The following is a 71,090-nucleotide window of genomic DNA, read 5'->3' on the forward strand; positions in this document are numbered from 1 at the left end:
TGCTCATATTATAATTATTCTTATTCTTATTATTATTGTTACATAGTTTCGACAGTCATACGTTCCATTACACAATAGAATACACAAATGTGTTAGCAGAGTGGGAATGGTTGTTATATATAAAACACACCATGCCATAAAATGATAGTAGTCATTAAAGAACACTCAATAAAAATTCATGAGGCACTATTTTGCAACATCATTATGTTAATTAAGTGCTTATGCAATATAGGCATAAGGGTATCACATTTTTAATTGTTTGTTAATAAGCGCTGCAAGCAATATAAAATTAGTTCCATATGTAGTATAGTAGTCGGTGGCTCCTCCTCACAATCATCTCATATAAAGGTAGACTCTTCTGAAATCATACATTGATCCGATTGTATCTTCCCCGACATCTCTGAAATACAGCAAACACATGATGGTCAAATATGGCACCTTACTATATATGTATCCGTGACAACGCGTTACACAGCTCTATATGATTGTGTACATACACACGTCACTCACTTATATGTTAGAAGTACAAGTGTACATCAGTATGTAATGTTTCTTTAAATTTGTAGCAGGCATAACTATGTATATGAAGTGAACGTTGCCTGTATACTGAAAAATGTGCGCGCACATCTTAGTGTGCGCACGCACTTCAGGCTTGGCTGCACTAACTGTTAGCGCATGCGCAAAACAAAGCGTACGTTGTGCGTTCAATACATCTTGAAAATACCAGTAAACATAAAATCTTTATTTCAAATACAATGAAGACGAAACTACATTTGTTTTAAACGAGTACATCTGTATTCTTTTTAAACAGACGTGTTTGGACAGAAAGGACGGCCGATAACACAATGCGCAAATGCAAAACGTGTGACGTCATGTTAAACCAGCGTGAAACGCACGCTAACACTCCTCCCACTCAATTAACATTCGGCTAACGCCCAGTTGACGCCTACAAACACTGAGCCGCACACATGACACACTGCAGTTACCGTTACTATAACAAAACATGACAGCCAATAGGCTTTGAGGCGCGCACGTCGCTTGGGGGCGGGACTTACATCTGTTATCCTTTTTAAGGACGCCTTGGGCCATGACAAGGGTCCCACGTCATACGTGGTGGACCCGCTTTTAAATGTTGTAGATGTAGCATGATAACAAAACAGGTATGTGTTAGAGTTATGGTAAAATGTTGCTAATATGTTTAAAGTGATAGGAAAGTACGTATATTTATTCCGTCAGCAATGTGTACTACTCTTTCATGTTCTACTATATTGTATTCGGAAACAATTTCTTTGTGATCGCTACATGTTATGCAGTCTGCAATGTTACGCTGTATCCACGCATTGAAAGGGAAAATGGTGGTTACAAAAAAAAAAAACATTTAAACGCAGAGTCAACTCATAACGGTTGTTATATTTACCATTCTTCTAGAATTAACTCTTCGTCTGGCTGCAACTGGTCGCTCCAGAAATGCAAGGCTTTTTCATCCACGCTTGACCCACCCGCTGAATCCAGTATGACACACATCTCCTCCATGAAGCGCTCATAGGAATCGCCACTGCTTTCTTCAAACAATTGGTCGGGAGGTAGGTTCATTTCTTCGGGTACCCATTCCAATGCATTTTCAGCTGAAAGGCTTGGTACATAATCATAGTAGTTTTGTTGTTGTACAATGTGGGTTTCAGGAATGGAGGGTGCAGATATTGCAGCAGGTATCGATTCACACGGAACAGTAGTAGCGGATCCATTGCTATTGGCATTAGGAATAAATATGCCTTTAACCACAATATATGTGCCCTCTTTCACGGTGAAATGTTTTTCTTTGGCAATCTTCCAGAAACCATAGTTGTCTTCTAGCTTATCCTGCACACGTTCAAAAAAGTCATTAGTTGATAAAGTGAATCTTATTGAGGAATTAAAATTGCGCGCATGCCCACGGTCTTGGTAATAAGGATATTTTGCTCGAATCAAATCATAGATTTGGCGTGTGCTCGCTTGGTGTGCGCAAGTTCTCAAAATAGCTTCTGATACCATGTATTTATACCCTAAATTCGGATTCATATTTGTCACGAATTCATCAGCCATTGCAGATTAGCACAAAAGATGTGTGCAGGTATCTGTTCTTTGCTCATCAAAATGAAACTGCTCAATGGCTAACAAATTGCTGTGTTTCCTTTTCAAGGTCAACAAAACTATAAACTGTAACTCCTTATTTCAAACGCCAATTGGATGTGTAGTTTTAATTGCTTGAACATTTGTGGTTTGTGATAGCCGCATGTGGGACAAACATGTATCCTTTTTTTATCTCGTTTCTGAAAACATTCCTACACTTTTAATTCAGTAACATTGAGTTTTCTTGACAAATAACAAAGAGCACTGTGTGAAAATAGTGCTTAGACAGCCATATCAGTAAATACACACACCTGCAAAATGAAATGTTTTTTTCCCGCATACATTTCTGTGTGTATTTGAAAGTCTGGTTAACTCCCTGTCTGCATGAGTTTAAATACGTGTGTATCTATATATATATATAAATATATATCTCTCATAAATATATATATATAAAGTGTATATTGTGTGTGTGTGTGTGTGTGTATATATATATATATATATATATATATATATATATATATAAATAAAAAATATTTTTTTTTTTTTATATTGCAGGAGTACACACAACATATTGATGGCAGTAAGTAGGCCTTGTATGAAACCTATTTAAATGGTGATAAACATGAGTGAATTAAGTAATAAACATTTGTTTGCGCCCAATAATGTTAGAGGCTCACACTTAGTATAGTTCTCAAACATTAGGCCTGTATTATTAAAATACTGTGTTTTCACAAGGAAGCATGAAGTGTATGTTTTTTGTAAATACATCTATACCAGTTTAGATAGTACTATATATACATACACACACACACACACAGTGTGTGTGTGTGTGTGTGTGTGTGTGTGTGTGTGTGTGTGTGTGTGTGTGTGTGTGTGTGTGTGTGTGTGTGTGTGTGTGTGTGTGTGTGTGTGTGTGTGTGTGTGTGTGTGTGTGTGTGTGTGTGTGTGTGTGTGTGTGTGTGTGTGTGTGTGTGTGTGTGTGTGTGCATATATCCATACATACTACATATATATTAGTATAAATTCAGAGATGTTCTTGAAACAAGAACACATAAATGATTAAAGGACAACATTACAATGGCCAGCAAAGGTAAGTAATATTTAACACAAAATCCTGCTGTACACGTACAAGAAAGATGTTTGCAGTTAAATAGGTGCTTTTATAATTGCATGTGAATAATATGCACATGCAATGATTACATCAAGTAACACACCCAAATGCAATGTTCTGCTGCAAAGTCAATGGCAGCTTCTCTAAACTTAGCAACTGGCTCCTGGTGGACCATTACTGAACAGACGATTAATACATAAATATTTATAACACTATTCATTAATTACGAGTGTTAACATTTCCAAAACTTCACGTGTACAAGAACGTACTTGAAAGTTTGGAAACAACACAGTCTACATACAATATTACTTAAATAATCTGAAGTCAACAAAACAAGGCCAAAGACATATTTTATGAATTATAAAATTTATTTATTTTGTTCCTTTTGAGAGCGAGTAACAGGCCTGCTTGTTGTCTCTTGAATTTTCCTTTTTCGTTTGCCAACAACTTTAGCCACAACAGAGCCACTTTGAGTGGCCTCTGGCACTTCACGGGCAGGGCTTGTGGCCAGTGACTCACCTACAGGGCTTTTGGGCAGTGATTCACCTACAGGGCTTTTGGGCAGTGATTCACCTACAGGGCTTTTGGGCAGTGATTCACCTACAGGGCTTTTGGGCAGTGATTCACCTACAGGGCTTTTGGGCAGTGACTCACCTACAGGGCTTTTGGGTAGTGACTGTTCACGGACAGGGCTTGTGCCCACTGACACATGTGAGCAAGTTGGTAGACACTGCACAAGTGATGGTTGGTCTGTTTCATGTGTGTCTTTTGTTGTTTTTGACCAAAAACTGGTCAGTAGTAACTGCTTGTGTTTTGTTTTTGTGGCCTCCTTTGTAGGTGTCAGCTGCTGATTTTGTACAGATGGCAGCGGTAGGATGTCGTCAGGAACCTGCACAGCAATGTCTGCTACTTGACCGGTAACATTCGGACCTGGTGAATGAAGATCAGAAGCATGTGGTGAAAACTGACCAGCATGAACAGATCCTGCCTGTGAGGTGTTCAAGTTGAATTGTGGTACATTAGTCATTCTCAAGTAATTAGCTTGTGTTTGCTGAACAACTAATGCTTCGAATGAGGTGTTGATTTTTTGCAACTGTTTAGGCACTTCAATGAAGACTCTGTGGAGATGTGCCAATTGTGAAACTGTTTCTTCCTGCAGTGCAATCATCCTTTCCAGCACTGTCATCAGGTCAGAATGGCGACGATTTTCTGCTTCCACAATTTTTCCCTCAGAAGCTACAATTGCATCGTATGTGGTATTTGCTGGACGATTTGGCGGTAAAACAGTTTCAATTGGAACCTCTTCATGGTCACTTGCTTGTATTTGTGTGTCTATGGCGGCATCATCATCATCATCATCATCATCATCATCATCATAATCCTCATCATCATGTTCTACAAATAAATGTACACATTATTAAATGGCATGTTAATCTCTGCTGTGTTACTATGTAATTCTACTGTGTCATAAGTAACAACTAACATGTTTCCATACGTTTTATAACCTCACATTAAAAACTACCTTGACATAAGAATAATGTTTGGACTCAGTATGAAATATGAGTGAATGAAAACTTGCTGTAAACTCACAACTCCTACATGATAGTTAACATCACTAACACAATACATGTTGCCTTACACTTCATTTTCACATACACTAAGGAATCCTATTTAAAGAACATGTGCAAAACAAATAATGAACATGACAACATAACATATAGAAGAGCACATATTATATGGCCACCAACTGATACACTCACCTTCTAGGTGTGTTGAGCTGGCTGACCCAGGTGAAGACACTTGTTCCGTTTCAGGTGACACATGTCCTTCAGGGGCAACTATATATAACAATAACATAAGTTTTACATTTACATGTGTAAATATTGAACAAACAGTTATTGTATGTTCTGTATTTATGAGTACCTAACAGCATCATTTCCTTAACCCAAAATGTGTGTGTGAAAGTGAACATAAATAGTTGTAATAACAATGTACATGCCTGTGTACTTAGAACTTTTGAGTTCCCTAACATAAAACATACTATGTTTCTGCAGTAATGCGTGAGGATAAATAGATTATATTTGAACATAAAAATCATATGTTGTGTAGTGATATCAGTATCATAATGTACATAACTATCATGAGATGACCATTCACAATGGTTATCATGAAGGTGGTCATATTGCAAAAAGTGTTGTTTTTGGTAGAGGATATGTGTGGTACATTAATAGAAGATGTGGCACACCTGAATGTGGCTGTGACTCAACAAGACAACACATGCAGTGTGTGATAATGTGTCGTTGATAGTAGTTCAACTATAGATATGAGTGAACTAATGTGTGACGTACGCTTTGATAAGTAATGAGTTGTTGGGGCATTTAGTAGCTAAAGTGAAGCTTTCAAATGAGTGTGATTAACTTCAGTTGTGCTAGTCAGGTTGTAAGAACGGTATTCCCTTCCCCAAAAAGCCTAATCAGCCACACCTTTCAATTACTTGAAACAGGTGAAAATGGTGTGAACTAAGTTGACCCTAAAATGAGCCTGTAATTAGTGTGTGTGCTGAACCCCACCCCCTCTGTTGAAGTGTATGCTGTGATGAGATATTAATTGCAGCTGCTTTAACACAATGGTAGATGAGCTAAATAGTCGTGTGCAGTTTTTAAGTTATGAAAACAATGACATAACATATGATACGTGTGCCTCATTATGCTGTCTGTATATGACTTAAAGCAAAAATGGACCTTTTCATAAACAACTATAGATGTGTTAGTGCAAGTGATGTTTGTAGGCCGTTGCATGCAATATATTTGATGCATGCTTACAATAGGCAGTAATGTCATGTTTGTCGGAGTAAAATAAATAAAATACACAATAATATTATACATATTTATGTTCTGTACCTGTAGCTAGTAATAATTTCTCATTAGCATGTGTTACACATGTGTACTACCCTGTTGTTCCCCATCTTCGCCCACCATCAATTGCTTCCACTGCAGCAATGCATTTTGGGAATTCACATGTAAATGAGCACGCAATGGCACGTGCTATATTAGTTACTGCTTTTAGTAGGACTACAACATATATGTCTATTTTGATATATATATATATATACAGAATCAGACATATACATATATAGATGCAGGTATGCTTATATTGTGAAGACAGTATAAAAAGCAGTGTAAATATGCAAAATAACTGTAAGCAACGACACGCCTAGTACAGTAATATTTCTCACCTGGTGGACATTGTGAGGGATAAATTCCAATATCCCGGTCACCAGGTAAGCCTTCCACGACGACGGGAAGTAATTTTGCCCGAAGCAGCTCCTCCAATGGAGTTAATATGAGACGTTGTGGTGTCGGCCCACCTCCAGTGCCAGTAGCATGCACGCGTTGCTGTTGTATTTTCTTTTTCAATTTGGACCTAATATCATCAAATCTCTTGTGACAATTCCGCTTGTCCCTCACATGATTCCCACACGCATTGACACCAATGACTATTGTGTCCCACATTTCTTTTCTGCTTGCTGAACTTGTCCGCCCTTGAAAAACATATAAAAGATATGAGGTAAATTAATAATAATAGAAGCACCAGTTTCCTACACTGCTAGCTGTTCCAAAAGATAGCAAACATGCTGTTTTAGGTGTAATATGTGAAGCACATGAGCATTCACTACTAAACCTATACATGTAAGCAAGGTTGCATTCATATTGTATGCAGTTATGGCAAATTGACCGCCTGTGTTTAGTTGTCCTTGTAAGGCATGATAAAAAGCTGTGTTTCCAGACTAATTAACATAGAAAGATATTCTGAATCCATATTTGCATATGAACAAAACTCATATGACCTAGGATCACATGTATTTGAATAATAAATGTAAAGGTACACTTACCTAGTAAATGTCCATATATACTGTCATAGTGCTCCAGAATGCCAGTGACAAGAGCTGTATTTTCCTGGTCATTGAAGCGAGGATTACGTGGCTTCTCCACACGTTTCTTCCGAGCAGGTTTAGGGTCAGAGCTTGGCTGGTGCTGACTGGACTCTCCTTCTTCCAATGGAAGAGCCTCCAAAAGCTGCCCACCAGCAAGCACGCCACCACCATCCACCCCATCAGCAACTGCGCCACCAGCAGCACTCACAGCACCAGCACTCCCACTCCTAGCACCAGCACTCCCACTCCTAGCACCAGCACTCCCACTCCCAGCACCAGCACTCCCACTCCTAGCAACAGCACTCCCACTCCCAGCACCAGCACTCCCACTCCCAGCAACAGCACTCCCACTCCCAGCAACAGCACTCACACTCCCAGCAACAGCACTCACACTCCCAGCAACAGCACTCACACTCCCAGCAACAGCACTCCCACTCCCAGCAACACCACTCGGTGCACCAGCAACATCACTCCCCTGAACAGTACGTTCACTCCGACGCGTACTCGCACGAGTAGCACTCCCACTCCCACCAGCATCACTCTTCCCACGCTTTGCGGGCATACTTCCAGCACTCACAAAAAACAGACAAGAAATGTACAGCCAATCACACGAAACACTTCCACATATAAAACAAGACAAAGATGTAAACAAAACAACAATGGACAAAGCTCACCCAATACACAACAAGTCTCTCAGTCAATATGCAAATCTTCAATCAGCCAGCTCTGTGCGTCTCTCTCTCTCTCACTCCCAACAACACAGAGAATGATTAGCAGTACACGTTGCCTTTAAATATGGCGCGCTATCCAATACATGCTTGTTTCGCCTGATTCAGCAAGGTTTGTGATTGGGCAACCTAACAGCACCCCGCCACGCACGCCGATACACCTGTGTGTGATCGGCTAATCATCGTGAGAGTGGGCGGATTTGTTTTCGGGTTGATTTTGAATGTATTCGGCACTTACTGCATACGGAGAGGAAAAATCGCCAATAACATGACTAATCGGTAAGATTGCCGATTTCACATAATCGACGCTTACTGCATGATGCCCATAGTCTCTTGCAGTCAGGCTTTTCAGGCTTAAAATCGAAGCTGATGGCTCTGCTATTCACGTAAGAGCAACTTTGAGAAGCCTGTCTGCTCTCTTAATTCCCAGAAAACTCAAAGCTGATTGACTCACAGGTTCTTTATAGTATTCTGAGTTTCATTCACAAAACTCAACAGCCAATCATTGCATGGGAAAATTCCCAGTAACCAATCAGAGCCAAGCCAGCTAGAAAAGCTGGGTCAGTGAGAAATCTGAAATAGCCAAGGGACAACTCCAGACACCAACCTCCTAGGTACATTCTGTTAACGGATTCTCCGTAAAAAAAAAAAAAAACATGAAACTCATACCCAAGCAATCCCTGCTTGCTGGCATGCACGGAAAGGGAAAAATACAAAATATACTTTTATTACAGGTAATGCAATGGAAAGATACCATGTTACTTGGCCCAATAGCTAACTCTCTTGAACCCTTTGTGGCGATGGAGGGGTTAATCAGGCCATTAATAAAGACACTATACCCGGCTGATTAACCCCAACTCTCATTGGGAGTGAAGGGGTTAAAAGTATATGCATTACCCTGATGTATTTGCCCCTGTCCCAGCCTTCCTGTCCCCATTTTACAGCCTGTTCCCTCCCTGCAGTAATAAGAATGCATACAAACTGTAGTATTCATTTTTAGGCACAAGATGGTGTTGTGAGCGCTGAGCCAAGTGCTGATTGAAGAAGTGTGGCTGTGTATGGGAGGTCTGCTTTGAAGAATAGGTATCCATTTTCAAGCACTCGACCTCGCACCGCAAGGTCAATTGAATAAGTGCTTTGCGGTTAAATCTGAAGTGGATGCCCTCAAAATGTATCTCTCATCTTGTTAGCATTCTTAACTTGAAAGGGGGAAGTCTATTGCCGTGAGAACTAGGTTAAACATGGAAACCACAATAGAACCTTTCAATTAAGTACGCTAACTCGAGAACCAAGTGGGCGAGCACTCTGATTTTTGGTGTGCAGTCCAAAATAAACCATACACCCACATATAAAGTTTATTCCCATAGCATAAGCAGAACATAGTTTACTAATAAAATGTATTTTACTGCTGGTTTTAAATACACAGCCAGGAAAGGTTTTTTCTGCAAGCCTGGAAAAAATCCTTTAGTATGTAAATATGCTAAGGGTGAATGAGCTGAGGGTATTTTCCTCCCTGTATTTCAAAGAGCCCCTGCTAAGTGGGAGACTCTGAGCCTAGTGAAGTACAGGGTTGAAAAACCTCAGAGATTCCAAGTGTGAAAATGGTCGGGAAGTTTCTGAGTGCCAGATCCCGGTACTCAGCATGAGCCATTGACACCTTGGGACCAAACCCTAGACTGAGGATCGCCATGTTTAGGGTGGACCCCCGGTATGTTAAACCGCATAGGTGTCAGGCTGACACATGCGCTTTACAAACCGGAAAGCTCTTTTTTCCCATTCTGCAAACTTCGGGCAAATCAGGGAGTGGTAGGTTAAATGTTCCCATGGAGGGTATTAGGCATGCATGTTAGAGATAGGTCTGTGAACTCTATAAAACTGCCTGCTGAGCTATCCCCTGTGTGATTCATGACTTATCAAAGCTTTCCTCAAGATTCCGTTCAAGTACAGCGGTAGCAGTTCCAGGACGCAAGGGGTTAACAACATCGTAACTAAGGATTTACCCCTACGTCAGGAATTCGATAGCCCTGAAGACTTCCGAACAAAGTCCAACGAACGAGAACGAACTTTCTTCATTTGGCCGAATTATTAGGTGGGCAACTTGCGACCTAGCCAAAGAACTTTAAGCCAGAGACTTTATTTCTGCAGCTTTCGTGCAAAGGACAATTTATTTTGTTTCCTCATCCCAGTAAGTGTTGTATTAAGTGTATTCTGAGGTTGTCGTGTGTTTTTCTCTTAAGGAAATAAATGACAATTTATTTTGCCCGCCTTGTTGTGTTCAATCAAGAATCCCAAAAATATAAAAGTGTTAATAAGTACTGGTCCAGATAAATATAAGATAATTTCACTGGCACCTTTACCCATACCCCAATAGCACCATCAGTCTACGCTCAGGAAGGTTCCTATCATGGGACCGGGAGAAGATCGTGGAGAGATGTGCAGGCTATGGACTACCAACAGACGGTCAGTCTAAAGGGCAGCTGGAGGAAGACTTGGTGCTTCATGAGGTCAGGATGGTCCCACCAGAGGGGCATGTCCTCGGAGCTGCTGTGGCAGCTCCGGGACTGCAAGGATATGGGGAGAATGCCAGTGACCGGTCGGCTAGTGGTGGCATGGTGCCAGTGAGTGCGGAAGGGATAGTCGCTGCGGCTGCCAGACTTGACGTCCCTGGGCTCACTGCACTTCTTACTGCATGGGGAGAGGGGGTTAGCACCACAGAGCGTGTACAGCTGCTGGCAACAGTGCTTGGAAGAGCCCCCCACTCCCACCTTGTAAACGGGGAACAGGAGCTTTCCCGGGCGGACCACCACAGCTTCAGCAAGTTCATGGATGGCACAGATGACATTGATGAAGTCCTCAATGACTTTGAGATGCAGTGTTCCCGGTTCCGAATTCCAAGGAGGGACTGGGTGGTCAGACTGTGACCACTGTTATCTGGCAAAGCCAAGCGGACTGTGCAGGGTATTCCACACGTGGATGCCAATGACTACAGTCATGTAAGAAGTAGACTGATGACCCAGTATGCCCTGTCCCAGAAGCATACAGGAACAAGTTCCGAGCAGAAGAGGTAGTCCCCGGTGAGTCTTTTGCGGACCATGGCGACCAGTTGGCCTTACACGGGACTGAGTGGGTGGAGGGAAACGGGGTTACAAAATTCCATACCCTACTGGACTTGATGTTTCAGGAGCAGCTACTGTAGCAAGCTCCCCTCAACCGTGAGGGCATGGGTCTTTGATCATAAACCTAAAACCTATGAGGAGCCTGCGAGGATGACTGATGAATATGTGGTCAGCAGGGCTGCAATGGATGAAGCAGCAGCTCCCAAAGCAGTGGCCCGCGCAGCCAAGGGAGCTAAAAATACACCTCAGTGGACACTCAAACCTGCAGCAGCAGTCAACGCACCCAAGGCTGCAGAGTTTAAACACGAGAGGCAATGTTTTCCCTGTAACAAGGTCAGACATCTCAGACCAGACTGTCCAGACCGGGACCAGTCCAAGGGACCCCATCAGGGGCAACAATCACCAGCTGCGAGGCCAGTCGCCCGTGTGTGGCTGGAACACACAGAGGAGCAAAGCACATCCCTGGAGCCATCTCACAGAGGGACGACCACGGGAGAGCCTGCTTTGCCACCTCAGGACCAGTAGCAGAGATCGGGGGACATCAGGTTGCACCAGTCGGGATGCAGCCGCACGATGTCCGGCAGAAACATCTATGGAAGGTGATCATCGGGGACCGGCAGGCGGACGGCTTTCTGAACTCCCGTGCCATCATGACCCTGGTTCGCCCTGATATGGTGCGGCCAGAGGATTTGCTCCCGGGCAACGGGATGCAAGTGACCATGCCAGATGGAGGACTGCGGTCACTCCAGGTTGCCCGGGTCTTTTTGGATTAGGGTGCCGGACGTGGCATGAGGGAGGTAGGGGTATTGCCCGGGTTAGATGCTGAGATCCTACTTGGCAATGATCTGGGGCATGTAACCTGCATTTTTACAACTGAGCTGGTGCCTGTTGCAGGGATCACCAGGAGCCAGTCAGCAAGGATAGCAGCAGAAACAGCCCCTGTCCCCTGCATTTGGGACCTACAGTTCCAGCAGTCTCTGCGAAGACCAAACAGGTAAGCCAGACGCAGTCGCATTCTGATCCTGACTTACTGTTCCCTGTCCCTGTTCCCTGTCCCCCTGACATAGGTATGACCGGAGGGTGGCCAGAGTTAGGTACCCAGTTTAGGGATGTGGTGCGATCTGACTCCAGCTTGGAGGGCATGAGACTTCGGGCGTCCGAGTCCAAGCCAAGGGAAGGGTCTGATTACTTCTTGTGGCACTGCGGGCTCCTGTATAGAGAGCAGGGGACGACAGGGTTAGATGAGGTATGGACAGGGAAGAGACAGCTAGTCGTACCCTGGGAGTTATTGCGGGTAGCCCACTACATTCCACTAGAGGGGCATCAGGGTGTCGCTCGGACGAGAGCTCGGCTGTTGCAGCGTTACTACTGGCCGGGGGCATCCAGTGCAGCGGCAGAATTTTGCCGGTCCTGTGATGCCTGCCAACGAGAAGGTAAGGCGGGTGACCAATGTGGGTAAATAAACAGGTAGGGTAGGAAATGGACACGAAGAGAAAGGCGTTTAGATTCTTTAAGTAACAAAAAATTGCATAAAGGCAATCAAATTAGCAAAAATGGATAATGAAAAAAGGATTGCAATAGAAAGTAAGGTCAACCCTAAATGCTCTTTAAGTACCTTAATAACAAAAAAATGAGAAAAGAAAATATGGGACCCTTTCAATGTAAGATGGGTAGGCAGATTATTGGAGATAAGGAAAAAGCAGAGGTATTAAACAAATTCTATGCCTCTGTGTTTACCAGGGAAGAATCAATTTCAATAGTAGTACCGCAGGAGGAAGCCACAACCTCCATATTAATGAACAATTGTTAACTGAGGAAAAAGTTCATAAGCGACTTGAAAAAATTAAAGTAAATAAGGCACTGGCTCCAATGGCATACATCCAAGAGTTCCCAAGGAGTTAAGCTCAGTAATAGCCAAACCATTAAATTTCATATTCAAGGACTCCATTTCCACGAGCTCAGTACCACAAGATTGGCGTGAAGCAGATGTGATGCCTATATTTAAAAAGGGAGCTAGATCACAACCGGGGAATTGCAGACCTGTAAGCCTGACTTCAATAGTGGGGGAACTACTTGAAGGTTTAATACGGGATAATATTCAGGAATACCTAATGGAAAACAAAATTATTAGTAATAGTCAGCATGGATTTGTGAAGGATAGATCATGCCAAACTAACCTTATTTGTTACCCTCCGCAGATGCTTCTGCCGGACATCGTTGGGCTGCATCCCGACTGGAGCAACCTGATGTCCCCCGATCTCCGCTGCTGGTCCCGAGGTGGAAAGTGGAGATTCTCCACTGGACATTTCTCTGTGGGCTGGTTCCACAGCTGTACTTGGCTCCTCTGTGTGTGCCAGTCGCACACGAGTGACCGGCCTGATGGGGTCCCTTTAACCGATCCGGAAAGTCTAGCCTGAGATGACCGACCTTATTGTAGGTAAAACACCTCCTCTCATGTTTGAACTCTGCAGCCTTGGGTGCATTGGCTGCTGCATGTTTCTGTGTCCACACTCAGGGGTAGTTTTAGTTCCCTTGGCAACGCGGGCATTCTTTTGGAAGCTGCTGGATCCTCCATTGCAACCCTACTTTGCACATATTCATCAGCCATTTTCACAGCCTCCTCATAGGTCTGAGGTTTGCGGTCAAAGACCCATGCCCTCACGTCCATGGGGAGCTACTGCAGCAACTGCTCCTGAAAGAACATGTCCAGTAGGGTATAGAATTTTGTAACCCCATTCCACTCCACCCACTGAGTCCCGTGTAAGGCCATATGGCCGGCATAGTCACTGAATGACTCCCCGGGGAGTACTCCCCCCGTCCGGAACTTGCCCCTGTATGCTTCTGGGGTCAGGGCGTTCTGGGTTAGCCGTTTGCTCTTGATATGACCGTAGTCATCGGCATCCATGCGTGGAATGCCCTGCACAGTCCGCTTGGCTTTCCCAGATAACAGTGGTCGCACTCTGACCACCCAGTCCCTCCTTGGAATTCGGAACCGGGAACACTGCATCCCAAAGTCATTTAAAAATGCATCGATGTCATCTGTGCCATCTACGAACTTGCTGAAGCTATGGTGGTCCATCCCGGGATGCTCCTGTTCCCCGTTTACAAGGTGAGAGTGGTGGGTTTTTGCGACCACTGCTGTCAGGAGCTGTACCCGCTCCACAGTGCTAATCCCCGCTTTCATGTAGCGAGAAGTGCAGTGAGCCCAAGGACGGCCCGCTAGGCAGCCGCAGTTGCTACTTCATCCGCACTCCCTGGCGACAAGCCCCCCACATCCAGGGAGTCATCGGCATTCTCCTCATGTCCTTGCAGCCCCGGAGCTGGAGGAACCTTCTGCACACTGGGCTGAATAGCGCTCGCCTTAACAGCAGCTACAGGGACTTGCCCCTCTAGTGGGACCATGCGGTCATCATGACGCTCCAAATCCTCCTCCAGTTGCACCTTTGACAACCCATCTGTTGGTAAACCATACTCCGCACATCTCTCTATGACCTTCTCTATGGTCCAGAATCGGAACCTTCCTGAGTGATTACTCATGGTGCTATCGGTGTATGGGTAAAGGGACTGTGAAGTATCTCATGCTCTTTAGAAGTGTGTGTAAGTTGCCACTTGTCTGAGGAGCTCGCAAGCTACGAGGTCCCCACTATACTACAGAATCCCTCAGGAGACTATAGTATGGGTTCAATCAGTATCCCACACGCTGCCACCAGTTAATATAAAGCCTGTCACGTTGGACAAGAACTTATCAACACTTTTTATATTTTGGGATTCTCGATTGAACACAACAAGGAGCAAAATAAATTGTGATTTATTTCCTTGCTAGACAAACACATGACAACTTCAGGAATATAGAATGTAGTTGATGGGTGGTCACAGCCTCAGGAACTTAGCCAAATGCAATTTAGATAAAAGCAATTTTATTGCACTGTAGTGCTGCACATCACATCACAGAGTACACCTCTGACGCGTTTCGTTCCGTTCAGGAACTTTATCAAAGAGTACAAAGATCTCTCACACTGGAATGTTATATACACAGTTCCCTAACATGATTGGTTAACACAAAATGCAAAACAGATAATATCAATCAGCAATCAGTGCTTGACAATAACGAGGGTGCTGTGTAAACATCACAGTGTCTAAATTGGAACAACCCCAACTAACCGTGATAACATATAGGATACAACAATGACATGTAGATTAAAAACAAAGATCAGTGAGTAGCAGCATATATAATAACAAAAGCAACATCCTTGAACATTTATATGAAAAAACACAAGGATAGAGGATATATATGGAGGAGTAACTGCGGGGACATATGTCAAGCAGACTTATACAACATATTGATGACTAAGTGTATATTAAATAATGAACATAAGGCAATCATTGATGTGTTTATAGAAAGTAATTCGTAGCTTGACGTTCATTAGGTGGTATGTACAAAACATTAATGTTGCATATAAATAATGCAGATAATTTATGCAATAACAAATTATTAACAAGGAATAGGAAAAAAGGATCATCTCTGTTTGATAGTTATTTAACTCCTTAGAGTATAAATGAGGTGAATTGTTATATATGAGATGAATTGGTATACACACTCCCAAGACTCTTCATATACTCAACCCTGCAGGAAGTGTTTCAACTCCCATTCGATGTTGATCCCATAGGGATGAAGAGTGTTGAGAGTGTGTATCCAATACATCTCTCTTTGATTCAGTACATTTTCCCGATTTCCACCACTGGGATGACATGGAACATGTTCTATAGCATAAAACGAAAAACTGGTAATATTGCCCGATGGGCATGATGAAAAGTGTCTGGACACCGGGTGGTTAGTGTCTCTTTTTTTGATTAACCTGACGTGTTCCGCAATTCTAGTTTTCAGAGGTCTTATCGTGCGGCCCACGTATTGAAGTCCACAGGTACAATTCAATACATATACAACATGTTTAATATTACAATTTAAAAAGGATTTCAAATAATACTTTTTACAATCATTATTGTACAGAATGAACCTTTTTTGAACAGCGTACCTACACATTGAACACTTCCCACATCGAAAAAATCCCTTGGGGATACTATTAATGCTGGGAGCATTGGATCCAGAAACGAACATACTCGGGGACAAGTGAGCAGCTAGTGTCTTCGCTTTGCGATATGAAAATTTGGGGCCACTCTTCACAATGTCTCTAATGTCTTCATCAAGAGACAATGTGTGCCAATGTTTGGCAATAATGTTACATATCTGTTGTGACTGTGAACTGAATGTGCTAATGAACATGGGACTGTTTGTAGTTTTGAATGAATCTCGCAATCTGTTGGATGAATGTTTTTTTGGGGTTTCTGCGAATGAGAGTGCTTCTATCCATTTTATTTGCTTTATCAAATGCAGACTCAATATCTGTAGCAGAATACCCTCGCTCCAAGAATCTTTTTGACATCTCCTTGGCCCTTTGAATGAAAACATCATTATCCGAACAGATTCTCTTTAACCTGACGAATTGGGCACCTGGGATGTTTCTAATCAAGGAGCGCGGATGGCAACTATGCGCATTGAGTAGTGTGTTTCTAGAATTTTCTTTCCTGTAAATATCTGTTTGTATATTCATCTCACTGTCAACATACAGGAGTAGATCAAGGAAATGAATATTATTAATGTTGTGCTGGTACGTGAATTTAAGATTATAGTTATTAGTGCTAATGTGTTCAATAAAAGAAAAAAGTGAAGCTTCATCACCCTTCCAAATAAATATCAAATCATCGATATATCTCCTAAAGTAAACAATGTTGTGACGGAATGGATTGTGATCGTGATACATAAATTGTGATTCCCAAAACCCCATAAATAAATTAGCATATGACGGTGCAAAACTCGTGCCCATAGCAGTACCTAGTGTTTGTAAATAAAAGTGTTTGTCAAATAAAAAATAGTTGTGAGTGAGTAAAAAGGATATAGATTCTAATAAAAAAGTGCAGTGTAATATAGATAAAGTGGATAAATCAAGAAAGTGTTTAATGGCCGCAAGGCCGTGATTGTGCTCAATAATGGAGTACAGGGAGGTCACATCCATGGTGACCCACCTGTACTCCTTGTGCCAAGTGATCTCCTGTATGCTGGCAATGAAGTCCGTGGTATCTCTTATGAAAGAAGGTAAATTAAATACTAGTGGTTGTAGAAACCTGTCCACATACCGCGATAATCCATCTCCCAAAGATCCAATGCTCGCTATAATTGGACGACCAGGAGGGTCGACCAGCGATTTATGGATCTTTGGGAGATGGTGAAATATCGGAATCACGGGATGTGGACAGGAAAGAAAATCACATTCCCTTTTGTTAATTACATTAAGAATTTTGCCCATGTCCAGTAGCTCAAACAATTCAAGTTGGTATTGAGATGTAGGATTGCTCCTAAGAAGTTTATATGTATTACTGTCCCCTAGCTGTCTCATCGCTTCCGTGAAGTATTGATCTTTTGATAAAATAACGAGAGCCCCGCCCTTATCTGCACTTTTAAGTACAATATCATGATGTTTCTTAATGCATTCAATTTCTTGGATTTCTGTGTATGTCAGATTACCATTGGCGACTTTAGAGCAGGAAAACCCCCTTGCTAATATGCGTATGTCGCGTTCAACTAAGTGTTCAAATGTGGTAATTGATGGACCCCTATTGAAACTAGGGCAAAATAAAGATTTCGGGCGAAAGCCAGAATCCTGATTGCCAAAAAAAGGTTGGGAGTATGTCATAAGGGGTTTGCCTTGTAGTTCCAATAGGGAGTCCATATCGGAAAGAGCACAGACTTCTTGGAATTTTAAACTATGTGCATCTGTGGTGGTAGTAGGATTAGTTTCTACAATGCCACTGTCTGTGCTAGCTATATTTGCACACCCATCTTTAGCAGCAAACATTTTCTTCAAAGCTAGCTTACGTGTGAACCTTTGCAAATCAATAATGGTTTCAAATAGTTTGAAATTTTGACTTGGAGCAAAGCCAAGACCTTTATTGAGGAGGGACAATTGATCTAGGGTTAATTCCATACCAGAAATATTAATGACATTGTTGGGCACTCCTAGTCGTACTTCTTGCGTTTCGTTCTGCCTTGCCCCCCCTCGTTTCCTCTTTGATCTGCGCGTTCTCCCCGGCTTTTTGTGCCCATCTCTAAAAAAGCCGAGGAGGGTTGCCCAGATGATCTATTGGCTTTATATGTAGAACAAGAGGGTGTGACATTGTTATCATAATTTGTCACTTCACGGTCTCTAGAATGTTCTTTTGATTTATCAAAAGAGACCGAATGAAACCTGGGTTCGGGGTCCGAATAATCGGACTCAAAACTGGAGGTTTCAACATGTTTATTTTTAAGAATAGATTTGTTTGGGGCATTTGTTGTCCCTCATTTAGGATTTTGACTCCTTCCCCTTGGTGTGCTGGAGCTCATAGTCTCCCGTACAACAACCGGTTTTTGCCAGCAATACACCTGATTTTTAGTGTAATCAATCCTATCCCTTTCAAATTTTTGTTGTTTCTTTTCACTAATGGTATTTTCTGATATATCGATATTTGATGACAGTGTCTTATCATTCTTAATAAATTGCTCCCTTCGACTGAATGGTCGCAACTTAGTCTGAAGGATTTTGATCTCTGCCATTAGGATGGATTTTTCTTTATTTTTTTGCTGGATAATGAGCTCCATCAACTTTTTGGAGCAGGAGTCAAGTGCATCAACCCAATCTAATTCGAACTGTTTGTTCATGAAACCAAAAGATGGGACTTTTTTAATACGCAATCCCCTTGGAATGCGATTGCATCTTATGTAATTCTCAAGGGAAGTGATGTCCCACCATAATCTAATATTTTCAGTTAAAAGTTTTTCAAGTTTAACGAAATGGTGGGTCAGATCTGAGGGTTCATCGCAAATTATTTCTGATACACCATCAAATAAGTGGGTTGCTTTCCTTAACCGTTTAGTATTGTCACCACAAGTATGAACAAAGGTGCTATATTGATCTTCTATCAAGACATTGTCATCCTCACCAGATTCCTCCATAATAAGTAGTTAAGTAAACTGATTCCAAGATTGGAAAAATAACTAATAAAAATTGGGTGAGTTCCTGTAATGTGCAAATCAGAGTATATATATTACTAATAAAAAGATATGCATATATGTATATAAATACCAGTCCGTTCTGAAAGAGAAGGATGTAAATAACCAGATAAGTAATAACAATAAATTGTTCATGTGGATATGAGCCACCAGGGCAAAAATTGAAGTCAATTGGTAGTGTGTAGGGGGAGTGAACCCCAAATGTCCGGTGCTACAAATGTCCACAACAAAGCTGGTACAGTAGAAAATCTCTGATGTGCATGTAGAATGAATGACTACTAGGCGGGCATGAATGTCCTGCACAGGGGGGGAAAAAAATAACACTTTTATTTACAAACACTAGGTACTGCTATGGGCACGAGTTTTGCACCGTCATATGCTAATTTATTTATGGGGTTTTGGGAATCACATGTTGTATATGTATTGAATTGTACCTGTGGACTTCAATACGTGGGCCGCACGATAAAACCTCTGAAAACTAGAATTGCGGAACACGTCAGGTTAATCAAAAAAAGAGACACTAACCACCCGGTGTCCAGACACTTTTCATCATGCCCATCGGGCAATATTACCAGTTTTTCGTTTTATGCTATAGAACATGTTCCATGTCATCCCAGTGGTGGAAATCGGGAAAATGTACTGAATCAAAGAGAGATGTATTGGATACACACTCTCAACACTCTTCATCCCTATGGGATCAACGTCGAATGGGAGTTGAAACACTTCCTGCAGGTTTGAGTATATGAAGAGTCTTGGGAGTGTGTATACCAATTCATCTCATATATAACAATTCACCTCATTTATACTCTAAGGAGTTAAATAACTATCAAACAGAGATGATCCTTTTTTCCTTTTCCTTGTTAATAATTTGTTATTGCATAAATTATCTGCATTATTTATATGCAACATTAATGTTTTGTACATACCACCTAATGAACGTCAAGCTACGAATTACTTTCTATAAACACATCAATGATTGCCTTATGTTCATTATTTAATATACACTTAGGGCCTCATGCAGTAAGCGACGATTATGTGAAATCGGCAAGCTTATCGATTAGTCATGTTATTGGCGTTTTTCCCTCTCCGTATGCAGTAAGTGCCGAATACATTCAAAATCAAGCCGAAAACAAATCCGCCCACTCTCACGATGATGAGCCGATCACACACAGGTGTATCGGCGTGCGTGGCGGGGTGCTGTTAGGTTGCACAATCACAAATCTTGCTGAATCAGGCGAAACAAGCATGTTTTTGATTGCGCGCCATATTTAAAGGCAACGTGTACTGCTAATCATTCTCTGTGTTGTTGGGAGTGAGAGAGAGAGAGAGACGCACAGAGCTGGACGATTGAAGATTTGCATATTGACTGAGAGACTTGTTGTGTATTGGGAGAGCTTTGTCCTTTGTTGTTTTGTTTACATCTTTGTCTTGTTTTATATGTGGAAGTGGGTCGTGTGATTGCCTGTACATTTCTTGTCTGTTTTTTGTGAGTGCTGGAAGTATGCCCGCAAAGCGTGGGAAGAGTGATGCTGGTGGGAGTGGGAGTGCTACTCGTGCGAGTACGCGTCGGAGTGAACGTTCTGTTCAGGGGAGTGATGTTGCTGGTGCACCGAGTGGTGTTGCTGGGAGTGGGAGTGCTGTTGTTGGGAGTGGGAGTGCTGGTGCTGCGAGTGGTGTTGCTGGGAGTGGGAGTGCTGTTGTTGGGAGTGGGAGTGCTGTTGTTGGGAGTGGGAGTGCTGTTGCTGTGAGTGGGAGTGCTGGTGCTGGGAGTGCTGGTGCTAGGAGTGTGAGTGCTGGTGCTAGGAGTGTGAGTGCTGGTGCTAGGAGTGGGAGTGCTGGTGCTAGGAGTGGGAGTGCTGGTGCTGGGAGTGCTGCTGGTGGCGCAGTTGCTGATGGGGTGTCTGGTGGTGGCGTGCTTGCTGGTGGCCAGCTTTTGGAGGCTCTTCCATTGGAAGAAGGAGAGTCCAGTCAGCACCAGCCAAGCTCTGACCCTAAACCTGCTCGGAAGAAACGTGTGGAGAAGCCACGTAATCCTCGCTTCAATGACCAGGAAAATAGGGCTCTTGTCACTGGCATTCTGGAGCAATATGACAGTCTCTATGGACATTTAGTAGGTAAGTGTACCGTTACATTTATTATTCAAATACATGTGATCCTAGGTCATCTGAGTTTTGTTCATATGCAAATATGGGTACACAATATCTTTCTATGTTCATTAGTGTGGAAACACAGCTTTTTATCATGCCTTACAAGGACAAATAAACACAGGCGGTCAATTAGCCAGAACTGCATACAATATGAATGCAACCTTGCTTACATGTATAGGTTTAGTAGTGAATGCTCATGTGCTTCACATATTACACATAAAACAGCATGTTTGCTATCTCTTGGAACAGCTAGCAGTGTAGGAAACTGGTGCTTATATTATTATTAATTTACCTCATATCTTTTATATGTTTTTCAAGGGCGGACAAGTGCAGCAAGCAAAAAAGAAATGTGGGACACAATAGTCATTGGTGTCAATGCCTGTGGGAATAGTGTCAGGGACAAGTATCATTGTCGGAAAAGATTTGATGATTTTAGGTCCAAATTGAAAAAGAAAATACAAGACCAACGCGTGCATGCTACTGGCACTGGAGGTGGGCCCACACCACAACGTCTCATATTGACTCCATTGGAGGAGCTGCTTCGGCCAAAATTACTTACCGTCGTCGTGGAAGGCTTGGCTGGTGACCGTGACATTGGAATTTATCCGTCACAATTTCCAGCAGGTGATAAATATTACTGTACTAGGCGTGTCGTTGCTTACAGTTATTTTGCATATTTACACTGCTTTTTATACTGTCTTCACAATATAAGCATACCTGCATCTATATATGTATATGTCTGATTCTGTATATATATATCTCAAAATAGACATATATGTAGTAGTCCTACTAAAAGCAGTAACTAATATAGCACGTGCCATTGCGTGCTCATTTACATGTGAATTCCCAAAATGCATAGCTGCAGTGGAAGCAATTGATGGTGGGCGAAGATGGGGAACAACAGGGTAGTACACATGTGTAACACATGTTCATGAGAAATTATTAGTAGCTACAGGTACAGAACAGAAATATGTATCATATTATTGTGTATTTTATTGATTTTACTCCGACAAACATGACATTACTGCCTATTTTAAGCATGCATCAAAGAAATTGCATGTAACGGCCTACAAACATCACTGGCACTAACACATCTATAGTTGCTTATGAAAAGGTCCATTTTTGCTTTATGTCATATACAGACAGCATAATGAGGCACACGTATCATATGTTATGTCATTGTTTTCATAACTTAAACACTGCAGATGACTACTTAGCTCATCTACCATTGTGTTAAAGCAGCTGCAATTAATATCTCATCACAGCATACACTTCAACAGAGGGGGTGGGGTTCAGCACACACACTAATTACAGCCTCATTTCACGGTCAACTTAGTTCACACCATTTTCACCTGTTTCAAGTAATTGAAAGGTGTGGCTGATTAGGCTTTTTGGGGAAGGGAATACCTTTCTTACAACCTGAATAGCACAACTGAAGTTAATCACACTCATTTGAAAGCTTAACTCTAGCTACTAAATGCCCCAACAACTCATTACTTATCAAAGCGTACGTCACACATTAGTTCACTCATATCTATAGTTGAACTACTATGAAAGACACATTATCACACACTGCATGTGTTGTCTTGTTGAGTCACAGCCACATTCAGGTGTGCCACATCTTCGATTAATGTACCACACATATCCTCTACCAAAAACAACACTTTTTGCAATATGACCACCTTCATGATAACCATTGTGAATGGTCATCTCATGATAGTTATGTACATTATGATACTGATATCACTACACAACATATGATTTTTATGTACTAATTTAATCTATTTATCCTCACGCATTACTGCAGAAACATAGTATGTTGTATGTTAGGGAACTCAAAACATCTAAGTACACAGGCATGTACAGTGTTATTACAACTATTTATGTTCACTTTCACACACATTTTCGGTTAAGGAACTGATGTTGTTAGTTAATCATAAATACAGAACATACAATAAGTGTTTGTTCAATATTTACACATGTAAATGTAAAACTTATGTTATTGTTATATATAGTTGCCCCTGGAGGACATGTGTCACCTGAGATGGAACAAGTGTCTTCACCTGGGTCAGCCAGCTCAACACAACTAGAAGGTGAGTGTATCATTTGCTGGCCATATAATATGTGCTCTTCTATATGTTATGTTGTCATGTTCATTATTTGTTTTGCACATCTTCTTTAAATAGGATTACTTAGTGTCAGTGAAAATTAAGTGTATGGCAACATGTATTGTGTTAGTGATGTGAACTATCATGTAGGACTTCTGAGTTTAGAGCAACTTTTCATTCATTCATATTTCATACTGAGTCCAAACATTATTCGTAAGTCAAGGTAGTTTTTAATGTGAGGTTATAAAACGTATGCTAACATGTTAGGTGTTACTTAGGACACAGTACAATTACATAGTAACACAGCATACATTAACATGCCATTTAATAATGTGTACATTTCTTTTTAGAACATCATGGTGATGAGGATGATGAGTATGATGAGGATGACGCCGCAGAAGAGACTGAAATACAATCATGTGACCATGAAGAGGTGCCAATAGAAACTGTTGTACCGCCAAATCGTCCATCAACTTCCACATACGATGCAATTGTAGCTTCAGAGGGAAAAATAGTGGACGCAGAAAATCGTCGCCATTCAGACATGATGACAGTGCTGGAAAGGATGATTGGACTGCAGGAAGAAACAGTATCACAATTGGCACATCTCCACAGAGTCTTCATTGAAGTGCCTAAACAGTTGCAAAAAATCAACACCTCATTCGAAGCATTAGTTGTTCAGCAAACCCAAGCTAATTACTTGAGAATGACTAATGTACCCCAATTCAACACCTCACAGGCTGGATCATTATATGCTGGCAACTTCTCACCACATTCATCTGATCTTCAGTCACCAGGTCCCAATGTTACCGGTCAAGTAGCACACATTGGTGTGCATGTTCCTGACGACATCCTACCGCTGCCATCTGTACTACATCAGCAGCTGACACCTACAAAGGAGGCCACAAAAACAAAACACAAGCAGTTACTACTGACCAGTTTTTGGTCAAAAACAAAAAAAGACTCACATGAAACAGACCGACCATCACTTGTGCAGTGTCTACCAACTTGCTCACATGTGTCAGTGGGCACAAGCTCTGTCGGTGAGTCACTTGCCACAAGCCCTGTCCGTGAACAGTCAGTACCCACAAGCCCTGTAGGTGAGTCACTGCCCAAAAGCCCTGTAGGTGAATCGCTGCCCAAAAGCCCTGTAGGTGAATCGCTGCCCAAAAGCCCTGTAGGTGAATCGCTGCCCAAAAGCCCTGTAGGTGAATCGCTGCCCAAAAGCCCTGTAGGTGAATCACTGCCCAAAAGCCCTGTAGGTGAGTCACTGGCCACAAGCCCTGTAGGTGAGTCACTGGCCACAAGCCCTGCCCGTGAAGTGCCAGAGGCCACTCAAAGTGGCTCTGTTGTGCCTAAAGTTGGTGGCAAAAGAAAAAGGAAAATTCAAGAGACAACAAGCAGGCCTGTTACTCGCTCGCAAAAGGAACAAAAAAAATAAATGTTATAATTCAGAAAATATGTCTTTGGCCTTGTTTTGTTGACTTCAGATTATCTAATTACTATTGTATGTATGCTGAAGACTGTGTTGTTTCCAAACTTTCAACTATGTTCTTGTACACGTGAAGTTTTGGAAATGTTAACACTCATAATTAATTGTGTTATAAATATTTATGTTTTAATCGTCTGTTCAGTAATGGTCCACCAGGAGCCAGTTGCTAAGTTTAGAGAAGCTGCCATTGACTTTGCAGCAAAACATTGCATTTGGGTGTGTTAATTGATGTAAGAATTGCATATGCATATTAGTCACATGCAATTATAAAAACACCTAAGTAAGTGCAAACATCTTTCTTGTACGTGTACAGCAGGATTATGTGTAAATTATTACTTACCTTTGCCTTGCTTGGCCATTGTAATTTTGTCCTTTAATCATTTGTGTGTTCGTTTCAATAACATCTCAGAATGTATAATAATATATATACACACACACACACTGAGTGTGTGTGTGTGTGTGTGTGTGTGTGTGTGTGTGTGTGTGTGTGTGTGTGTGTGTGTGTGTGTGTGTGTGTGTGTGTGTGTGTGTGTGTGTGTGTGTGTGTGTGTGTGTGTGTGTGTGTGTGTGTGTGTGTGTGTGTGTGTGTGTGTGTGTGTGTGTATATATATATATATATATAGTACTATATAAACTGGTATACATGTATTTTACAAACTAATACACTTCATGCTTCCTTGTGAAAACACTATTTTAATAATACAGGCCTAATGTTTGAGAAATATCCTAAGTATGAGACTCTAACAGTATTGTGCTTAAACAAATGTTTATTACTTAATTCAATCATGTTTCTCACCATTTAAATAGGTTTCATACAAGGTATACTTAATGCCATCAATGTTGTGTGTACTCCTGCAATATTAAAAAAAATAAAATATAATATATAAATATATATATATTTTTATAAGAGAGATATATTTATATATATATATATATATATACACACGTATTTAAACTCATGCAGTCAGGGAGTTAACCAGACTTTCACATACACACAGAAATGTAAGCGGGGAAAAAACATTTCTTTTTGCAGTGTGTGTTTTTACTGATATGCCTGGCTAAGAAATATTTTCACACAGTGGTCTTTGTTAGTTTTCAAAAAAACACTATGTGAACGCATTCAAAGTCTAGGGATGTTTTTCACAAACGAGATAAAAGAAGGAGAAATGTTTCTCCCACAGTCCCATATCACGAACCACAACTGTTAACACAATTAGACAAACAAATCCAATTGGCGTTTGAAATAAGGAGTCAAAGTAGTTAGTTTTGTTGACCTTGACAAGGAAAAACAGGAGTTTGTTAGCCATTCAGCACATTCATTTTGATGAGCAAATAACACAGACCTGCACACAGCTTTTGTGCTACTCAGACATGGCTGATGAATTCGTTAACAATATTAATCCCCTTTTAGGGTATAAGTACATGATCTGTGAAGCCATCTTGAACAGTCGCGGACAGAAAGCAAGCACACGCCAAATCGATGATTTCATTCGAGCAAAATATCCTTATTACCAAGACCGTAAGCATGCACGGAATTTTAATTCCTCAATAAGATTCACTTTATCAAGTAATGACTTTTTTGAACGTGACCAGGATAAGCTACAACACACCTATGGTTTCTGGAAGATTGCCCCGGAAAAACAATTTCTCCTGAAAGACGGCACTTATATTGTCGTGAAAGGCATATTTATTCCTAATGGCAATAGCAATGTATCCGCTACTACTGATCCGTTTGAATCGATACGTGCTGCAATATTTGCAGCCTCCATTCCTGAAACCCACATTGTACAAGAACAAAAGTACTATGATTATGTACCAAGCCTTTCAGCTGAAAATGCATTGGAATGGGAACCCGAAGAAATGAACCTACCTCCCGACCAATTATTTGAAGAAAGCAGTGGCGATTCCTATGAGCGCATCCTGGAGGAGATATGTGTCATACTGGATTCAGCGGTTGGGTCAAGCGTGGATGAAAATGCCTTGCATTTCTGGAGCGACCAGTTGCAGCCAGGCGAAGAGTTAATTCTAGAAGAATGGTAAATATAACAATCGTTATGCGTTGACTCTGCGTTTAAATTTTTTTTTTTTTTGTAACCACCATTTTCACTTTCAATGCGTGGATACAGCGTAACATTGCAGACTGCATAACATGTAGCGATCACAAACAAATTGTTTCCTAATACAATATAGTAGAACCTGAAAGAGTAGTACACATTGCTGACGGAATAAATATACGTACTTTCCTATCCCTTTAAACATATTAGCAACATTTTTCCATTACTCTAACACATACCTGTTTTGTTATCATGCAACATCTACAACATTGAAAACCGGGTCCACCACGTATGACGTGGGACCCTTGTCATGGGCCAAGGCGTCCTTAAAAAGGATTACTGATGTAAGTCCCGCCCCCAAGCGACGTGCGCGCCTCAAAGCCTATTGGCTGTCATGTTTTGTTATAGTAACGGTAACTGCAGTGTGTGATGCGTGCGGCTCAGTGTTTGTAGGCATACCCTGGGCGTTAGCCGAATGTTAATTGAGTGGGAGGAGTGTTAGCGTGCGTTTCACGCTGGCTTAACATGACGTCACACGTATTGCATTTGCGCATTGTGTTATCGGCCGTGCTTTCTGTTCAAACACGTCTGTTTAAAAAGAATACAGATGTACTCGTTTAGAACGAATGTAGTTTCGTCTTCATTGTATTTGAAATAAAGATGTTATGTTTACTGGTATTTTCAACATGTATTGAACGCACAACGTACGCTTTGTTTTGCGCATGCGCTAACAGTTAGTGGAGCCAAGCGTGAAGTGCGTGCGCACACAAAGATGTGCGCGCACATCTTTCAGTATACAGGCAACGTTCACTTCTTATACATAGTTATGCCTGCTACAAATTTAAAGAAACATTACATACTGATGAACAGTTTTACTTCTAACATATAAGTGACTGACGTGTGTATCTACACAATCATATAGAGCTGCGTAACGCATTGTCACGGATGCATATCTAGTAAGGTGCCATCTTTGACCATCATGTGTTTGCTGTATTTCAGAGATGTCGGGGAAGATACAATCGGATCAATGTATGATTTCAGAAGAGTCTACCTTTATATGAGATGATTGTGAGGAGGAGCCACCGACTACTATACTACATATGGAACTAATTTTTTATTGCTTGCAGCGCTTATTAACAAACAATTAAAAATGTGATACCCTTATGCCTATATTGCATAAGCACTTAATTAACATAATGATGTTGCAAAAGAGTGCCTCATGAATTTTTATTGAGTGTTCTTTAATGACTACTAACATTTTATGACATGGTGTGTTTTATATATAACAACCATTCCCACTCTGCTAACACATTTGTGTATTCTAATATGTAATGGAACGTATGACTGTCGAAACTATGTAACAATAATAATAATAATATGAGCATGTTCATGTATAGGGCTGCTAGTTGTACGCAGCGATTTACAGACACATGTTTCAGCCTGAGGTCCCTGGCCCGTGGAACGTACAAATGTTTTTTTGCCGCATGAGGCACAGGGAGATAAAGTGACTTGGCCAAGGTCACAAGGAGCCCACACCGGGAATTGAACCAGACTCCCCTGCTTCAAACTATCAGTGCCAGTGTGTGTCTTTACTCAGTGAGCCACTCCTTCTCCCAATGTAAAGGACACTTACAACCAAGTAGCCATTTATTTTTAAAATCTCTTGTTACATGGGTATGTAGATAAAATGGTTTGGGACTGTAGCAAATAATGTTACTGGCCAGATGTTATGGTCCCCTCCAATGCATGATGTTCTGAATATGACATCACCATCATGTTATGAAGTACGTTTCTGTGTATATTTCATTAACCTAACTAACTATAGTTTACTGTGTTTATTAATCGTTTAGAAATACATAGTATAGTCAATATGATGATATAAGCTACCATAATAAAGCTGGTGTTATCATTTGTCGGTGTTATACATGGATCCTACACCAATTGATACACACACAAACAGTTGTCTTAAAAAGTGTGTCTATGCTAGTGATGAATGTGCTCCCGTAAGTAAACAAATAAGTACAGTTATCCCCTTTTCTCCAAACACCTCTATATTACATTAATGGAAATTATAAGGAAACATACATAAAATGTGATGAAATGTGAGTAATCATTTTGTAATACAATGCACATGAAACCTCAAGAGTAGCTAAATGCATATACATGATACAGAAAGTACATATATGTAACATTTGTGTTTAAACCAATATGTTGGGTTTTTAGTTCCAATAATTATAGGAAGATTGAGGTAGCCACATCTTATGAGAGATGTCAGCAAATATACATACCATGATCAGTCATACTGCAAATATACCTATAATGCAAAGGAACAATATATAAATTGCAAACATTGACATGCCATCTTCAGTACCGTAAAGAACACATCAAAGTGTGTATTTGGTGTTAAATGTGCAACACCATGTATATTTAATGACATTCAAAATGTAAATCAGCCTGGTGTACACATCATCTGGATGTACATGTTACACTGCACCAATAACATTGTATGTAAGCATACTAGAAGCATGAATGATTATGGGCATAATATGTGTTTTGTCTTAGCATAAGGAATAACACAATGCTAAAATATTATTGCTTTGTTACCCAAGTTGTATTCACATACACACAACTAAAGTACAATTGAAGAGGGATTATATAACCTGTGCAACAATAACATACCGGTGCCACATCCCTTTGTGCACACAGCAGAGAAAAGAAAGGTGTGCAACCCATATTCATCTGTGTCCTAACAGAAGGTTATATAAAGAAACATTATTGTTAATATAACATAATTAAACTATAAAAGTAGTACTAGGAACATATGAGTTTGTACTTACAAGAAAAAAATGAATTGATGAGATTCTGTCGTGTCTGGCCACCACTGGCTGTTTGTTCATTTTCAGCAGCTACATGGGTGGGATGCTCGTCTACCAAAGCCTCAGCTAGGTCTGACTGTACATTGTGCCTGAGTGCAACATTGTGCAAAATGCAACAGGCAAGGATAATATCAGACACTTTTTGAGGCTTGTATAGAAGAGCCCCACCAGTTCTGTCCAGACACCTAAACCTGGTCTTGAGTAGGCCAAATGTCCTCTCTATAACAGATCTTGTAGATATATGGGCTGCATTGTACCTCTCCTCTGCTTCAGTTTGAGGGTTTAGCACCGGAGTCAAGAGCCACGGCCTAATTCCGTATCCTGAGTCACCTATAATGAATGGAGCACACATAAGCTGACATTAGTGATCAAATTGTACAATGCCAACATTCCTAAATCAAAATGTGTTTTGTGTTAGAACATGTAAATGTGTACTCACCCAGCAGCCAAACAGGTTCAAAATGACCCTCTTCGAACGCATGGAAGACTGAAGAGTTCCTCAGGATAGAGGAATCGTGACTGGAACCAGGGAACTTGGGTACCACATGCATTATCCTCATCGTGGCATCACATACCACCTGTACATTGAGTGAATGGTAGTGCTTACGATTGCGGTACACATGCTCACTCTGACTAGGTGCAATCAAAGCAACATGTGTGCAATCGATTGCACCCAGCACAGATGGTATCCCTGCTATATTATAAAAGCCAGTCCTGACTTCCAGCCACTCTGTTGCCTCTGTAGGAAAATGAATATAATTCCTAGCGCGTCTATTGAGTGCATAGAGAAACTGGGACAAGGCCCGCGAGAATGTAGATTGCGAGACCCCGCCCACTATGCCCACAGTTGTCTGGTATGACGCGGAAGCAAGATAATGTAATGAGCACAGCATTTTAACAAGCCCAGGGACTGCACGACCTCTGGCTGTGAAAAAATCTAAATCCCCCCTTATCTCCTCATAAAGAGATAAGATTGCTGCTGAACTCAAACGATAGCGACTTACAATCTCCTCCTCACTCATCCCATCTAACAGGGTTCTCTCCCTGTACAGACGCGGACGAGGCACAAGTTGTCTCCTCTGTCTTCTCCTCTGATCTCCTGTCCCTCTACCTGTCCCTCGGCCTGTCCCTCTCCCTGTCCCTGTCGTATCCGCGTCACTGTCACTGTCCCTCGGTGTGTCCCTACCTTGCCCTATATCATTCTCTTGATCAGCAAGCATGTCATAGAAAAGAATGTTCCTGCGTCTCCTAAACATTCGCAACATTTTGAAATGAGTAGCTGTGAATGAGCAGGTAATGTGCGTCCTTTAAATAGGTATGTGATGATGTCAGGTGACATAGTAAAATGCAAGGTGTTACATTAACATAATAAAGTACTTCTGTGGCAAGCTGTGTGCACTTGTTGTTCTAAGTATTTGTTGTGTGTATTCTGCAGGGAATGATGATATTTGGCAATGATGTGACGTGAAGCTTTGTACAAAGATTGCTTGCAAAGAAATAGTTGCATGTGCAATGCATGTAACACTTGTGAACGCAAGAGTCAGTCATGTAATGAGACAAAAAGGCTGAGATTGACGTGGGAAAAGTTTTGTGTAACATGTGTAATTAGTCATGTTATTGTCACATGTTGCCAACAATGAATAGTCGTGTGCATATGCATGCATTTCTGTAAGGAGGATAGTTGCTATAGAATGAGTTTACAAGGTGTCCCAATGATGAATTACTGTACATGTGTATATAAGTTAGGTTGAAGTGCTTGTAATGCTACGGTTACAATGTAAACATGCAATGTGATTGAGCGTCCAATAAGTGACGTCATGAAAATAGGGAGGACCCAAACGTAGATGTAAACATGAGAATTTAGATGTACATGAAGGTTTAAAGATGCGTGACACATTACAAGCATTGTGTAATGTAAAGGAACATGAATATACGGTGTATGTGTGACATGTGTGACATGTGTGACATCATGTAAATAATTGTCGCTGAGTTGAGTAAAATGTGTGATATGATGTGAGGTTTTCCTTTAAGAGTGTAGTATAGTATTTTCCCTTGCCACATCATCACATGATGAGTAATGTGACCCGCAAATGCTGAAAACATGTAAAAGTCGAATGTTATGCAAATAAGACACATCAGCTGTGACACAATGCAGGGAATGCCCCCACACTGTAATGCAAATCCCCCTTGTATTGTGAGCAATGAAACGTAAACAGTACTATACTGTTATACGTCCCCGCTCCATTGACTTCCATTGATGTACAGAAGATTTTTTTTTTCTAAGTGCCGTTCCGGCAGCCTTAGCGATCGTTCTCCCGTCCAAACTGCCAACTTTAGTTGGCGGGAGAAATCGGCCATAACATCTCAATTTCGTAGTGCCGATCAGCCCCGATAAGCTGTTTTTTTTTGTTGAATCCAGCCGATTTAAAAAAGTGGCGATCAGTGTCGAAAACAGGCTTATCGGCAGGCGACTGGCCATAACCAAATTATCGGCTCCGAAACCTGGCGATATGAAGCACTTATCGGCGCTTACTGAATCTCAAACCCAATTTTGGCTATAAAATGGCCATATTTCCCTTATCAACGCTTACTGCATGAGGCCCTTAGTCATCAATATATTGTATAAGTCTGCTTGACATATGTCCCCGCAGTTACTCCTCCATATATATCCTCTATCCTTGTGTTTTTTCATATAAATGTTCAAGGATGTTGCTTTTGTTATTATATATGCTGCTACTCACTGATCTTTGTTTTTAATCTACATGTCATTGTTGTATCCTATATGTTATCACGGTTAGTTGGGGTTGTTCCAATTTAGACACTGTGATGTTTACACAGCACCCTCGTTATTGTCAAGCACTGATTGCTGATTGATATTATCTGTTTTGCATTTTGTGTTAACCAATCATGTTAGGGAACTGTGTATATAACATTCCAGTGTGAGAGATCTTTGTACTCTTTGATAAAGTTCCTGAACGGAACGAAACGCGTCAGAGGTGTTCTCTGTGATGTGATGTGCAGCACTACAGTGCAATAAAATTGCTTTTATCTAAATTGCATTTGGCTAAGTTCCTGAGGCTGTGACCACCCATCAACTACATTCTATATTCCTGCCACTATCGGTGTGGAGCACGCAGGCTACTACGCGGAGCTGGGAGCTGAGCCTCAAGGTTTCCCTCCCCCTGGTGAGCAGACTTCTATCTTCAAACTCTGCCTGCTCACGGAGATACAGGATCGCTGAGACGCAGCATTTCCCTCCACACGTCAGTCGCATAGCCGACGGCCCTCGGTGATGACGTCAGACGCTACCGCGACACCCGAGGAGACGGGATCAACCAGGCATACGCGGTGAAGAGACCGGGTCGGGTAAGGGCAGCAGGCATCTCCAGCGTGAGTACTCGAGAGGGGTAGCCTTGCGGTTGCTCCTTCTCTGGTCTCGGTTTTCCCTGTGTACTAGCCCCCCACCCAGGTTATACTTGATACCGTCATCTGCCGGAGCCTGGCTTTCATTTTTTTTTTCCCCCTGTGCAGGACATTCATGCCCGCCTAGTAGTCATTCATTCTACATGCACATCAGAGATTTTCTACTGTACCAGCTTTGTTGTGGACATTTGTAGCACCGGACATTTGGGGTTCACTCCCCCTACACACTACCAATTGACTTCAATTTTTGCCCTGGTGGCTCATATCCACATGAACAATTTATTGTTATTACTTATCTGGTTATTTACATCCTTCTCTTTCAGAACGGACTGGTATTTATATACATATATGCATATCTTTTTATTAGTAATATATATACTCTGATTTGCACATTACAGGAACTCACCCAATTTTTATTAGTTATTTTTCCAATCTTGGAATCAGTTTACTTAACTACTTATTATGGAGGAATCTGGTGAGGATGACAATGTCTTGATAGAAGATCAATATAGCACCTTTGTTCATACCTGTGGTGACAATACTAAACGGTTAAGGAAAGCAACCCACTTATTTGATGGTGTATCAGAAATAATTTGCGATGAACCCTCAGATCTGACCCACCATTTCGTTAAACTTGAAAAACTTTTAACTGAAAATATTAGATTATGGTGGGACATCACTTCCCTTGAGAATTACATAAGATGCAATCGCATTCCAAGGGGATTGCGTATTAAAAAAGTCCCATCTTTTGGTTTCATGAACAAACAGTTCGAATTAGATTGGGTTGATGCACTTGACTCCTGCTCCAAAAAGTTGATGGAGCTCATTATCCAGCAAAAAAATAAAGAAAAATCCATCCTAATGGCAGAGATCAAAATCCTTCAGACTAAGTTGCGACCATTCAGTCGAAGGGAGCAATTTATTAAGAATGATAAGACACTGTCATCAAATATCGATATATCAGAAAATACCATTAGTGAAAAGAAACAACAAAAATTTGAAAGGGATAGGATTGATTACACTAAAAATCAGGTGTATTGCTGGCAAAAAACGGTTGTTGTACGGGAGACTATGAGCTCCAGCACACCAAGGGGAAGGAGTCAAAATCCTAAACGAGGGACAACAAATGCCCCAAACAAATCTATTCTTAAAAATAAACGTGTTGAAACCTCCAGTTTTGAGTCCGATTATTCGGACCCCGAACCCAGGTTTCATTCGGTCTCTTTTGATAAATCAAAAGAACATTCTAGAGACCGTGAAGTGACAAATTATGATAACAATGTCACACCCTCTTGTTCTACATATAAAGCCAATAGATCATCTGGGCAACCCTCCTCGGCTTTTTTAGAGATGGGCACAAAAAGCCGGGGAGAACGCGCAGATCAAAGAGGAAACGAGGGGGGGCAAGGCAGAACGAAACGCAAGAAGTACGACTAGGAGTGCCCAACAATGTCATTAATATTTCTGGTATGGAATTAACCCTAGATCAATTGTCCCTCCTCAATAAAGGTCTTGGCTTTGCTCCAAGTCAAAATTTCAAACTATTTGAAACCATTATTGATTTGCAAAGGTTCACACGTAAGCTAGCTTTGAAGAAAATGTTTGCTGCTAAAGATGGGTGTGCAAATATAGCTAGCACAGACAGTAGCATTGTAGAAACTAATCCTACTACCACCACAGATGCACATAGTTTAAAATTCCAAGAAGTCTGTGCTCTTTCCGATATGGACTCCCTATTGGAACTACAAGGCAAACCCCTTATGACATACTCCCAACCTTTTTTTGGCAATCAGGATTCTGGCTTTCGCCCGAAATCTTTATTTTGCCCTAGTTTCAATAGGGGTCCATCAATTACCACATTTGAACACTTAGTTGAACGCGACATACGCATATTAGCAAGGGGGTTTTCCTGCTCTAAAGTCGCCAATGGTAATCTGACATACACAGAAATCCAAGAAATTGAATGCATTAAGAAACATCATGATATTGTACTTAAAAGTGCAGATAAGGGCGGGGCTCTCGTTATTTTATCAAAAGATCAATACTTCACGGAAGCGATGAGACAGCTAGGGGACAGTAATACATATAAACTTCTTAGGAGCAATCCTACATCTCAATACCAACTTGAATTGTTTGAGCTACTGGACATGGGCAAAATTCTTAATGTAATTAACAAAAGGGAATGTGATTTTCTTTCCTGTCCACATTCCGTGATTCCGATATTTCACCATCTCCCAAAGATCCATAAATCGCTGGTCGACCCTCCTGGTCGTCCAATTATAGCGAGCATTGGATCTTTGGGAGATGGATTATCGCGGTATGTGGACAGGTTTCTACAACCACTAGTATTTAATTTACCTTCTTTCATAAGAGATACCACGGACTTCATTGCCAGCATACAGGAGATCACTTGGCACAAGGAGTACAGGTGGGTCACCATGGATGTGACCTCCCTGTACTCCATTATTGAGCACAATCACGGCCTTGCGGCCATTAAACACTTTCTTGATTTATCCACTTTATCTATATTACACTGCACTTTTTTATTAGAATCTATATCCTTTTTACTCACTCACAACTATTTTTTATTTGATAAACACTTTTATTTACAAACACTAGGTACTGCTATGGGCACGAGTTTTGCACCGTCATATGCTAATTTATTTATGGGGTTTTGGGAATCACAATTTATATATCACGATCACAATCCATTCCGTCACAACATTGTTTACTTTAGGAGATATATCGATGATTTGATATTTATTTGGAAGGGTGATGAAGCTTCACTTTTTTCTTTTATTGAACACATTAGCACTAATAACTATAATCTTAAATTCACGTACCAGCACAACATTAATAATATTCATTTCCTTGATCTACTCCTGTATGTTGACAGTGAGATGAATATACAAACAGATATTTACAGGAAAGAAAATTCTAGAAACACACTACTCAATGCGCATAGTTGCCATCCGCGCTCCTTGATTAGAAACATCCCAGGTGCCCAATTCGTCAGGTTAAAGAGAATCTGTTCGGATAATGATGTTTTCATTCAAAGGGCCAAGGAGATGTCAAAAAGATTCTTGGAGCGAGGGTATTCTGCTACAGATATTGAGTCTGCATTTGATAAAGCAAATAAAATGGATAGAAGCACTCTCATTCGCAGAAACCCCAAAAAACATTCATCCAACAGATTGCGAGATTCATTCAAAACTACAAACAGTCCCATGTTCATTAGCACATTCAGTTCACAGTCACAACAGATATGTAACATTATTGCCAAACATTGGCACACATTGTCTCTTGATGAAGACATTAGAGACATTGTGAAGAGTGGCCCCAAATTTTCATATCGCAAAGCGAAGACACTAGCTGCTCACTTGTCCCCGAGTATGTTCGTTTCTGGATCCAATGCTCCCAGCATTAATAGTATCCCCAAGGGATTTTTTCGATGTGGGAAGTGTTCAATGTGTACTGCTGCGGCCAAGTTTATTCGAGCATTTGCCCAGTCTTGGCCGCAGCAGTAGCCTGGCGCGCGCCCGAGGGTGACGGGCGCGCGCCGAAGCAGCGGAAGAGCGCCCTCCGATCGGGGCGCTCTCCCTACCGCTGCCGGGTCCGCCGGGTCCCCCGGAACCCCCTGCCGCCGTCCCGCGATCGCGGGACACCAGGGCTCCCTTGGGGAGCCCTGGACGCGCGTACAGGGGGCGCAGGCTCCCAAAGACGCGTGACCGCGCGGCACGCCGAGGAGCGGCCACTAGCAAGCCGGGAAATCTCCCGGCTTGCGGTACCGGCCACACTTTAATAAAGTGTGTCGGTAGTGTAGGTACGCTGTTCAAAAAAGGTTCATTCTGTACAATAATGATTGTAAAAAGTATTATTTGAAATCCTTTTTAAATTGTAATATTACACATGTTGTATATGTATTGAATTGTACCTGTGGACTTCAATACGTGGGCCGCACGATAAGACCTCTGAAAACTAGAATTGCGGAACACGTCAGGTTAATCAAAAAAAGAGACACTAACCACCCGGTATCCAGACACTTTTCATCATGCCCATCGGGCAATATTACCAGTTTTTCGTTTTATGCTATAGAACATGTTCCATGTCATCCCAGAGGTGGAAATAGGAAAAATTTACTGAATCAAAGAGAGATGTATTGGATACACACTCTCAACACTCTTCATCCCTATGGGATCAACGTCGAATGGGAGTTGAAACACTTCCTGCAGGGTTGAGTATATGAAGAGTCTTGGGAGTGTGTATACAAATTCATCTCATATATAACAATTCACCTCATTTATACTCTAAGGAGTTAAATAACTATCAAACAGAGATGATCCTTTTTTCCTTTTCCTTGTTAATAATTTGTTATTGCATAAATTATCTGCATTATTTATATGCAACATTATTTATATGCAACATTAATGTTTTGTACATACCACCTAATGAACGTCAAGCTACGAATTACTTTCTATAAACACATCAATGATTGCCTTATGTTCATTATTTAATATACACTTAGTCATCAATATGTTGTATAAGTCTGCTTGACATATGTCCCTGCAGTTACTCCTCCATATATTTCCTCTATCCTTGTGTTTTTTCATATAAATGTTCAAGGATGTTGCTTTTGTTATTATATATGCTGCTACTCACTGATCTTTGTTTTTAATCTACATGTCATTGTTGTATCCTATATGTTATCACGGTTAGTTGGGGTTGTTCCAATTTAGACACTGTGATGTTTACACAGCACCCTCGTTATTGTCAAGCACTGATTGCTGATTGATATTATCTGTTTTGCATTTTGTGTTAACCAATCATGTTAGGGAACTGTGTATATAACATTCCAGTGTGAGAGATCTTTGTACTCTTTGATAAAGTTACTGAACGGAACGAAACGCGTCAGAGGTGTTCTCTGTGATGTGATGTGCAGCACTACAGTGCAATAAAATTGCTTTTATCTAAATTGCATTTGGCTAAGTTCCTGAGGCTGTGACCACCCATCAACTACATTCTATATTCCTGCCACTATCGGTGTGGAGCACGCAGGCTAATACGCGGAGCTGGGAGCTGAGCCTCAAGGTTTCCCTCCCCCTGGTGAGCAGACTTCTATCTTCAAACTCTGCCTGCTCACGGAGATACAGGATCGCTGAGACGCAGCATTTCCCTCTACACGTCAGTCGCATAGCCGACGGCCCTCGGTGATGACGTCAGACGCTACCGCGACACCCGAGGAGATGGGATCAACCAGGCATACGCGGTGAAGAGACCGGGTCGGGTAAGGGCAGCAGACATCTCCAGCGTGAGTACTCGAGAGGGATAGCCTTGCGGTTGCTCCTTCTCTGGTCTCGGTTTTCCCTGTGTACTAGCCCCCCACCCAGGTTATACTTGATACCGTCATCTGCCGGAGCCTGGCTTTCATTTTTTTTTCCCCCTGTGCAGGACATTCATGCCCGCCTAGTAGTCATTCATTCTACATGCACATCAGAGATTTTCTACTGTACCAGCTTTGTTGTGGACATATGTAGCACCGGACCTTTGGGGTTCACTCCCCCTACACACTACCACATGACAACTTCAGAATACACTTAAAACAACACTTATTGGCATGGGAAAATGAAATAAATTGTCCTTTGCGAGAAAGCGCAAGAAATGCAGTCTCTGTTTAAAGGTCCTGTTGGCTAGATCGCAAGTTGCCGATCTAATAACTTGGCGAAATCAAAGAATTTTGTTAGAGTTCGTAGGAATTCTTTCGGGAGTTACCAGCGCTAACGAATTCAGAAGTTTGGGGTAAATTCTTGGTTTCGATGTTACTGTATTAGCCCCTTGCATGCTGGAACCGCTACTGCTGTGCTTGAACGAAGTCCTGCGTAAAGCGTAGTCATATCATGAATCGTATCTGGATCACATGGGGGATAGTCCGGCGGGCACAGTTATAGGGTGATCCAGGCTATCCTTAACATGTACACCCAATCCCCTTCGTGTGAATATGTAACCCACCAATCTCCGTTTTGCTCGCAGTTTGCCAAACCGGGAAAAAAGGCTTTCCGGTGGGCAAAGCGCATGTGTCAGCTTGACAACCATGCAACTTAGCACACAGGGATACACCCTTTTTTCGGCGCCCCTTAGTCTGTGGTTTGGTGCCAAGGTGTCAATGGCCTGGGATCTGGCACTTATCAAGAGTCCGGCTATGTTTACACTTTGGTGCTCTTTTCCATCCCTGTCACCGCTAGACTGAAGGTCTCTGGCTTAGCGGGACCTCTTTGAAGTGCAGGAAGGTAAATACCCTCAGCTCATTCACCCCTAGCATATTTACATGCCAAAGTATTTTTTTCCCGGGCTCACAGAAAACAGTTCCTGCCTGTACATTTTAAATTCACAGTATTACAAACTTTATTAATACATTATGTTCTGGGTGTGCTACAACTGTATTTTTTATATGTATGTGCATGTTTTATTTCTTTATACTTGCACACCAAAAATCAGGGTGCTGGCTGCCTCTGTTCGCAAGTTAGCTCCCTTAATTGAAATGCTTGCTTGTGGGAAGTCAAGTTCACCTACTTCTCACATCAATTCACAAACTTCCCACAGCAATAGACTTTCTGCCTTTCAAGTTACGGGGCTAACAAGGTACGGATACATTGTATCGGTAAAAGCACTTCAAATCTAGCCACCAGCCACTTATTCAATTGACTTGTGGTTACGATTTCGAATGGATAGAAATGGATACCCATACTTCAAACAGACCTCGCAACCGCAGCCATGCTTCTTCAATCAGCGCTGGCTTAGGCACTCACAATGCCATCTTGTACCTAAAAAGATTATAGCACACATTGCATTTACTTCTATTACTGCAGGCAGGGAATAGCATGCTAATGGGATAAGAAGACTGGGACAGGGCAAAACAGCAGTGCAGTGCAAATACTTTCAACCCCTTCATTCCCAATGCGAGTTGGGGTTAATCAGCCGGGTATAATACCTTTATTTAGGCCTGATTAACCCTATCCTCACCACACACAATTTGAATTTGGAGTACAATTTTGGGCACCAATCCTAAGATAATGGAACAAGAGAGAGTGCAGAGAAGAGCCACCACATTAATAAAGGGGATGGACAATCTAACTTATGAAGAGAGACTAACTAAATTTGATTTATTTACATTAGAAAAGAGGCGTCTAAGAGGGAATATGAAAACTATATACAAATATATTCGGGGACAGTACAAGGAGCTTTCAAAAGAACTGTTCATCCCACGGGCAGAGCAAAGGACTCAGGGCCATCCCTTAAGGTTGGAGGAAAGGAGATTTCACCAGCAACAAAGGAAAGGTTTCTTTACAGTAAGGGCAGTTAAAATGTGGAATTCATTACCAATGGAGACTGTGATGGCAGATACAATAGATTTGTTAAAAAAAAAGGTTGGACTTTTTTTAGATAGGAAAGGTATACAGGGATATACCAATTAAGTATACATGGGAAGGATTTTGATCCAGGGATTAATCCGATTGCCAATTCTTGGAGTCAGGAAGGAATTTATTTTTCCCCTTATGAGAGAGATATCATTGGATGATATGACTCTGGGGTTTTTTGTCTGAATTCCTCTGAATCAATAAGTAAGTATAGATATAGGATAAAGTATATGTTGTCTAAATTTAGCATAGGTTGAACTTGATGGACATACGTCTTATTCAACCTCATCTACTATGTAACTATATGTAACTATGTAACCATGTGAAGGCACCCCTGAACCCTTTAGCGGTAATAGGGAAACCCTTCCAGCGGGTAGCCATGGACCTTGTGGGACCCCTCATGATTCCCAGTTGGTTAGGGAAGCACTACATCCTCACGGTGGTGGACTTTGCCACCCGGTACCCTGAGGCAGTAACGCTTGTCACCTTTGATGCTAGGGCAGTAGCTAAAGTCTTGATAACTATTTTTACTAGGGTAGGTTTATCTAGCAAGATCCTAACCGATCAGGGGTCGCAATTCATGAGTGAATTGCTCCAGTGTCTCTGGGATGCGTGCTGGGTGAAGCACCAGCGCATGACCCCTTACAACCCCCAAACCAACGGACTGTGTGAGAGGTTCAACGATACCCTGAAGCAGATGCTGCAATCCTTTATAGAGGCAAAGGGAAAAGACTGGGAGATTATGCAGCACTTGCTGTTTGCATACCAAGAGGTACTGCAAGAATCTACCGGCTTTTCTTACTTTGAGCTGCTATATGGTCGTACGGTACGGGGACCACTGGACCTATTCCATGAGGGTTGGGAAGGGGAAACTACCAGTACTGATGCTTCTGTGCTTCAGTATGTGGTAGATCTCAGAGACCGGTTAGAGATGCTCATGGAGTTGCCACAGGACCACCTCAGGGCTGCTCAGACCAAGCAGAAGACTTGTATGATCAGAATGCCCGTAGCAGAGAATTCATCCCAGGACAGAAAGTATTTGTTCTCAAACCTACTCGAGAGAACAAATTGATGGATGCCTGGTCGGGACCGTACCGGTACTCCGAAAGATGAATGAGTGCAACTATGTTGTACAGGTAGATGCTGAGGTAGAGAGGAACAAAACATATCATATCAATATGCTCAAAGAGTTTGTAGCACCAAGTGTGGCATCAGTGCTGGCCATTTGTAGCCCACCAATGCTTGCCCTAGGGGTAATTGCACCATCCCAGAGCCCTTGGGCTTGTCCTGTAGTCCTGGTACCTAAGAAGGACGGGACCACCCGGTTCTGTGTGGACTACCGACAGCTCAACGCAGGAACGGTGTCAGATGCTTATCCCATGCCCCGCATGGATGAGTTGCTGGATGAACTCGTGGGGCAAAGTATCTGACCACTATGGATCTCAGTAAAGGTTACTGGCAGATCCCCTTGACCCAGGAGGCTAGGGAGAAGTCAGCATTCATTACCCCGAGTGGCCTCTATGAATTCCTAGTGATGCCATTCGGGATTAAAATTTCCCCGGCTACCTTCCAACGCCTGGTCAATCATTTACTGGAGGGAATCCAGAGGTTTGCATGGGCATAACTGGACGACATTGCTGTCTTTAGTAATTCGTGGGACTCACATTTAGTGCATGAAGCTGCGGTGCTAGCCTTGATTAGGGAAGCAGGACTCACCTTGAATTCCACCAAGTGCTCAGTAGTGCTACTGTAACTGGGGTATAGGGTGGGTGGCAGGCACCTCAAACCAGAACCAGCCAAGGTGTAAGCGATAGTGCAGTGGCCCGCTCCCAAGACCATTGCTTTTTTAGGCACCGCAGGCTACTATAGGAAGTTTGTCCCCCAGTATAGCGCCATTGCAAACCCCTGACTGACTTGACCCAGAAGCGACAGTCTGTGCTGGTAGTTTGGTCTCCTGCCTGTGAGGTCTCCTTCCAGGCATTGAAGACTGCACTGGCCAGTGCCTCTTTTCTAGCTACACCAGACAACTCACAAAAGTTTTTGGTGCAGACTGACGCCTCAGACTATGGCATCGGCGTTGTACTCAGCCAAGTAGGGGAGGAGGGCAATGAACACCCAGTGGTGTATCATTGTCTCAAGTTGCTGCCCAGAGAATTGGCTTATGCCACCATTGAAAAAGAGTGTATTTCCATTGTATGGGCTCTGAGAAAATTTCAGCCCTATCTCTACGGCAGGCCATTCACTGTGATCCCAAACCACAACCCGTTGAGTTGGCTTCAAAGGGTGTCCGGGAAAAAGCCAAGTTACTGAGATGGAGTCTTGCTTTGCAAGAATTTGACTTCACCATACAGCATAAGAAGGGCAGTGATCATGGCAATTCCTACGAACTGACAACCTCAAGAGCTGCCAGCCCAGCCCAACCACCGAACGAGGTGGTCGGGGCAGAGCCTGCGCTTTGAGTTGGGGGAGTTGGGGGAGGTGTGGGTGAATCAGGCGAAAAATAAAGGTATTATGCCCGGCTGGTTAACCATACTCTTGACCCTAGCTGGTGACCTACTCTTTATTAAGCTAATTTCTGATACCTACTGCAGTCAATAAATACTGCTTTAAGGTCAGCACAAGCAGCTTTCTGTCTTCCTGGAGGCTTGGTAATACCACAAAGTATGCTTGCTGGATTTTTACGTGGGTGTAAACTATACAGTATGTCAAAATACAGCTTGGGACTAAAGGGGTTAAACTGTATTGTCCCCATCATATAATGTTTTCCCTGTGCACTATCTTTTTTGTCCCTTGTTTGCAGCTGGGAAGCTAGCTGCAGTTACACTGAATGAATGAAAATGTGCTAACTGTGTTTATGACACAAGTGGGAGCCTCTAGTGCTGAACTAAGCGCAAAGTGAAGAAGCGTGCCTGTGAATGGGTGGCCGCTTTGAAGTATAGGGATCACTTACTAAGCCATAGACCTCTAAACCGCAAAGTCAATTGGATAACTTGTTTGTGGTCTAGTTGAAGTGCCGAAATGTATCCACCGGGCTTGTTAACCACTTAAGCTGAAATTGTTGGCGTGTGTCTGCGGTTACGGATCAAAGCCAGCACGGATACATTGTATGTCGGCTTGTAACCCAGACCGATTATAGGTCAAACCTCAACCCACATCAGAGAGCCCATTCAATTAAGTGGATAACTTGCGTTAGGAAAGAGCTAGCACTCTCATTTTTGGAGTGCAGCTAGGTAAAAAGAAACCATAAACAAACATATAAGGTTTATAATTGTTGCATAAGCAAAACATACATTAATAAATAAACTGTATTGTAATGGTGTTTTAAAATGCACAGGCAGGAATCCTTTCCTGTCCTGAATCCATTAATATGCCCATATGTTATGGATGAATGAGCTGAGGGATTTTTCATCTCCAAACTGCAAAAGGCACCTGCTAAGGTGGTGCCCCAGTGTCTAAGAGAAGTTCAGAGTTGAAAAGCCTCAGAGACCCTAGGTGTTAGGGTGGCCGGGATATTGTTAATTGCCAGATACCGATGGGAAATATGGGCACTTCACATTTGGTAGCCAAACCCCAGACTTACTGTCGCCAGGTAAGGGGTTGGGCCCGGTATGCTAAGCAGCTCAGGTGTGAAGTTAGCACATGCTCTGTGCAAACCGGGAAGCAACTTCTGCCCTCTTTGTAAGGTGCTGGCAAGTCAGGGATAGGTGGGGAAAATTATTCCCACAAGAGGATTGGTGTATATATTAGCCCCAGTCAGTTCCATCTAAGATTCACCTAAGATCAACCAAGAAAAGTCCAAGGTTTATCATCAGCGGTTCCGGATTGTGAGGGGTTAAGCTACATCGTAACGATGATTTGCACCCTCTTCCAGTATTCGTTTTTAGCTAAGGATTCCCGAACTAATCCTGTAAGGACTTTTCGAAAGAATTCCTTTTGGCAGAGATATTGGGCTGGCAAGTGCCCAGAGCCTTTAATTCGTTCTGTGGACATTTGATTTCATTTCCCCATCCCAGTAAGTGTTTTATTGACTGTATTTGTGAGGTATTGTGTGTTTGTCGTAAAAGGAAATAAATTACAATTTATTTAACTCATCTTGTGTGCTCAGTCCAGAATCCGGTATAATTTGTTGGTAAGCCCTGGTCTACCGTGACACAAAGGTCCGTCCAAGTTACAGCATCAGCGGTTCCGGAGTGTGAGGAGTTTACTACATCGTAACCAAGGATCGCACCCCTCTTCCAGAATTTGTTTGAGCTAAGGATTCCGAGCGAATCCTGTAAGGATTTAACGTAAAGATTTCCTCCAGTGGAGATACAGGGGTGGCAACTTGCGCCCCTAGCCAAGGATTGTCGCACGGCTCAAATCGCACACCCACTCGCATGCGTGCAGGGGTGCCCAGAGATTTGTTTCCTAGTCAATCGTTCCATGGACATTTTATTTCGTTTCCCCAATCCAGTAAGTGTTTATTAAGTGTAATTGTGAAGAATTGTGTGTTTGTCTTAAAAGGAAATAAATTACAATTTATTTTGCCTGCCTTGTTGTGCTCAATCCAGAATCCCGGTATTAATGTGATGATAAGACTTGGTCTCCCGTGACAATGCCCCGTTTACCTTGTCTGGATTATGCTGCACAGGAATCCTGGTAGTGAATCGCAAGAACGTTTTCAGGGTAGGAGTTTGCCCGGAGCAATATGCTTTGATATATCCGATTATCTCACTTGATTCCCTGATACATCGTTGGGATGTCCTGTAACTTTGGAACCTCTATACATAGCCACATTCTGTAAAGACTTTATCTGGCAAACCCACCCTGAAACTTACAGCCTAAAAATCTCCTGGTCCCAGCATTCCGAGAAAGACAAAACACCGAAAAATCTTTAATGTCGCATAATTTGCTCACAGTCACAGCAATGCATTTCTGACATCTAGGTCCAAGAGCTGACATTGTAGGACTCCAAACATGGATCAGGGGTATCCAAGTTGGCGTAAACTTTATTAGTGAGCCTGGTTATTCCTTCACCATCACAAAGGTCCAGGAATCATCCTTCAGTGGTAGCTGAGAGTGACTGTTTTGGGCAGAATCTGTCATGTACTGTGCTGCACAGAGAGAGAGACAATAAACTGTTCCTGTTTGCATACACCTCTGGCCTAGTGTTTGATCTTACTGGGGGGAGAGGTAATCGGTTCTACCATGGGAGATCATCTTCAGTTCCCTAGAGCCTACGGCAGATGGAGGCACTGCACTGCTAATGAATACGTAAGGTATGAACCACAGAAGCCTAGTTCTGTGTCCCCACTACCATCGGCGGACGACTCAGCCCTCCTGTTACCAGCAGGTATCATGCACCACATGATCCGTAATGGCCAAATCTCCCACCGGGTGGGGGAAACAGCATTACACAATAATATCCGATGATAGCCCAATATTTACTGGGCACATTAAGTATTAACCAGAAGTTGAAAGACAATACAAGTAAAAGAGTGAAATCTAGGGGTTCATGGAAAGGTTGACATAACAGAATGTTTTTGAGTATGGATTTACAACCGATGAGGGACTTACTAGAAATGAAATCTATGAGCTGCTACAAGGGGAATAAACAGCCAAGAAAGTTAATAAAGACAGAATTGGATGGCAGATGGCTGGCTGTAGCCTCACATGAGAGATCATTGCCTCTTTACTGCCTCTAGTTTGCTTCACTTTGACATATAGAGAGTCAGCAACTGCATAGCTGAATACTTGAGCTATTGTTGTATAGGAGAGGTTTCCAATATTCCTGAAGTGGATATCAGCTTTGGAAGTATTAACTCTATTGAACCAAAAAAGCATCAATCAGCCAGGCAAGTGGAAGGAATCTGGATTAAATGTACAGATTGGCTTTGCTCTCATCCTTAATGCTTTCTGCTGTAGGCAGGGAAATCTTGGCACTAGGTTCAATATTTAAATATAGTAATTTCAGCAATAGCTAAATGAGAGCTGGGATGTCACCACTCCCCCGTCCTTTGTCTGCTATCAGATCTGATGTCTCCATTCTTGATTTTGCTTCTGTGATCAGCCCAATCTTAGTAGGGAGTTTTAGTTACACTTTACTGCCTCTTTTCTCAAGGTACAACTTCATTAGCAAGCACGAAAATCCTAGGGCAAAAATCATGACAAGGCATTATGGTGTTTAATGGTAAGTCTGCTTTTTTTCTTTAATCTCCATTTTTGTGTTAATTGAAGATTGGACTGTGAAGGAGCATTGCAGATTAACATTTCATGACAGATATTGTAATACTTGGAGCTTAATGAGAAAATGGTTAATTAGAAGGTAATTAGAAGTTGCAAGACCCTCTTGTTTTTCTCCTTTGTGTCATACTATTTGGATGATTGAAGAACAATGTAATGTTTTCTGCTTCACCTATCTGTGTATTATAAAGGGCCCTTTTCTTTTATCATAGTCTTGCTGATCAACACAGCCTAAAGAGAATTTCTCTTTCCTAAGAAAGACAGGAGATCAGAAAATATGGTGACCTACTCTTTATTAAGCTAATTTCTGATACCTACTGCAGTCAATAAATACTGCTTTAAGGTCAGCACAAGCAGCTTTCTGTCTTCCTGGAGGCTTGGTAATACCACAAAGTATGCTTGCTGGATTTTTACGTGGGTGTAAACTATACAGTATGTCAAAATACAGCTTTTCACTAAGTGAAAATTATTTAAAATAATAATGTTAAAAAAAAGCTTTAATTCTAAAATATCCGACTTCTTCCCTGCTATGTTCTTGAAGTAGCCCGCAGATGCATGAAGTAGAATTGTTATGCCAAACTTAAACATTATAAACCCCTGAGACTTCTTGCTTTACATACTGTACATCTCCAGCTGGCTATTTTAAACCATGGCACCTGCAGGGAGGATTTAGGGGCAGCTGCTCTGTGTGACTTTCTTTTGTCTCAGTCTGTGCTTGAGGGGAAAGTTGTGATGTCATGTGCTAGACTGCCTTTAAGAAACACACTAATAGGTCATGTACTGCTTAACTGGAGAATCAGGAGATGGGAGAGAAAGATAGCCACACATGTCATGAGTCATGTGTGTCACTTAGTGAAAAATACTTTTTTTTAAAGCATTTCAGTGCAGCTCTGTGACTCAAACTGGATTACTTGTGCTGTAAATACATTTAGACAGTATGTGTAAATACACCATTGGATATTACTTGTATCTGCTTTATACAAGTGGTAATGCCACTTACTGTAGCAAGCGAAAGATACTCAGGAGACAACAGACCATTTGGCATGCAGCCAAGTAATAATCAGAAAGGTGGATCCACTGCACTCCTCACTAGCCAGAAATAGCACATTGTTAACCCCAGTGTTAAAGACTTGCAGTGGAACCTTAAGGAAGCTGTGCTGCACTTTAACCCTTTCTCTGTCACCAAGGCCACAAACACATTGCAAATTAATGTATTGCAGGATTCTATAGCAGTGAAGGGCTTAAGCTAGCTGTATACTTGCAGTGCTGAAAAGCTCATGTCTGCAAGACAGGGCTAAAAGTGTACATATGTCAAGAGTCAGAACAACCACTTATAATGGGACAATCAGTTGCACCCACTCCATATCCCTCTTTCCTTTGATTTTTATGCGCTCTAACGGTCATCTTTTTTTTTGTTGGCCTGCAGACTCAACCCTTTTTAAATAGCTGCCATTTTCCTTTTACACTGTACATATGAAGCAGGTAACAAAACTATAATAATATTTTTTTCCTTATATAGTGCTAACAGTATACTCAGCTCTGTAAATTCAATTTTGCAGGTACAATGAGCCCTTACCCTGTAGAGCTTACAATCTACTTTTGGTGCTTGGGGCAAACGGGGATAAGGTGATTTACCTAGATCTATAGGAGCAGGCATTGGTATTTGAACCAGACTGCCCTGCTTTAAAAGGCAGTGTCATCGTTTTTAGTGTCAGTGTTTTTACTCACACCTATGCTATTTAAAACGTACTGTTTTTTTGTTAAGTGCAATACTATACATCACAATGTTTGAATAAAAACACAGGCTCTGAAAAAAATATATGGCATTTATATATTATATAAAAGAGAGAAAATAGCCACAATGCTCACAATCACTCAAGAAATCGTACAAAACGGTAACCAGATATCTACATATGGTTACAAAAGATTATATATTTATAAAATATTTTATCAGGAAGTAATACATTGAGAGTTGCCTCTTGTGTGCACGGAGCTATGATTACAATACATGGTTACATTAAATGAACAGATGTTATACAGTACATTCAATTTACAGACATAGATAATATAGGATTATGGGAATTGTAACAGAGCATCAATAACATCAGCAAATGGCAGGCACCATTTGGCTGCCACCTTTGGTGTGACTCCTGTGTTCTCATATTAGAGAGAGTTCTGAGGTGAAGTAATAACAGTTGAAAGCAAACAGACCCCCCTCACCCACCCCACCCACCCCACCCCACCCCACCAACAAATATGCAAGGTAAGGATGGGGGAGATGGTGGGGGGGGGGTGTAAAAGATGATCTACATGTTTTTCAAGCTGTCTGTCCTTTCTTGATGAAATTAACACAGTTTACGCTGGCATGGTGGACAGGAGCAGTGAAGGGGAAGCATGGTGGAGAGATGGTGAGCCACCTTTGGGGAATCTTTTGTGTTCTGATAACAAAGTGAAATCCTCAAGTCTTGGTGGTTGGTGCCTGGTATTCCCCCAAAAATATGTCAATCCCTATTTGTGCATAAGAACGATATTGTAATAGAAAAGCATATCAACAAAAGGTTGGCGTAAAAAAGATCTACAGATTGTAGGAGAGAGAAGTTTTGTGTAATGCAGTAAATGCAAGTGTTCACACTAGTAAAGGATTATGGGAAATCTTTAGCAGAGCATTTATAAATTAGAGAGAATTCACATTACTAGAATAAATAATACAGGCACTCTGGTATAAGATATCATAAACATACAGCTGCAGCGGCCGTTATTCGAACACTTCACGTGTTGTATACCTCGGAATACCCACATCATGGAGCGTGATTTCTTCCAACCGTACCGCCTTTAGACAGGTGAGTGCAGAAAATGGCATTTTAGTGTTCTGGTTTTTAAACACCTGAAGTTGACACAGAAGCACAGTACTGTACACATTACAATTCATTCATTTCATTGCACACAAAGAAACAGAATCCATGAAATTCAAACAAAGCAACTGCGATCAACACGTGTGCCTGGGGCGTTTGGCCGCGTTAATGCCGCGTGGAATACAGCAGAGCACACAAAACGGCTCAGTGATTTGTTCAAATAATGGCCGCTGCATCTGTATATTGCATTAAAAATAGATTTAACACACTGTGATGTTGAAAGTATATAGATTAAAAAGCACTCTATTAGTGTAATGAAGATAAAAAATGACTGTGGTGCATGGGAACCTGGAGGGACCCTATACCCTCTTCAAAGACAATATAACACAAAGGGAGGGTACCAGCACTCAAACTAAATAATGAAAGAAAGTCGAAATGTCAAAAAAAGCAATTATACTAGAGTATAGCCGCAAAATACCAGGGCATGTAGCGTCTACTGTGCTGTTACTTAGAGTAGTGTAAATAGCAAAAAGTCAGTTTACATATAGTACAAACATACAATTGATGTGCACAAAGTGGAATGGGAGAAAAACGGGAAGGGAAGGGAGGACGAAAAGACAAGGGAAAAGGGGGGGAGGGAACAAGACAAAAGCACTGTTAAGGATTAGCGTCACCTCTACGGCATCAACTCCCATTCAAGTCAATGGAAGTTAATGCTGGATCACCTGTACTAACCCGTATCAGTGCTAGCTGAACCTGCACCAATATGTGTGGACTCACAGATAGCTGTGAATCATGTATTCTGTCATTTCCAAAGAGCTGCGATGAAATATATCTGATCCATACTAACGTTACATAATAGAAATTACCGGGTTTCTAATGCAGCAAGTTTAGCAACTCACTAACAACTAACAATTTAGGCCTAGATTGTTCGAGGACTTGTCTGATGTCTATACCATGACAAAACTGTCTCCTACAGAATAATGTCTCAAAAGCAATGAATTAATTTCTATCAGAATGTTCTTCTTCAAATTTCACTTGAAACAAATGCATTCAGCCAGAAGTTTGGACCTGATACATTTAAGAATTTTTGTTTAAATCTCAGAATAACTGTATATTCTGCAAGAATAAAAATCAAAATAGAATTACTGTCTATCCTGCATAATTCCTGAGAAGAGTGTGTCAACGCATTGTGAATGACAGAAGTGCATACATATTATGTACAGGAGTATTGCTTAGAGAGATGTATTCAGCCAGATTTGAAGCAAAATAGGGATAGAGACATTTTTTTCTTTATTCGCAATATTCCAAGATATTTTGCTCCACTTGTTTTTCCCATGTGCACCAGTTTGTGATTTAGTGAGTGTCAATAGATGGAGTTACTCGGCTCACATCATTTTTACCCTTTCATTTGCACCATTGATGACTGATGTCACGTAAGCCTGCCTGGTTAACGATCTGCTCCTAATTGAAAAAATGTATATTGTTGGATTGAACCAATAGCAAAAAGTGGAACAAGACACAAAAACACACATTTTCTATGCCGTGATATATTGGGGGATATGAATCAAGTTTCACAAGCTGGAACATTGCTCAACAAACCGGTGCAATCTGCATCATTTAGTCGGTGTCACTTGGGGTTGTTCATTAAATTATTATAGTACTGATCGGGGCACTGTCGCACCAAACCCTCCTTTGGCTTCAATGGGAGTTTCCATTAATTAATGCACTGATGGGCACCATCATAGTTTAATAAATAGCCCCCAATTTATAATGGTGCTTTGCTCAAATGTTGCTTAACCAGCGCAAGTGAGCATTGTAGGTAATGTTTATAGCAGGAGTTAAGGGAGGAGATAAACAATGCAATGTTATAATGAGGAGAATTGAATGTGTACCTCATGAGTGGTGCAGTCTTCCTTTCATTTATTCGTAACCTCTCAACCTCTGTTTTTAGGAGATTAATAAACTTCATATATGTGTGCAGTTGGGTAAGTTTGGGCTCCATGAAAATTATGGAGAAGATGGTTAATATGTGTGGGGTGTGCAAAGGGTGGGGAAATAATAATAGTTAGAAAGTACCTGCCAACTAAATCCAGGGCACCCATTCAAGGATGATACACTTCTGGGTTTTGTTTTTTTGTTTTTGGCTGAGTGGACGTTTGCGATTTCCTGCTGTAATAACAATTGACTTAAAGTAATGTCTAAAGAAAGACTGGCATGGATCAATATCCCTCTGTTGACCTGGGGTTAATGGGCAGGTATGAAAAAGGGAGATTCTACCCTTCACCGATTGATATGTATTATACTTAACACACCAACTTGAGATTTGATCAAAATATAGTTATTTTAATCATTTGAGAATGAAAAAATTTTCAATTGTGGTCTTGCAAGTGAAAACTAACAATTTTGTGTGTTATATATTATGTATATAGAATGCCTATTTTGTGTATTATCCAGTCATGTCTGTTTCCAAGCCCTAAGTGGACACGAGTGCGGGTTATTTATATATAAATGTATTTATATTTTTACTGCAAATAATCCACATTAAGAAATTGCAATTATATTTTGTCAAGCCAGAACATTGTTTTTGCGTCAGTTGGATTTACTGTAATTAACAGTATTATGGCAGAGAGACCTGCAAGGTCAGTAACTGCAGTGTGTGAAATCTATTAATTGATTTCTTCATTCACCTGTATTCATGTACAGCAGCTATTCGTAATCCTCCAAGACAGAAACTATTTCCTGATGATTTGTGTGGTGTACATATTTTTTCTGAAAAAGGGGTCAAGATAGTAAAATACATTTCAGGGAGTTGATTCAGGTATTCAGAAATGTTGAGCAGAGACAAGAGGTCAGTACAGTACAGGTAATAATGCATACTTTGCAATGAAATCCAGTGAAATCCTTTGCAATGAAACTCATTGGTGCAATATTCTTTGATTTTGCAAAGGCTTTTGATACTGTTGATCATGTTATCTAGTTTAAACAACTACAGTGTTCTGGAATAGGGAAGCATGCTTTAAACTGGTTTCATTCATACCTAAGAGAGATCCCAACATGTGTCCATCTCAGGCTCTAACTCCGACCACTTGGATATCACCTGTGGTGTCCCGCAGGGCTCAGTTCTGGGGCCCCCACCTCTTCTCAGTGTTCATCAATGATCTTCCTACACCTTGTAAGGGAGCTTCAATACACATGTATGCAGATGACACAATCTTATATGTACACTGACCTAGCCTGTCCAACCTTGAACACATACTTCAATTATACTTTTTGAGACTTGAAAATTGGATTTCACAAAACCAACTGTTTTAAACACTGACAAGACTGTAACAATGGTATTTGGGACCAAGGCTACATTTTTAAAGCTTCCAATGGCTGAGCTCCAGAACAGAACCAATGCCAATACCACCCTAACTCCTGCTACTAGTTTTAAATGCTTGGGGATATGATTTGACTCCAATTTAACATTTGGGATGCACATGGATACCGTGACATCCAAAACCTACTGTATGCCAAACAAGGTGCACTTTACAGGAACAAATCCTCCCTAAGTCTGCTTGTCAGAAACAGATGCTAATGCCAATTATTGACAATGGGGACATAGTATACGACTCGGCACCCCAAACCAAGCTTAGCAAACTTGATACCCTCTACAGTTAAATATGCCATTTTGTTCTCCAATGCAACTACAACACATCACTACGAAATGCTCAAAGAACTAAATTGGTCATCACTTGAGTCTAGGCGCAGGAGACTCTCCTGTCGTGCCTTCAGATATTTTCTGGGCAAGCTACCCGTTTACCTCACCCCACCACATGACGCTCCTCACCCCTACCACATGCAGCACTTATCATCTGAGATCTGACTCCAAAAGACTGTTCATGGTCCCAAGGTTCAGCAAAGTGTCTGGCCGCTCCTCGTTTTCTTACTATGCACCCCAAAACTGGAACAATCTACTGGAGACTCTCACAGCCACCACCAGTCTAAGTTTGTTCAAAACTAAAGCTGTCTCACATTTTAATCTGGTCTGCAACTGTTACATAATGTACGCCTGTAATATATATGATCTCTAACTATGCATGCAATGTCTTGTATATAATGAATACCCTGTTCACTTATGTAACTATGTATTGTAACCATGTATTATTTGTCATCTTAACTCAGGACATACTTGAAAACGAGAGGTAACTCTCAATGTATTACTTCCTGATAAAACATTTTATAAATATGTAACACCCCTATACCCACCCGGCTGCAGAAGATAGGGTGAACATGCAATCTGTCTCTCTCTTACTCTGCAAACAGGATTTCTACCTGCTTCAGCGTAGTGTCGCCCAGCCAGTTTTACTTTTTCTCAAGGCTTACCCAGTGGATCCAGGCCAAGGCTGTAATGAGGAGTAAAATAAGTAGAAAAGGATGCCAGGAACTTTTAAAACAGGATGCTTGCTTTTATTGTCAGCAGGATCAGCATATCACAAAGCATAGACAGGACAGGGTTTCAACATGTGTTTCTTTCAGAAGTTCCCCCTCTGTCAGAAGTTCCTCCCAGGACCCACCCTGACCCTGGCTAAGGATGAAGCAGGCTCAGCCCCAGACCCCTACAAAGATCTGGACTACAGCCCTGCTCCCTGCAGCATGGGAACCTCTGTCTGCACCGGGCACCTAGCACAGTCTGCCCCAGCACACTCTTTCTCTCTAGGGTGGGTCCTCACCTCTTATACCCTGGGGGTATCAACTTTTCCCCTTCTCTGTCTTCTCTGAGGCATGCCTCATGTGCCTTCGATCTGCAACAGTGTATCCTATCTCTGAGGCAGCTCACATGCAGGACCATGTATAATGGGTTTAACCCCAACACTGCCAGAGTGAGGCCCTAGCCTGCATGCTAAAACGGGTCTGGTTTTAGCAGGGGGCTACAAATAAATAAAATAAATAATATTTTGCTGACTATACTGTCTTCAGCTCTTGGTAATGCTGTGAAAAAATTATTCTGTATCTTTGACATATATCCTCCCTGCTGATTGACAGTGTGTTCAGTGTGCTATATTAACCACAGGGAACAAAATGAGATCCACCAATTCAGTGCTGTGGGAAGAACTGTGCCTTCATTCTCACAGAGACAGCCTGCTGTTGTTACAAGATAGAACAAACTTAAGGAATAAACTGCCTTTGTGCTATGATTTGTTTTAGTAGAAGAGTTCCTGCAGTGAGAGCATTCTGATCACTTTTATGGTCCTGAATAAATTGCATAAATATGTAATCAAGCAAACATTTAATATATTCGCTGCTAGGAGAACCTGAAACAGATTGTTCTGCAAATATAAAGAGATTAAAGGATATACTGGCCATCAAAAGGGCTTCTTAAATTCATTTCTCATTTCTACAGATCTTGCACAAATTATGCTGCCTTGAATCCTTTTAATCAGTTCATGTCATCCTATCATAGGCCCTTTTCTATATGGCTGGGAAACGGTTTACACAGAGTTAACAATATATCTATTTAAAGCCATGCCAATGGAAGGTTATGAATTGTTCCCTGTGCATTAACTCTTTCACTGCCTTAACAGTCGGCAGCGCATAGGGTCAACAATGTCTCACAGAATAGGGGCATAGAGAGATTTAAATGATGTCCGGGTATCCACACTACATCTCACAACATTCTACAAATGACCAAATTGCTATAGGGAATAAAGATTTAGGACTGGGCTACAACGGTTCACCACTTAATAATGACATGAAATGATGAAAGTAAAACTTGTCATGTTTTGTACCAGATATAAATATAACTAATGACAATGACTTTTTCTATTTTCTTTTCAGTGCTTAGAGGCTAATCCATCAATCATCATTCCTCTGGGCACTTTCTAAAAGAGTGAAAGTGGCTCCATAGCAACAGGCACATCTGGTCATTCTTATTTCTGTGGTGGGAAGAGAAAATATTTTTATTCGAGTTTGAGTTGTCTAGCACATGTTATTAACCTTCAATTATCATGACTCCCCTGGTAGCACCTCTAGTGGCAGTGCCATCATAAGAAGATCATTGGGGATTGAAAACACCCAGTAAATAAGGCCAAATAATGCTGCAAGTTTTAGTTGTCAAAACTAGTAGAAAGCTAGAGCATGTAGGAAATACATCCCCCCTGTCATTTTCTGATGGCAAAGGACAATGTGGTTAATATATAAGCAGTACTGTATGTACAGTTACACCATTAAAATGGCTGCTGTTCGATTACAAGTTATATTGTAGAAATCTTGCCACTAAATACCACAGACTTTCTCTGATATGGTGTGACATGTACTGCAATTAATGACTGCAACAGTTTGCAAACATGAAATGCATACCATATGGTGAAACAATGTTATGACCTGTCCCAAGGGCCAGCGAAAAGGGGGGGGGGGCACCAGTGAGTAAAGGTGTCGGCCTACTGGAAGATGTCCTTGGAGGTACCTGTCAAGGAAGCATGCAGTAAACCAGTGGAAGGGAGGCTCGCCTGACAGGCACCTCTGTGGACACACTCCAGCAGATAGCTCTGCAGGCCCCATCCCCAGGCCTCTAACAGGCCCTCAATCTTTGAGGACAGCATTTAGTCAGTGGGTACAAAGCTCTGTTCTTCCCATCTCCCTGTTTCCCCCTCTCTCTCATTCCACCCCTCCTCTCTCTCTCTCTTCTCCCTCTTTCTCTCTCTCTCCCCCTCTCTCTCCCCATTCCTCCCCCTCGCCCTCTTCTGCCTCTCTCTTTCCTTCCCCTCTCCCTCTCTCCTTCCCCCCCCTTCCCTCCTTCCCCCTCCCCCTTCCCTCATTCCCCCTCCTTCCCACCCCACTCTCCCAAAGTCCATAACTACTCGCCCCCAGGCCATTATCTCCTACCCTTCCAGTCCCCTGCCTCATTCCACACCCCAAACAGGGACCAACAGTACACCATGGTGTGGGGGCAGATGGGGGGATTATTGGATGGGGGGGCTGCACCTTTAATTTGTCCTGGATCCCAAGATTTCTGTTGGCGGCCCAGGCTGTTCCTAAAGATAACGAGGTTGCTTCCTGCATGTTCTCCTCCTGGAAATCCCCTGCAGGTTTGCTGTTTCTCTACTGGACATGCCAACAGGGAAGAGAAATAATTTCCAAGATTTTGCAGCCTCTTTTTAACTGACTTTGAATTTAGAATACATGCTTTCCCCTTCCCCCAATTGTTTGCCCTGATACAGCTGAATATTTTATATGTTAATGTAAATTCTATTTTTGTTCCCTTTGGGTTTTAAAGTGATTGTAATTGTTGCTCTTCAAAAGCCAAACGGATGATGATTGCTGCTTCATGAATATACCAAGAGAAACCGGCTTTGATTAAACCTGCTCATTCACTTCATAATTATCTCCATTTTGTCTATCTAAGGAGGAGAGAGTTGGCAAAAACAGTTAATTGAACGCTACTTCAGTTATTTAAACATTGTTTTATGAAGGAAGCAGGATATGTTAAAGGGATACATCTACCCACCCCCTCACTGAGAAAGCAGAATTAGGCCAACAGGCCAATCGCCAGGCCATCTGGGAGCCTAAAGTTTGAGACTCAGTGTAGGTTAGAAAATGGATACCTCCTAGACAAGTAAAATAAATCACTATTCCTTCCAGTTTTGTGATCACACCGTCTCCACTGAAGTTCCTTCTTCTGCCTTAAATATGAAAGGCGGTAAGTGAACTAATTACAAAGGAGTGTTCACATAAATAGGTGGGCCAAGTCATTCTCATCTGAGATCAATGTCTAGGTTTCTACGTTTTTAAAGGTCTTCTACAATTCATTGATTTCTAATTGGGATTAAGACCCATTTCTCTTGATTCACTGCAGATTAAATTAAAGTCAAACAGAAATCCATGGGGTCAATGACAGAGCATATCAAATTAAACATTTCTCCAATAATTACTTTGATGGCAATAACTAGATCTGTTTTTTTTTTTTTTTTGCTATGTCAATTATTTTTAGTTACAGTACTGTATATTACGAAGTTTTATTGTGCAAACATTTTGTTAGATATATCGCCTTAATCATACAAGGCCCACTGCTTGGTCCCTAATACCACTACACAAATACAGAAATGTTATTTTATTAAAATGTGTATGATCAACATATGGAGAAGGGTACATAAAATTGATATTTTCCCAAAATGTTGTTAGTGTTATAGCTTGCAATGAGTTAAAATCAGAATTGCTTAGTGACAGTAATTTGAATGTGCACCACATAGCACATTAATGGCAAATGGTATGGAGTTTCCATTATATTATGACTATATTTAAAATACTAGCAGTTTCAAAAATAAAATACACACACTTATGTCAAAAGGAGTGCTACTGAGCGTGGAAAATGTATACAACAAAAGACATGGGTGACCAATGCTACATCCAATTGACAAAACATACAGTATATGTTACTAAGTATAAAGTTTAAATACTTCAATAATAATATTTTCTTGGTTATTTAGTTAAACCCGTTGTCCAAAGTGTCATACCACATCAAGGTATAACCAAATTTGCAGGTCCTAACACTAAATTATGAACCCTTCCTTTTACCTCCGTATGATGGGAAACAACCATAATAAGTTGTGTCCATTCAGCAAAATGCAAAAACCTCCCAAGTTAAAAGGTGGGGAGGGGTGAGCTATGGGAAGAGGGGTCCACCTTCCTCCAAACAACTGTTGCCAGTTAGAAATTAAATGAACACACACATTCCTAGTAAGTTCAGGCACCCACCATATATATATATATATATATATATATATATATATATATATATATATATATATATATATATATATATATATATAACAAAAAGCAGCAGCCAGCACTCCAAGCAACAAATGTAAAGTCAAGGTGCATGCTCCATAGAAATCAATATAGAAACCCTGTCTTCCCATAAGAGAAGGCACAAAAGCAGCAACACTCAGATAAAGCAAAAAGACATGTATTAGCAGTTACAAAACAGCACACTATAAAACCCAACGTTTCGGTCCTAGGCAGGACCTTCCTCAGGGGGGTGCTACAATGACACCCAGAGAACATATATACCCCATAGTTCACCATGTGAGGACAATTAGAGGCAGCTAATTGTACAATCCTGGAGCTCCACAAGTGCAATCAGTGTATGAGGTAGTACGGCTGCCATCTTGGAAATCAGGAGACAGAGCAATGTATGCTATCTCACATGGGCAGATGAGTACAGGCTCCCCCGGTGGACAAAAAAATCCTAGCGTCCAATGTTGCTAGGAAACGCATGTGTGGCGTCATAAAGTCCTGGGAAGTCAGCTCAAAGTAAAGTTGCGCATGTGCAAGGCTCTGTGACAGCACCAAAGTGTCACGCCGATCTGGTACCGCATTCAGTGTCAATTGCATCAGTGTGGCAGCTCCCTAAAGAAAATGACAGTGAAGGAACAAGTGAATCAACACATATGGGGAATAAAAACAATTTCCAGAGTTGAGGGTGACTGTTTAGATGGCAAGGGGAGGGAGGGCAAGGGGAGGGAGGGATAACAAGGGAAAGGAGGAGGTAGAGCAAAAACATGCATATAAATTAGGCAATTGTAAATGGCATACTGGTTAAATATTAATATTCAGTACTGCACCATTGGGGAACAATAATGCAAAGTCCCGGCAATGGAAACCTAATTATGAGCATCTATGCATTAATGAAGAGAAAAGGACACAGAACAAAAATTCAAAAGATGCAATCACAAAAAACATCCTAATTTGAAATCTTCATTTAGTCCTCGCGGAGCCATTGTGTTCAATTCAAAAATCATGCGAGTTTCAAGTTGTAACAGCAATTTGCCCCTGTCTCCTCCACGGGGGCCAGCATGTGCTTGCATGATGGGCATGCATCGTAGCGTTGCCAAGCTATGCTTGTGATCTTTAAAATGTCTCGCTACCGGTTGCAGTTTGAGATCCTCATTATTCGTACTGTCAAGTAATGCCTTCCTGATGGAGGAGCGCAAGCTCATACGCTCCTTCAACATACGTGTGGTTTTACCAATATAATACAGGTCACATGGACACCGGATGATGTATACAACGAATTTACTCTCACAGTTCATGTAATCCTTTATTTTAATGGCTTTTCCACTGTGTGGATGGACAAAGCTTTTCCCCAATATCATGTGTTGGCAGTTTATACAGCCATGACATTTGTGTACACCGGGAGTTTTGGAGAGCCAATTCGTAGGGCTGGCATACTTGGATACCGGATCTGCCTGTGTCAATAGGTCACCTATGTTTCGGCCCCTGCGGTGACAGAATAATGGTGGTTTGGTGAAGGTTTTCCCAATTCTTTTGTTGTTTTCCAAGATGTGCCAGTGTTTCGTGATACTTCTACGAATAGTACATGATGAAGTACTAAAAGTGGTATTAATCCCAAAACGATCTGAAGTGCTGGTTTGGATGGTTGGTTTGAGGAGTTGATCACGGGAAAACCTTCTTGCCTTGGCTAAGGCCTCTTTGACCTCTTTGTGGTTATAACCTCTTGCAAGGAACCTGTGTGTCATACACTGTAGCGCTTCCTCACACTCGTCACTCCTACTGGTGATCCTCAAGACCCTAAGAAATTGAGAATACGGCAACCCCTTCTTCAGAGCATCAGGGTGGTGACTACTGGCCAGAAGTAGGGTATTTCTGTCCGTTGCTTTATGATGAATCTTCGTCAACAGCCAGGTAGGTCCCTTGTAAACAACAGTGTCAAGAAAGACGATCTGCTCATTGCTGTAGTTGAGGGTAAATCTTATGTTTGACGGAATAGAATTCAGGTATTCCAAAAATTGCAACAAGTCTGCTTCAGAGCCATCCCATATCAGGAACAGATCGTCAATATATCTCATATATGTCCTGATATTATTAACATATGGGGAATCATACAGGATATGGGTTTGTTCATATTGGGACATAAACAGATTGGCATACGATGGGGCCATGTTAGACCCCATATATATATATATATATATATTCAAATAACGAAGGAAAAAACAAGGGGGAGGGATGGGAAAGGAAAACCTCGCATCTACTTTTTACATGAGTTATGCCACCATAAGCCAAAGAAATATCCTGTTTGTCTTACATAGGTAAGGTTTGGCGGTGCTCACGGGTTATGGATAATATAAAAAGAAAAAGAAAAAAGTAACCCGTATGGGAGCACTCAGGTATGCAAAAAATTAATTAATTTATTTATTTGACACAATGCAAAGAAGAATTAAATAAACAGTACATGATTAAAAACACTTAAAAAATAGGCATGGACCCCTGTCACGGTTGTTCCCTTTTAAGCACCAATTAACAACACTAGGGAACGACATGCATTGTCGACCCTATACATGAGTAGAATAGTGACTTAAACAACACTAGGGTAAATCAAATAATTCACAATGGGTTATTGGGTTCAAAAGGCACCTAAACAGAGCTAAAGATAATTCACATCACACACCAAGCGGTAGACTAGTCAAAATATCATTAACAGTCACCAGGCAACACACATCTGCATGAATATACAACAATCTTTTGACCAGTACCTTCAGCATAAATCCTATGTGGGAAAGGTGGTAAATTGGAATATGATCCCTGGGTGTGTGGAGTTGTGTGAGTAGTAATATAGCATGTGTAGGAAAATGCCTAATGGACACCTATTACATAACCCTGTGTAAGTAGTCAGTGCCCCTAATGAAAAAATAATAATGAAAGTCACAGTCCAGAAAAATAATTAGCATTGGTGCTGGGTAACATAGTTACGTGAGCCAGTGGGTCAGGGGTCCTGCCTAGCACCCCCACTCCGACGCGTTTCGTCCAGAGACTTTGACTAGGAGTGGTGAGGGGACTCAAGCTGTATGCTGTTTATATAGTGATGTTTTTCGCGCCAAAAATGGATGAGGGAGGCAAAGGCTGCAGGTGTTTGAATGTATTATTGCTTATGTGCCGTGTCTGCGTGTCAGACTGGCACGCATGAAGTCAGCTCTAATGGTATGCGCATGCGCGGCTTGTAAGTATTAGATCCTGCCTTTATATCCAATGCGCATGTACAGGATGTGATGTCCCAGTGTTTCCGCCTGATGTGATATTATACCGAGCGTCACGACACTTTATTTAGTGCGTGTCAGTTTGGACCGCACGTCGCGCATGCGCGCCAAGTGTACCTATTGATCCTTGCGATCCTGTATTATAGCGCTCGCTAAAATACCTGATTTAGCAATGATAATTGCCCATAGTCACATATGTACAGGCTTAAGGAGATAGATGTAAATAATGTTTACCAATTGTTAATGGAGCAACATGCATTATTCGAAAGGAGACTAAAGGGTGCCATAAAGAAAGACCCATCTATGCGTGCTGCAACTGCGCACCCTAGTGTAACAAAGGCATATTAAATGCATATTGTCTAATCACAATGCGCTATATTTCATCAGTATTTGTACCAGATAACATAATACATCCAATATAATGCAGTACAAAAAGACCATTGAAAGCATGTGCAAATTGCATTAGTGGAATCATGATATGACAGAGTCCAGTGAATGGTAATTAGATCCAAGGTATCCAACTTGAAATACCTATTAATCCTGGACTGCGCCAGGTGTATATAGTCCAATTAAGTCCAAAGGTTGAAACGTTATGGCATCTATAGTTACGATGAGCGCATGGAAATAAACTCCTTCCACATAATTGCTGTTGATTTGTAGTGTCTCACTGATTTATTTGTCCATAGAGGTTTTACATTATTCTTTAGTGGATCCTATATATGCTTTTATCATAGGCAGATGTGCAGAACAAAGAGGGATTGAGAAACATTTACAACATGTATCAATCTAGTCAAACCAAGACGTGATCCATTGAATAGTTATTAGATCCATAGTATCCAACCTATAAATCCCATATATCCAGTAATTTGCCAGATGTGTTTGGACCAGGTATGTCCAAAATTGAAGTGTTCATTACACCTACGATTACGGCTTCTCCATGCTGCACCAATTCGCGGATTCATTCCACTGCTCCGTGGTGCATAGATCAAGCAGGGACCCTCCAGCACAGACATGAGAAGTCAGGATGATGCACTCCAAATTTCGTGGCCAATCTGGCCCCTGGTCGGTAAAGTCTCTAGTGTGAGGCACGTGCATACATGCAGTGTCTGCAGTTGCGACTTCTCCATGCTGCGCCGATTCGTAGACATGCCTCTATTTATGAATTGGAATGAACAGGAAATACTGGCGATAGGAGACCTCACTACACTACATTCTGAACAGGGTGTTGTCCCAGTAGACCAAAAAATGCTACTATCCAAAATTAAACCAAAATCCAGCTTTTGCCCACCATGGCAAGTGTGCCCACAGGTAGAAATCTACGCAAAATTAGTTACGGAAGACTTCAATAAGATCCATATTAAGAAAGGAGAACAGAATCTATCCAATGCTGAAAGACGAGCAATTGCAGAACTGCGCGAACTTAAAGAGGTGGAGATCAAGCCCAGCGATAAAGGGGGAAATGTGATCATATGGCCGAAGGTGATGTATGAGCGAGAAGTCTATAAACAACTTAAAGACACTAAGTGCTATGTTGAGCTGAGCAGGGATCCTACCATTCAGTTTAGGGAGGAACTCGAGAAGTTACTCCGAGCTGCCGTCTTAGACGGGATAATTACTCAGCACAACATGGATGCTTTGGTGACAAAATGTCCAGTTGTACCCACCTTCTATATATTACCCAAAATACACAAGAACCTCTCCCACCCCCCGGGAAGACCCATAGTATCAGGCATAGGAGGGTTGAGTGAGCCCATATGTAGATTTATTGACCTCTTTCTGCAATTGTCTGTTGAAACACTACCATCTTTTTTAAGGGACACAATGGATGTATTGTCTAAATTAGAGAATATCACGGTCAATGAAGGCGTTCTCCTCGCGACCTGTGATGTAGAATCTCTCTACACATGCATCCATCATAAAGATGGTCTAAAGGCAGCAAAGTTTTACCTATCTATGCAAAATCTTACAGGTGAACTGATTGAGCTGATCATCAATTTACTCAACTTTATATTGTCCCATAACTATTTCATCTTTAAACACAGATACTATTTGCAGAAAAGAGGCACTGCAATGGGCGCAACCTGTGCACCCTCCTATGCCAATCTTTTCCTGGGTTGGTGGGAGAGAGAGGTGGTCTTTACTGATGAGAACCAAATACATACACAGAATGTCCTATTGTGGTTGAGGTACATCGATGACGTGCTTGTCCTCTGGCGAGGCAATGCCGGTGGATTCAGTGCGTTTATCGGTGCCCTCAACCACAATGATCTAAACATTAGACTGACATTTCAGTCGAGTCCAACGAAAATTGAATTTTTGGACTTGACAATCAGTATTGGTGAGGGTGGAATACTATGTACTGACATTTTTAGAAAACACACTGCCACAAACTCAATTTTGCATGCCAAAAGCTTCCATCCCCACCACCAAGTGAAAGGTATCCCCACAAGCGAATTTCTGAGACTGAAGAGAAATGTCTCGTCAAGTCATGATTTTGACTTAAGATCAAGGGAAATGAAATTAAGATTCTTGCAACGAGGCTATAGCAAGACTATGGTCGAACGAGGGTACCGTAACAGCTTGAGTAAAACCCGCGCTTCCCTTTTGCGACCTAAGCCAAAAATGCGAGACAATAAAACGATCCGCTTTGTGGGGTCCTACAACCAGCAATGGCCATTATTACGCGGGGCGTTACAGCGACATTGGGGGGTATTGATGACTGATCCTGACCTGGTACAAGCCCTGGGCAAACAAGTCGTTATGACGAGCCGTCGGGCACCGAACTTCAAAGACACCCTAGTCAATAGTCATTATATCCCTCATGTCGACAAAACATTTTTGTCAACTACACCACGCATAGGCTTTGCCAAATGCTCAAAATGTTCGGCCTGCAAACATATGGAAAATAGACTGACATTTACAAATAGTCAAAAGACCCATGTTTATACAATTCGTTCAACACTAAACTGTAAATCTAAGGGGGTAATCTATTGTATACTTTGCCCCTGTGATTTACCATATGTAGGCATGACCACACGTGAACTCAGATTTCGGGTTTTGGAACATGTCAGGAACATCAAAAATGCGCAAAGGGACCTTGACGGATTTAAAAAAATCACAAGTGTCGCCAGGCATTTTTTGAATAAACATGCGGCGGATATCACGTTACTCAGGGCCTTTGCGCTTGACAAAGTCTCCCTTGGCATACGTGGATGCGACCTGGAAAAAGCTCTCTTAAAAAAGGAGACCAGGTGGATAACACAAATCAACTCGATGATCCCGAGAGGTCTGAATGACTATATTGGCTATGCCATGTTTTTGTAACACACAATTGCTCTAATTTTATCTGCTTACAGCCAAATATTCCATAACTATCTTGATGAGTTCACTTACTGCTTGTATTTTGTCTAATCTTTTAGATACTGCATGGACATGTGAGGCTTAAGCTGGAGATTCTCCTGACCGGGGGCCAGATCGGCCATGACATTCCGGGGTGCACTGTCCTGATTTCTGGATGCCTGTGCAGGAGGGTCTCTGCATGGTCTATGCACCACGTAGCAATGGACCGCATCTACGAATCGGCGCAGCATGGAGAAGTCGCAACTGCAGACACTGCATGTATGCACGTGCCTCACACTAGAGACTTTACCGACCAGGGGCCAGATTGGCCACGAAATTTGGAGTGCATCATCCTGACTTCTCATGTCTGTGCTGGAGGGTCCCTGCTTGATCTATGCACCACGGAGCAGTGGAATGAATCCGCGAATTGGTGCAGCATGGAGAAGCCGTAATCGTAGGTGTAATGAACACTTCAATTTTGGACATACCTGGTCCAAACACATCTGGCAAATTACTGGATATATGGGATTTATAGGTTGGATACTATGGATCTAATAACTATTCAATGGATCACGTCTTGGTTTGACTAGATTGATACATGTTGTAAATGTTTCTCAATCCCTCTTTGTTCTGCACATCTGCCTATGATAAAAGCATATATAGGATCCACTAAAGAATAATGTAAAACCTCTATGGACAAATAAATCAGTGAGACACTACAAATCAACAGCAATTATGTGGAAGGAGTTTATTTCCATGCGCTCATCGTAACTATAGATGCCATAACGTTTCAACCTTTGGACTTAATTGGACTATATACACCTGGCGCAGTCCAGGATTAATAGGTATTTCAAGTTGGATACCTTGGATCTAATTACCATTCACTGGACTCTGTCATATCATGATTCCACTAATGCAATTTGCACATGCTTTCAATGGTCTTTTTGTACTGCATTATATTGGATGTATTATGTTATCTGGTACAAATACTGATGAAATATAGCGCATTGTGATTAGACAATATGCATTTAATATGCCTTTGTTACACTAGGGTGCGCAGTTGCAGCACGCATAGATGGGTCTTTCTTTATGGCACCCTTTAGTCTCCTTTCGAATAATGCATGTTGCTCCATTAACAATTGGTAAACATTATTTACATCTATCTCCTTAAGCCTGTACATATGTGACTATGGGCAATTATCATTGCTAAATCAGGTATTTTAGCGAGCGCTATAATACAGGATCGCAAGGATCAATAGGTACACTTGGCGCGCATGCGCGACGTGCGGTCCAAACTGACACGCACTAAATAAAGTGTCGTGACGCTCGGTATAATATCACATCAGGCGGAAACACTGGGACATCACATCCTGTACATGCGCATTGGATATAAAGGCAGGATCTAATACTTACAAGCCGCGCATGCGCATACCATTAGAGCTGACTTCGTGCGTGCCAGTCTGACACGCAGACACGGCACATAAGCAATAATACATTCAAACACCTGCAGCCTTTGCCTCCCTCATCCATTTTTGGCGCGAAAAACATCACTATATAAACAGCATACAGCTTGAGTCCCCTCACCACTCCTAGTCAAAGTCTCTGGACGAAACGCGTCGGAGTGGGGGTGCTAGGCAGGACCCCTGACCCACTGGCTCACGTAACTATGTTACCCAGCACCAATGCTAATTATTTTTCTGGACTGTGACTTTCATTATTATTTTTTCATTAGGGGCACTGACTACTTACACAGGGTTATGTAATAGGTGTCCATTAGGCATTTTCCTACACATGCTATATTACTACTCACACAACTCCACACACCCAGGGATCATATTCCAATTTACCACCTTTCCCACATAGGATTTATGCTGAAGGTACTGGTCAAAAGATTGTTGTATATTCATGCAGATGTGTGTTGCCTGGTGACTGTCAATGATATTTTGACTAGTCTACCGCTTGGTGTGTGATGTGAATTATCTTTAGCTCTGTTTAGGTGCCTTTTGAACCCAATAACCCATTGTGAATTATTTGATTTACCCTAGTGTTGTTTAAGTCACTATTCTACTCATGTATAGGGTCGACAATGCATGTCGTTCCCTAGTGTTGTTAATTGGTGCTTAAAAGGGAACAACCGTGACAGGGGTCCATGCCTATTTTTTAAGTGTTTTTAATCATGTACTGTTTATTTAATTCTTCTTTGCATTGTGTCAAATAAATAAATTAATTAATTTTTTGCATACCTGTGTGCTCCCATACGGGTTACTTTTTTCTCTTTCTTTTTATATATATATATATATATATATATATATATATATATATATATATATATATATATATATAGCCTAGGTCCCCCTGGTCCCCTGTTTGTCCCCTTACCCTTCCATAGGCAGCGGTGGCTGGGGAGAGTACGGGGGGGACACGCAGTAGCAAGCGCAAGCAGCGGCAATTAGGAGTATAGCACAGCAGGGGAACTACAAGTCCCGGCAGCCTCAAGGGCTGCAGACCACATGTTGCCAGGCAACCAATAGGGCTGAGAGATGCATGACAGTTAGAATTCTGACAGTTGGGGTTCTGACAGTTACGGGGACTGACAGTTGGAGCCAGGACAGAGAAAGTGAAGGTACTGTAGGGTCTGGGTGTCAGTAGCATCCAGACAAGGCCATATTAACCCTTTAGGTCCAAGATAGGACCCAATCACCTAATCAGATTGTGTCTGCTACAGGGAAACTCCTAGCTAGGGACATTCCCCTGTAGCTGTATACAGTTAGTGTATAGTGCCATTTGAAGATGTTGCATGGCGATTTGCGGACTGTAGTCTGCGGCAGGACCACCACCGCACTATCATAGACTATCAAAGGTCCTACCGGAGTTTACCTCACGGAGTGGCGGAGGCTGAACTGATATCGACGTCGCTGGATCAGTGGATCCGTTGTGCTTTCGGCCATACCCGGGGTTTTGAAGCATCTGGGCAGGTGCCTCAAAACGTGCACCAACTATAACACGTTCAGTTATTGTGGGCAGCGCTGTCTCACACATTGGGTGAGTTGACTCTCGTGGACACCAGGGAGGTTGGGTGCCCAGGGACCCCTCAGTACTTTGGGGAAATCCCCTCAGGGGTGGACACTACGGTTGGAGAGCACGGTGAGGCTATGGCCTTTCAAGGTCTATATTGTATGTGGGTTAATTATATATTTAGTTGTATCTGTGTTCAGTAAACTGTTATTAAATACAAGTGTGTGATCTTATTGCATTGGGTCCTGTGTAGGGGTTATCCGGCGCTGTCAGGATCCCTCACAGGTGGAGATGCTGCCACGAGATGGATCAGGTATACCCCAGGCTCCGGGCAGCAGAGGTACAGGCCTCCTATGAACACCAGGTAAAGCACCATATACTCAGTAGCCACCTCATCTCCCATAGGGTGGGGGAAACAGCGCTACATACAGTATATATATATACACATAAATATATATATATATATATATATATATATGTGTGTGTGTGTGTCAAAAGGAGTGCTACTGAGTGTTAAAATGTATACAACAAAAGAAAGGGGTGTCCAGAAGCTACATCCAATTGACAAAACATACTGTATATGGTACTAAGTATAAAGTTTAAATTCTTCAATAATAATATTTTCTTGGTTATTTAGTTAAATCCTTTGGCCAAATGGTTTAACTAAACAACCAAAAAATGTTATTATTGAAGTATTTAACTTTATACTTAGTACCATAAATGTTTTGTCAATTGGATGTAGCATTGGGCACCGCTGTCTTTTGTTGTAAAAATAAAATCCAGCAAGAACTTTTGATTAAGAATAAGATGCATGTATGTTATTTCTGATGATCATACTGTGAATGTATGTAGAGAGGCAACACCTTAATAAATTCAGTGAATTTTGGATATTTGCCGCTCACAAAAAAAGTTGTAAATGTAAAAAAAAAAAAAAAAAACACCACCTTGAATATCTGACATTAAAACCTCTTGGCACCAATTTTCAAAAAAAGTCGAAGAAAAAAAGGTGGCAAATATTGGCAAGCAGATAGTACGTTTTTTGTGAATTTCCCTAATATTGCCTTTTAATAGTGTTCATTTTTAAAACCAGAAGTGGGAATATTTGAGCAAAGACCGGGATATGTGTGCATATCCCTAATTGTAAGTGCAGTCCTCTAGGAAACACATTAATTTGATTACCGCCATTCAGAAAATCTATTCTTCAGGGCCATAGTTGATTCAGAAGTTGCTGGATATCATTGTCACTCATCAGAAATATTGGGCTTAACTTATCAGGAAGAAAACTTTACACTAGAATGTGTATGTATGTCTATGGGCCTCATGCAGTAAGCGTCGATTAAGTGAAATCGGCAATCTTACCGATTAGTCATGTTAATGGCGATTTTTCCTCTCCGTATGCAGTAAGTGCCGAATACATTCAAAATCAACCCGAAAACAAATCCGCCCACTCTCACGATGATTAGCCGATCACACACAGGTGTATCGGCGTGCGTGGCGGGGTGCTGATAGGTTGCCCAATCACAAATCTTGCTGAATCAGGCGAAACAAGCATGTATTGGATTGCGCGCCATATTTAAAGGCAACGTGTACTGCTAATCATTCTCTGTGTTGTTGGGAGTGAGAGAGAGAGAGACGCACAGAGCTGGCTGATTGAACATTTGCATATTGACGGAGAGACTTGTTGTGTATTGGGTGAGCTTTGTCCATTGTTGTTTTGTTTACATCTTTGTCTTGTTTTATATGTGGAAGTGTTTCGTGTGATTGGCTGTACATTTATTGTCTGTTTTTTGTGAGTGCTGGAAGTATGCCCGCAAAGCGTGGGAAGAGTGATGCTGGTGGGAGTGGGAGTGCTACTCGTGCGAGTACGCGTCGGAGTGAACGTACTGTTCAGGGGAGTGATGTTGCTGGTGCACCGAGTGGTGTTGCTGGGAGTGGGAGTGCTGTTGCTGGGAGTGGGAGTGTTGTTGCTGGGAGTGGGAGTGCTGTTGCTGGGAGTGGGAGTGCTGTTGCTGTGAGTGGGAGTGCTGTTGCTGTGAGTGGGAGTGTTGTTGCTGGGAGTGGGAGTGTTGTTGCTGGGAGTGGGAGTGCTGTTGCTGGGAGTGGGAGTGCTGTTGCTAGGAGTGGGAGTGCTGTTGCTAGGAGTGGGAGTGCTGGTGCTAGGAGTGGGAGTGCTGGTGCTGTGAGTGCTGCTGGTGGCGCAGTTGCTGATGGGGTGGATGGTGGTGGCGTGCTTGCTGGTGGGCAGCTTTTGGAGTCTCTTCCATTGGAAGAAGGAGAGTCCAGTCAGCACCAGCCAAGCTCTGACCCTAAACCTGCTCGGAAGAAACGTGTGGAGAAGCCACGTAATCCTCGCTTCAATGACCAGGAAAATACAGCTCTTGTCACTGGCATTCTGGAGCACTATGACAGTATATATGGACATTTACTAGGTAAGTGTACCTTTACATTTATTATTCAAATACATGTAATCCTAGGTCATCTGAGTTTTGTTCATATGCAAATATGGGTTCAGAATATCTTTCTATGTTAATTAGTCTGGAAACACAGCTTTTTATCATGCCTACCAAGGACAACTAAACACAGGCGGTCAATTTGCCATAACTGCATACAATATGAATGCAACCTTGCTTACATGTATAGGTTTAGTAGTGAATGCTCATGTGCTTCACATATTACACCTAAAACAGCATGTTTGCTATCTCTTGGAACAGCTAGCAGTGTAGGAAACTGGTGCTTCTATTATTATTAATTTACCTCATATATTTTATATGTTTTTCAAGGGCGGACAAGTTCAGCAAGCAGAAAAGAAATGTGGGACACAATAGTCATTGGTGTCAATGCGTGTGGGAATCATGTGAGGGACAAGCGGAATTGTCACAAGAGATTTGATGATATTAGGTCCAAATTGAAAAAGAAAATACAACACCAACGCGTGCATGCTACTGGCACTGGAGGTGGGCCGACACCACAACGTCTCATATTAAGTCCATTGGAGGAGCTGCTTCGGGCAAAA

At 41.7% G+C, this 71,090-nt stretch overlaps 1 protein-coding gene and 1 long non-coding RNA gene across 2 annotated transcripts in view; both read left to right on the forward strand.

The window, feature by feature from the left end:
* Positions 1 to 46,651: 46,651 nt before the first annotated feature.
* Positions 46,652 to 56,410, forward strand: LOC142469786 (uncharacterized). Its single transcript, XR_012789084.1, has 3 exons — positions 46,652 to 46,783; positions 54,210 to 54,391; positions 55,509 to 56,410. It is a non-coding gene; the product is annotated as an uncharacterized LOC142469786 (long non-coding RNA).
* A 14,442-nt stretch (positions 56,411 to 70,852) lies between these two features.
* LOC142488377 (uncharacterized) overlaps positions 70,853 to 71,090 on the forward strand; it is a 19,131-nt gene continuing 18,893 nt past the window's right edge. The window contains exon 1 of the mRNA XM_075588887.1: positions 70,853 to 71,090. This exon is cut by the window's right edge and continues 73 nt beyond it. Coding sequence (XP_075445002.1) covers positions 70,887 to 71,090 — 204 coding nt within the window. The 5' untranslated portion in view covers positions 70,853 to 70,886.

The sequence above is a fragment of the Ascaphus truei genome, chromosome 1 (assembly GCF_040206685.1).
Source record: "Ascaphus truei isolate aAscTru1 chromosome 1, aAscTru1.hap1, whole genome shotgun sequence".
NCBI lineage: Eukaryota > Metazoa > Chordata > Amphibia > Anura > Ascaphidae > Ascaphus > Ascaphus truei.